The sequence below is a fragment of the Watersipora subatra genome, chromosome 10, assembly GCF_963576615.1.
Source record: "Watersipora subatra chromosome 10, tzWatSuba1.1, whole genome shotgun sequence".
NCBI classification, from domain to species: Eukaryota; Metazoa; Bryozoa; class Gymnolaemata; order Cheilostomatida; family Watersiporidae; genus Watersipora; species Watersipora subatra.
This window is the reverse complement of record NC_088717.1, coordinates 39,647,044-39,707,991: the sequence shown is the minus strand read 5'-3', so window position 1 is coordinate 39,707,991 and position 60,948 is coordinate 39,647,044. Positions and strand designations below refer to the sequence as shown.

Below are 60,948 nucleotides of genomic sequence, written 5' to 3'. Positions count from 1 at the left end.
TAATGAGTTAAACTATGTTTATGAAATGTATTCGTTCCTTCCTCTCCAGCATGCCTAGTAGTACAGCTCATAGTAGTTAATGTCACTTTGTCACTTGCTGATGAGTCAGTAACAACTATCAAAGTAGTGTTTTCTACTTCTGTTTCATCATGATGAGAATAGTGCGAACAGGTATTTTTTCAAATTTTATCATTGAGGTTAATATATTTGTGAAGTTTTACTCTATGGAAATCCAAGAGCCAACTGGATGCCATCTCGTTTAGACTCCACAGGTCAACAGTTGATGACTCTTATATCATATTGACAACTATCATAGACCAACAAACCCTAGCTTAGACGTTTAGAGGAACATAAAGCCCACTTCAAGCCCCAATCGCTAGGTTCTGCTTAGTTGCTAATCACTTGATATTTATCTCTTTAGTTAAAAATGTTCTATCATATTTTTACTTTTGAGTTACCACTATAGTAGAGAGTTGGTTAAACCTGTAGGTGCTTGACAAGCACCTGCAGGTTGTTGATCTCTTAGTTTATGAAGAATTTCAAACAAAATAAAAAACTTATTGGAAAAAGCATGTTTTTGCAATCAGGACTGGAAATGTTAACATTTTCAATACAGAGTCTGTACTGACGTTTGTACATGTATTTGTGTACAATCATACCTCAACATTCGTCTGCCTCAACACATGAGAAAATCGAAATGCGAGCAAAACCTCAGGCAAGCTTCTGCCTTGAGATATGAGAAACCTTTGAGATACAAGTGGGTTCTTGATGTAGCAACTATATGGCTAAGTACGCGAGACGCAGCTATCAAGGATAGCATCGCTTGATTTTTTTTGTTAAATCAATTTAAAAAGTTTTAAAAAAGCCGGCTAAACGTTATAGTGCAAGTGAGGGAAAAAGCGCCAAACCAGAAAACAGTAACAAAAAATTAAAACAAAGACAATAATTATACAGTTAAGTTTAGTAAAAGATTAAAAATTAGCTTCAAGTGTGTGTTTAGTACGATAAATTTATTTAAGTTTATTTCAAAGTTTATGAAACGTCACATAGCGTAACAAAAGTCTAGTGTACTGAATGCGTTGCTGTCGAGTCTCCCTCACACCGCTCCATTACGTCAGTCTTGAAACTAAGCACTCCATACAGTACTGTACATAGTAATGTTACATTTTATTGCAGGCCATCACCACTAAATAAGTATTTGTTAAACTTGTGAGCATAGGTCGCGAATTACAAGTAAAAATCCATTTTTCCATCAAAATATCCTGTTTTAGGCGGTTTTTTCATATTTTGGGAACGGATTAATTTGTATTTAGTTATTTTATATATGAAATGTTACTTTGAAAAAATTGACATATATGATCTCAGTCCCAGAATGCATTAAGCTCATTTGTCGAGGTAAACAGTCTGGTCTAAACAGTTACAAAGCAATGCGATGTTTGTCTTACTACGAAAACATTAAACATGGAGAATGGTATGATCAATTGCAAGTGTACTGTACATTTGCAATTGATTATAGCCTTCTGCATTGACCATTTGCATTGATCAAAGCCATATACTGTAAAACCTCTATTTGAATGTCACCTTTATTTGAACACCACCTCTATCTGACCACCACTGTAGGAAAAGGGTTGAAAAATACAGCACCACCCTTTAATTGAACGCTACCTTAATTTGACCACACTTTAACATTGTTCGATTTTTATGAACTCATAATAAAAAGTGATCAGTAGAAGTGTCCACAAAATAGTACTAATAATGATTCGATTACACCAATAACAATTAATTCTTTTGTGGTTACCGTTCGTATTAAATTTCGTTTTCTACTTCTTAAGCTTACATTTTTTTTAAACTTTGAAAGCAATGCTAGAGAAATAATTAATAAATGTATTAGGCTAATAGTAGGTCCTTGTTTAACGCGATCTCAATACATCTATTTATGTGAAAAACAGTTTACAATTGCGATGGAATCTGTACTACTATTTTTAGACTAAAACTTGTGTTAAGAGTGCATGCGGCTAAAAGCTTATCAGTATTTTCGCAACTTTTTTAAATAGCAATGCATAAACGTTTTGCTCTGCTAAGAAACTTGTTTGAACGCTAATATCAACTAGTTCAGCTGTGCAGAAGAAGACTTGAAGTAAGCAGATAGAAAATAGAACGTCATGGCGTTCAAATAGAGGTTCTACGGTATTTCTATTTTACTAAATTCATCTGGGCATAAATAGACTCATTCACAACCATTGATTTGAATCGTTTAATCTTTCAAGTAACTTCAAACTGGAATATTGAGTGCAGTTTAAAATTTTACAAATGTAACTTTCACACACCTTCTAAGCACTTAGGCATGGTGTTCGAGGTCACAAAATTAAAATTAATAGGAATATTCACAGAACATTGTGCAGTTTTTTTGTGTCAAGAGCTTAAACTTTTTTATGACCTCTGTTAACAGATAAGCATTATAGCATGCTTTTCCTTTTAAGTTTGAACTTTTAAACTCATTTTCTTTGTTTAGAAAATGCAATACATGCTTGCATTCTAACCATGCAGCTGCAAAGTCTTGTCCAAAATAGAGATTTGGTAAAACATATTTCACTTAACATCTGTGCAATTTTAAGAATAAATACTATGAAATATGATTTGCTTTTTTGTGCATGAGACACATGTGTTGTAATTGGGTAGGATGAAAAGTTATCTTTTCTTGATTCATCACTGTATTTATTTTGTTTTCAGTCATCATTTTTTGATGCGAAATGTACTGCACATTGTTATACGCTATCTCCTAACAGAGTAAACTAGAAAAAATTACTGCTGCTGTCACCAAAATAATAGTTCATTTTTTTAATGTGTTTTTTCAGGACTTCTCTATGACCATAAAATGTAATTCAGTAACAACGATCATAAGTCTGTTTCCATTAATATAATAAGAACCTGTGTTCATCCATGGCCACACGAAGAATGTTAGGAAAAAATATTCCCCTGCATGGAACTCGGGTAACCTGGTTTTGCAGCAAGCGCACCACCAACTGCATCACCAGACCACATTGCAGTATCTAGGAATAATTGTGATCATAATGGTTAAACATGATAATGATCCCTCGCGACCCACAAAACTGCAATGGCAGTAGTATATATAACCTGAAGAAAACGTTGTAACTTATGTAATAAGAAAAAGCAACTTACAGGTTCACCTTAAAATATCACTGCAATATTAAGAGTAATCTGCCATTCTCCATCTGTGATAGTTACGATTAAAAAACAACCTTGATGTTATACTGTGGATGAGTATCAAAGAGAGCCTGTGATATAATCATGATTCACTCACCAAATTGTTAAGCAATTTTTTGCTAACACCCAATGACTTTCTATTGCCTTGCATGATACTTTAATTTTTTACTTGATGATAAAAATTGCCATATCATGTCATATCATCTTTAGTGTTGTTTTTTCATGAAAAAAACACAAGTTGATTGGGTGAGTTAATGAAAAAAGACTTGTAGCACGAGGTGATGCAATGGATTTAAGCAGACTATGCATGCTTGTTGGTCAAATGAACTTGACCTCAATGATTGTTTATTGGTTTTTCTTTTTTTTACCTTATTACAAAATTGTAAGTACATAAGTAAGTAATGAGCAACATTTTATTTCTCTATTTTTAAGGAACTTGACTGTTGCTGATATCGAAAAGGTTGTACCTTCCTATTTACAACATCTGGGGCCTTTGGAAAAAATTAGAATGTACGGCACATTTCTTAAAAAGGCCTATCAGCTTAAAACAGAAGTTGACACAAAGCTAGACAATTTGGAATGGATGATTACAGAAAAAGATATTCCAGCTGTAAGTATAATAAAAGGGCTGTAAGCATACTTATTGCTGGTTTCATTATATCCTTATAGTAAGTGTCAGTGTATTCTTTAGCATTAAAGAGAACAAGTGACCTGTTGGCTTGGTGGACAAGAGTGTTCACAGAATAACAACGTGAAACAACCATGTTGATATTTGCATAAATAAAATACAAAAGAAGTTTAACTATTTTGGGTTGAATGGCAAATTTTTAAATAAACTTTTAGCTAGACACTTTGTCTTCCAATTCATTTTTATTTCATTTATGAGATTTGTGTATACCGGAACCTGTCCTTATTTTCACTATTAGATATGTTATTTATTTGACAGAAAATTGTATTATGACATTTAAAAACTAAATCACCTTGTTTTGTGCAATCTACTTTTTTGTTTAAAGCAGTGAATAGACTCATACTGTGAGATATATTCACATATTTCACTAACATTGTCGGATTTAATATACTGAACAGTTTAACTAATTCATATATCACTGGTATGTTCCAATTCGCCTGTACCAGATATCCACATTACGACGATTTCATTTTGTACTTACCAAAAGATGCACTCAGCAACTGCTCAGTTATTGCTATGTTTTTAAAACTTTTGTCAAAAAGATATCAGATGTATATGTAAGCTCAATAGTTTTAAATTGTCTTTGTGTAATCTTTTGTTTTTGTGACACCATATGGCAATATCTTTCTTTCCCTTTATTTATCTTCTTGTGGCCCCCCTGTTCAAAACTTGTTTTTTTTATAAAAACTACTAGCTATGCTACTGTGCTACCAGGTAATAGAAAAGTCTTAGGACAGAAAACTGATTTGTATTTAACATAAAACAACATTTGCCATTCTAACTTTCAAACTACATATCATGAGAAAAGGGTTTTGTTTTATAAACAATGAGAAGTAGTGAGAGTTGCTCGCTATTAGCCCACGCGCTATCAAGCAGCCAGTACTTTTAATAATGTGAGCGAACAGTTTCTCGTGACGTTATGCTATGAGCCGTGTCATACGCAAATATGTTGGGTATTTGCTCTCATATAATGACTTATATTGGCAAAATAGCAATTCAATTTCTGTGGTCCGGTGGATAGTGCATCTGACAAACGTCAGGGTCCGAGATCGCATCTTCTTACGGAATCTTTATACAAAGATTTAATGATCTATAGCCGGAATGCGTACACACATACTTTGAGAAATATATATATATAGATTATGAAAATCTCTTTAAAATTGTTTATAACTTTTGTTTTAAAATTAAAAAATATTAGAATGTTTATGAAAAAACTTACAGCAGCAATACATGTATAGGTAAAAGTACTGTTCAGATTTTTAGGGTTTCGTTTTATCACAACACAGTGTATTTTTCATAGGATTAAACATTTAGCTTGAAGAACCATTTGAAAGGTGACAATTCTAGTGTTAAGCTTGCCCATTCATCCAAGCATTAACCCTGGTGATGATCCATCCCAAGATTCTGGTCTAACCTATGAGCATCACCTAAACGCAAACTATTGCTTTCCTAGATAAATCTGAGCAAACAAGAAATGTTTAAACAACGACAAAGTTTTGGAGAGGATATGAATAACTTGGCTAGACAAGGGATCAAGGCCACTAACCAGAAGAATATAGCTAAAGGCAGAAAAAAGAAGCTAAAAACAATCCAGTCTAAACTAAACCAATCTAGACCAACCCAAAAACTGGTTCTTCAGGCAATTCATTCCCAAGATAGGAGGTAGTACATTTCTCTATAAATTTATTCCATTAATAAAGATAAAATCATGAGATTGTTTAACAAAAAAAAGCCCAAAGACAATTTGTGGCTTTTTACAAAAAAATGAAAAATTGATCAATTTCACCGAGTATAACATATTTAAAGATGTTGGGACCAATCATGACTGTACTAAACATGACGCTGTACCATTCATAATGTTTTGCAGCATGATAAGATAAATCCTGACCCTTTGACTCATGACAAGGACTAATTATAACAATTCTGCATGTAAGAATTGGGACTACTATTTCCATCTAGTAAAACTTGCCATACTACTTTTAAGTGAAAAAAATATCATCATAATGCTTTTCAAGCATGATAAGATAAATCCTGACACTTTCACTCATGTCAAGGACTGATCACAACATTTTTGCATATGATAAAGATTGTGAACACTTTTTATGCATAGTAAAACTAGCCATAATATTTTTCCAAGGGAAAACCAACCATAACATTTCTACATTTTTATACAATTTTAGACCAAAATAGTCTAAAGCTGAAAAGATGTAGATAACAAAATTAATACAACATAAATTAAAGTAGCAATTTGAGACTGCACAGATGTCTTATAATACAGGAATGCACCATAGTTTAGTTTAGCAGCTTGCAATCCACAGTATTTACTTTGTGACACTGACCAAATATATAGTTTCACGCAATTTGGTATAATAACTGCCTACAATTTGTATCTTGTAACACTTATCTGACTCACAGTTCAATATTATCAGTCTATAAAAGATTAACCGCAAACTGCATTTAAAAAGGATGTGAAAATAAGCTTTAGTTATGCAAACAAACTAGTAAAATACTAATGATCTCGTTCACTCTCTGCGCTACTTATTCTCTTCCTCTCATTTTATCACCTCATTACCCTTTCTTCACTTTTCTCCTCTACCCTTTGCCCTTCCAGTACCTTTTACCTCTACCCTAATCTCTCAGGCTCAAATTCCTTTCTTTTCTGTTTCTCTCACTACTTTTCTTGTTCTCGTTTTTTTTCCTCTTTCCTTCTTTGTTCTTTCTTTCACGCTTTTTCTCTTTCACTCTCTTTTTCCCCTCCTCTCTTTCACGCGCTTTATCTTTCACGCACTCTCTCTCATGCCCTCTCATTATCACGCTCTCTCATGCTCTCTCTCTCTCTCTTTCACGCTATCTTTCTTTCACGCTTTCTCTATATCTCTCTCTTTCACGCTCTCTCTCGCTTTCATTCTCTCTCTTTCACACTCTCTCTTTCACGCTCTCTTTCTTTCACGCTCTCTCTCTTTCACGCTTTCTCTCTCTTTCACGCTCTCCCCTCTCTGACTTTCTCTCGCACTCCCTCTCTCCCTCTCTCTCTCTCTCGGTCTCTCACACCTTTGACTTTTTCTCTCTTTTTTACCTTTTTTGCCATCACTTTCTTTACCTCTCTCTTCCAATTTGTGTGTCAATGCAAGTCTTTGATTATTTGCACTGACACACACCACATTAACTGCTAAACATGCGACAGTTTTGTAAAAATAAAAGTAATCGACTTTGCCCTTTACAGAAGAGGACTGGAAAGCTGAGGCCAATACATGAATGTAGTGTACAATTGCAGACCATTCAGGCCTAGAGAGCTAGCTCTGACGTCTAGACGCCATTGATCATGTTACTTGTAAAGAGACCGCTCCACACATTTTTTCTTTGTAATTGTTATAAAACTTGCTTGTCAACCACAGGTCAATACAGAAATACAAGAGGAAGTTATGTCATTTTCAAGCACAAAGCTTTTATAATCCTTGGCAACTCTATTTCTCTATGAGCCATGTGTATGCTGTTGTTTCATAACTTACCAATATTTTTGTAAATATACTCTTTGATAAGAAATGCCAGTTTTAATGGTCACAGTAGTTGATGGTTTCATCTAGTTTTCTCTGTTGAAGTGTATATTCTGAACAATGATCAAATGTTTTTCTTTAAACAACCTGAAACTGCTAATACAATTGCAGCAATAACAATTGCAGTCTTTGTGCAGAAAACTGATTTGTATTTAACATATAGCAACATTGGACATTCTAACTTTTAAACTACATATCTTGAGAAAAGTGTTTTGTGTAGTTGAAATAAATGAAGAGAAAATAAAAATAACTGTAAAGGTTTTCAAACTTTGTCAAACAACTGTAACTTTCAAACTTCATATCATGAGAAAAAATGATAGTGCAGGCCAAATAAATTAAAAAAAATAAAACACATACAAAAGGATTTAGATGTAAATGTGAAATAATTAGCAAGTAATAGCTAAATTAAGTCGGTTTTACTACGATTACCTTAAAAAATGATTCGGTAATGATACAATTAATATGAATTAAGAATACAAAGTAGAAGTCCTCAATACGTTGAAATAATAATAACAATTAGCGCATAGAAATGCGTTTGTATGAAAAAGGTTACTGTTCCACCAGAAGCTCTCCATCAAAACTTTAAATACGATCATACTGGTACCTTCTCAATACTGGTACAAATGTAAAAATGAAATATCGTACTGTCTTTACCTGACTGAGCGGAGAGAGAATGTACTTCTCTCCTTTCTCCACCAATTTCATGAAAGTACTCACTTCGCTGCCCACGTAGGCAATAACCGCTAAGACCACTTCCACTCTGTAACTGGTCTTCTCTCGTATCATTATTATTGCTACTATTGTTATATATGCAAAGATGAAGCATCGTTTGCCCAGTATCTTCCAACTCTATGCTGACCAGCTTCTGTCAATTCTTTAGAATTCGCTTCAAGCCTGCAATGCCTATTTCTAATCAGTTTATTGATCTCTTGTTCTTGAATAGTTTTTCACATCATTAATCTATCTGCCATGTTGGTTGTGTACTCATAGCCTTCTGGTTCAATTAGTTGTAGTTCACTCCGTTTTTTACACTATTCTTTCATATTACCTTTAACTGCTAATGTAACTGCGGGTGATAAAACTGTTTATACTATAGGTTTAATATAATTGATATGCAAAGGTACGAAAATTGGTTAAGATTTCAATTAAGTTAAAAATCTTTGTAACAATTTTAAGTATCTTATGCATCAGCATCTTCACTTTTGCAAAATCATACAATTGAGAATAAAGATAAGATCTATTCATAGTTTTATAATTATGACATTTGTTAAAATATTGTTGCATGTACTAACGATAATAGATTCAATGAGATGATATGTGACTCTTTTTGTTAGGTAAGTTGGTAACACAGGGTGAGAGACAGAGCAATTGTGTGTCAATACGTGATTCATTCCCTTACAAAAGACATGTTGTCTGTTGTGTAGAAACATATAAAAAAAACTTGCTGAGGTAATGTAATACTATTTGTTCCAATAGCTTGCAGGGGATGCTATGAGGAAAATAGGTCAGTACTAGTTTGGCGAGTTTTTGCTCCCTGTCTTATGTGTTGGTGTTACATTGGCAAGCAAGTTGTAAATGTGCTATAGATAGTCAGCAATCATGTTAAGATCAACAAGTAGATACGGTTTTCTGATGTCATCTGTTCCAGGTGATTTGCGACTTGGCAATCCCCTGATGAGCGACGGCCTCTATTTGCACTAATATAATAGATTTGGTTAGCCCACAAGCTATTATTGGTTATTTGATTTTGTAGAAGTGGTCTGCAGTAAAATAAAACTAAGAGATCTCATCTGGCGGAATTGAACAACTTGTTACCCATTCTACGCAAATTATCATGTAAAATTTATAGCATGCCTACTCTTTCATTCAAACATATTTGCCCATTTTTAGAACAAGAAGTGTTTCCTTGAAAGGTTTTTAATTATTAATAATTTTAACACTTTTATACAGGCAATATTATTCGGTTGAGTTGCTACTAGCTGAGAAGATGACCATTGTTGATATTATATGAATACTATGCGTATTCATGGTCTATGTGATTATACATTTTCATTACCTAGAATAATAAACACTGAGCCAACCTCTAGCAGCAGTGTGGTTACGGACATAAAACATAAATATTATTTCGACCATATTACTTAATCATACAGTGTATAACTCATACTAGAAACATGAACATGGTGCCCTACGAGTGAGGAAAATATTCACGAACCCTCAGAGAACCGGAATTACCTATAATCATGAAGCTAGGAATAGATTTTCTTACCCCTAAACCAATCAAAGATGGAGGCAACCTACCTACGCAATGGGTAAGATTCAGAGGAATATGAGCTCTTTCTCGTGGCCACAGAGAAGACAACCAATGATAATAAAGCCAAAGTAGCTTTGGTTCTAAGATGCATTGGGCTTGGAGGTATGGACACCTTCAAAACTTTCAAATATGAAACTGAAAAATCTAAAGATGTTTTAGACAAATTTGAGTGGTTCTTTTCAGAAAACTTTCAACAATATTGTGAAATGCCATCAACTGCTATCAATGAAACAGGAGCCCAATATATATTGATGGTTTTGTGACAAGCCTCCACAAAGTAGCTGGAGAAGGACAACTTGAAGATATGTTTGATGATTTTTTGTATCAAGCTCTGTTATTGGGCACCAATGACGAGCGTACAAGACGCAAGTTATTAGAAATTGATGTAGATTTAGCCACCGCAATCAAGTGATGCAAGCTAGGTGAATCGTTTAGCAACGACTTCAAACTAATCAGCCCTAAGTAAACAGCACATGCAGTGAGAAATAGGAACAGAGCAGCTATCAGATCAGAACCCAGCAGTCCAATAGAAAAACTCTGAGACCAGAATCCAGTAACTCCAATGCAAGAGCACAATCTGGAAATTGTGGAACAAGCCGCGACCCAGAAAATGTCCAGCATATGGCAAGGTATGTCATGAATGTAATGAATATAATCACTATCAAAAGCTATGTAGGCCTAAAGCTGTGCATCAGCAGAAGAAGACAAGGAAGGAGAATCAGATTAATTGATAATGTTGATCAAGGTAACCAAACAACATGAGAAGTTACTAGCATCAATAGAAACCAGAAGTGGAAACAGAAATAAAGTGATTGAATATCGGCTAAACACTGGAGCCTCATGCAACATCCTAAGCCATCAGGATTACAAGCTGTTACAGATTACAAGGATTACAAGGAATACAAACCTGACAACACCTATCTGCAGTTTTTTGATGGTTCTAGACTCAAGTCACTAGGCACTTGTGAAGTTCAGGTTGAAAAACTAAATCTCATATTCTTTGTACTAAAACACACAACCGGAGTTTGTTATTAATTAATACTTGCCTGGATTTGGGACTTATTACAGCCAACAATAAGTTGGTAAACCTGGTATTTGATGCCACGCCGTATGTTATCAAGAAGTACGATGATGTGTTCAATGGCATACGTTGTCTCCCTGGAGAGTATGTCATCGAGGTCAAAGAAGGAGCCCAACCACACAAAAGTCATAAAAGAAAAGTGCCGCATTCGATAAAAAATGACCTGAAAGCCAAGCTGAAGTCACTGGTAGTGAATAAAATAATAGCTAAAGTGGACTACCCAACTGATTGGATAAACAATCTAGTAGTGGTGGTAAAGCCCAACAAAAAATTGAGACTGTCTGGATCCAGCCAACCTCAACAACGTCATCAAGAAGAACCATTCTTTGATGCCAACTTTAGATGATGCCCTGTGTGAACTAGACGGAGCTATGACCTTCTCACTGTGTGATGCCAATACGAATTCTTACAGGTAAAGCTATCAAAATCAGCAAGTGACTTAACAACCTTCTGGATTTCTTTTGGCAAATAAAAGTGGCTGAGGATGGCTTTTGGATTATCCTCATCACCTGAGGCGTTTCAATGAAGACTAGCACAAGCTCTACATGGATGGCTTAGAAGGCGTCACGTTAGTTGCTGATGATATTCTCATCTATGGAAAAGGGAAAACCAAAGAGGGAGCAATGATAGACCACAATCTCAAGCTGGATAAGCTTTTAGCCAGAGCAAGGAAGGTAAACCTGAAGTTGAATAAAGATAAATGCAGATTCCCAATAGAAAAACCGCCATATATTGGTCACCTGATCAGCAAGGATGGTGTTAAGCCGGACCCACAGAAGATAAGTTCTATCAAAGACATGACACCTCCCACAGACAGCGACAGGGTAAGATGGTTTTTGGGACACATAAACTACCTGAGCAAGTTTATTCCCAACTGTTCGGCAGAATTTGAATCACTAAGAAGACTGATTGGCACCACAGACAGAGAATTTGTTTAGGCACAAGACCAGGCGATGAATTTTGAGAAATTTAAGTCACTCATGACAACAGAGTCTGTCCTACAATACTTCAAAACAGAAAAGCCAGTTGTTGTACAGACTGATGCTAGCTCAATGGGTCTTGGAGTGGTGCTTATACAAAAAAAGGAAAACAGGAAAACTGGAAATATACAGGAAAACTTGTGGCCAATGCTTTCATAAGTCTGAGTAATAGCGAGGATAAATATGCTTCCATTGAACTAGGGTTGGTGGCTATTGTGTATGGAATGCAGAAATTTGACCAATATGTCTTCGAAAACACTGACGTCACAATTCACACTGATCACAAATCGCAGGAGTCAATTATGAATAAGCCTCCTCTCAAAGCACCCGCCGGTTCCAAACAATGATACTAGCCCTACAGAGATACCCAAGCAAAGTGGTTTATCGACCTGGAGGCCAACAGGTGACAACAGGAGACGGTAAAGCCTTGAAAACAATGCAACTAACCAATTCAATATGAACCAGATATCCATGGTACAACAGATGCTCTCAACAATCAACACTGACCAGGACCTACCAGTGTTACTAATGACATTGCAGACAATCAAGATAATGATCAAACAAGACCAGGAGATGCAGTTGTTGATACAATTGATTACAAGAGGACAGCCAAACAGACCAGATGACGTTCCTGAATCAATCGAGCCATACGTCTCCTACAGAGATGAACTAGCAGTAGCCATGTTATTATATATAGAGGGCACAGAGTAATTATTCCCACAAAGTGTCGTCCAAAGATACGCAAGAAACTACACACAAGTCATCAAGGAACAGCGGCTACCTTGAGACGAGCGAGTTCAGCTGTTTACTAGCCTGAAATGGCCAGAGATATACAAGTACACAGAGACAACTGCGTAACATGTGCCATGGATTCTCCCCAACAGCAGAGGGAAACAATTCTTAACCATGACATACCTGGTCAAGTTTAGAGTAAACTGGGTCTGTATATTCATACATATGTCAGACAGAACTACCTTATTCTGGTGGACTACTTCTCAGTTTTCTTCGAGGTGGAGCATCTAAACAAATCTGACTCACAGTGATAAATGTGTAAAAAGACCTTCTCCAGATATGGAATACCACATAAGGTTCAATCAGAAAATGGACCTCAATTCATGCCAGCAGAGTTTGCCTCTTTTAGCCGAGAGTGGGATGTCATCCACAAAACCAGTTCTCCGGTTTGTCAACAATCGAATGGCAAGGCCGAATCAGCAGTCAAAATAGTTAAGAAGCCGATGAGAAGATTTCAAGACCCTTACCAGGCACTGCTAAAGTACAGGAACACACCAACAGCAGTTATGTCAACATCACCAGTTGAGAGGATGCTGGGCAGATCCACAAGGTTTATGCTACTAACGGAAGTTGATAATAAGAGAGAAAAAAATGAGACAGTACTCAAAGAGAAACAGAAAAAGAAGTTAGTTACCCAAACAAGTCATGACAAAGGAGCCAAAGACTTGCGCACCTTAAACTTTGGTGATCCAGTACTACTGAAAGACTTCAAGGCCTCTAAATGGTGTCATGGAAAGATACTAGACCAGCTAGCAGATAGATCACCCACTGTCTGGAATGAGAATACAGATGCCATCGTTTATAGAAGTAGAGTAGACCTCAAACGAGACCCTACTAGTTCTGAGATACCAGCCATCATGGCACCTATACCAGATTAGTTGATCATTGCTATAGAAGAGGAGCCAGTAGTGACATATGTACCGGCATATGATGGCACAAGTAGCACAGTAGAAATTATGCTTGTACCTTGCACTGGAACACAACCAGTCAGAGAATTAAAACTCCCAAGCAGATTCAAAAACTTTGTTATGACTCACAACAACTAGACACCCATTTCTCAGCATAAGCTGGTGTGATGCCCACTGGTCCGTGAAGGCAGTTAACCTGCACTGCACGGGCCTGCACCTGGGTAGTGCAATAGTTCAAGAGGTCAGGAGCAACCACACTACAAGACATTATAAATTGTATTTGACATTCTTTAATCCTATACTCACAAACTCATTTAGTTAGTTAGTACAACTCCACTTAATAAAAAAAGGATGTTGATAATATTATATAAATACTAAGTGTTGTTATGGGTGAATGTGGAGAAATCATGTTATGCATAACTAATCCAAACCCACACACACAACATTAGTGTCGGATTTACTTTGTCATTTCATTTTATTTTGACTATGTTCAGTTTGTGTACTTTGCTTTGTCATGCGGGAACTAATTTGATTATTACTGGTTTGAGTACAAGTGAAGGTGTTAAGCTGTTGTAAGCAATACTGATATTTATCAGCAAAAGTGAGTTTTTCATTTTATAAGTTCAACGATTAAAATAGACAACGTAACAAAATTCTAAACAATAATATTAATGACAAAAGGTTAAAATAGCTACTAAAAGTTAAGCCCTTACTCGAACATTCGTCCATGTTTGCTTGCTCAGTCTCGTACGGCTGCGAGTTTCAATAGTCAGATGAGAATCATGACAGTCCCTATGTATAGAGGCTCGGTAGTTGAGATAGGGAAGTAGAAGCGGATCAGCTGATGATGGAGAAGGAAGCTCCATAGGTAGGGAAAAGATAGAGGCACCAGCGACAGAGGAAAGAGAGAGAGAGCGAAGCTCCAGAAGGAAAAGGGAGGGAGGCTCTGGAGGCAGAGGGACGCGCCTCAACAAGCAGGGGGTGCCTCAGTAGGTCCTCCAGGAAAAAGAGATAGATCGACTGCAGATAGAGAAAGAGTTGTTGGAGCTGTTCTCTTTTAAAGATGTCTTTGTTAGCCTGTGAGGTGTTTAGGCGCTCAGGTTCTGTTATTTATGTTGCATAGGGATAGCAATTAAGTGAACTTGTCTTAAGTACGTCATGAGAGTATATTGTTTGGAAATGATGACTAACTCCAATTGTCTTGGTCGTGTCTGGTACAGGTCTGATAGCTTTTAATGATTTTTTGGCATGTTAATTTATGTCCCTTTCCTGATAGGCTACTTCCACATGAGGTTTTTAAGCTGCTTGTAGATTAGTATCATTACTGTCTTTATTGCTGGTCTTCCAATGTATTAGGTGTCACATTCATTGTAATTTTGCGTACATACCTGCCAACTCTCACGCTTTGGGCATGAGACTCACGCAATCACCCCAAAGAAAAGATGAAAATGTGTGAGAAATGCGTGAGATTTTTGCCCCAATTTCCACAATTTTACATATACTATCATTGATACATCAATTGCCCCAAAACCAAATCTCACGCATTGCCCCACTCTTGGGTTGGCAGGTCTGATTGTTACAATACCACTTGTTAGTAGGCTGTCGGGTCAAGGACATAGGGCACTTCCTGTTGTGCGCGGCATGGTCGGGCTGATACATTATACTTATTATATACTTACGATATACTTACAATATACTTGCAATTTAGCCGCATCCAAACATGGTGTCAGAAGAGGATTAGCAACAATAATTACCAGTCTCACTAACACTCATGACCAATAGACAGTACATAACGATAAATAATAGTGTGGGTTCAACAAGCTGAAGGAGCTAATGAATGGACTACTAATCTACAGCGACAACCACGACTCATCATCTCGTCAACAAACCTACTTATGAGCATAACGAAGTCAACGAACTACAACAACATACAATTACAGTAGCGCTATTAGGGGTAGAAGAGTGATTATGGTGATATATATACATAAAGACATACATCCCATAGCATTCGTTCGTGCACTCGTTGTTGCTATTGATTGACTACATCACTACTAGCTTATTAGATATACCCACGCAGACGCTCACAGTATTACTAGAGGCGCAAATAGTAGTCTGTGTCGTTTTTATAAGCAACAGCATCTACTGCATGTATCATTCTTATAATTAAGAAGATTATATAGATAGATAGATATATATATAGTTTTTTTAGTCCTTGACCTGAATTTTTTTGTGTAGGTTATTTAGTATAGTGGTTGTTCGCTTTCATCTATTTACAGTGATTCATAGTACTCATTATTATGGAATCATTGCTTCCAGAACCGTTGTCAGAAACAACTGAGGCGTCTACTTTAGCGACACAGTGGACCAGATTCAAGAGACAGTTTGATTGGTTTATAGCAGCTAACGATAAGGCAAAAGCTAAAGATGAAATGAAGCTGGCTATACTCTTACGCACAGTGGGGCCAAGAGGTATTGACATATACGACAATTTCAATCTGACAGATGAAGAGCGCAAAAATTATGCAACAGTTGTTAAAGCATTTGATGATTACTGCAAGCCTAGAGTGAATTTGTTTGCAGAGAGACACAAATTTCTGACAATGAAGCAAGGTGAGCAGACTGTTGATCAATTCTTGACAGCATTACGTAAGCAAGCAAGAGAGTATTGTGACTTTAAAGAAGCAGCCGAGGATTGGATCTTGCATGCGCTCACTTTGGGTTTATCGGATGAGGGGACGAGAAAAAGGTTCTTTGAAAAAGAAGACCTTGATCTGGAAAAGGCTATAAAGATCTGCAGAACAGTAGAGGATACACAAAAAGAAATGGCAGGGCTTAAGCTGAATGAGGAAGCACATGCGGTGTATAAGCGTCCATCGCGACCGGTTGATAGCACAGTAGTCATAAAGAAGGAACCAAAAGCGAGAGGTAATTGCAAGTACTGTGGCACATCACACCCTCCTCGGCAGTGTCCAGCATTTGGAAAAGCATGCAATGCTTGTGGCACAATGAATCATTTCTCAAGAGTCTGTCGAAAGAAAAATGAAGCAAGCGTGAAACTAGTCGATGAACTAAGAGAAGATCAGGTGAACATGGTAATGAAGGAAGGAGACATGTCTTCGGGGTCAGAGGATGCATGGCTAATCAGGGTTCAGCGCGAAGGCCGTAAACTGGTAACTAACCTACAAGTCAAAGCTGAGGGAATTAGGGCTCCAAAATGGCTAAAGACTCAGCTGGACACAGCAGCTACATGTAATATTTTGAGCTTTCAAGCCAATGAGCAGTTAGGCAAACCGCCATTGCAAAAGAGTTCGACGAAGCTTAGCATGTACAATGGCACAGTGGAACTATCATTGGGTAGATGTGCTTTAACTGTTATGAACAGTGAAAAGCCAGTGATTTTGAGGTTTGAGGTGATAGATTGCAAAAATCTTACATTGTTATCCTTGGACTCATGCCTATTGTTGCAGTTGCTAACAGTGAATGAATGTGTTGACTTGGTAGAAGGAAAGGAATCGGACACTATAGCATGGGCTTTAGAACAATACAAAGATGTTTTCACCGGCCTGGGTAAATTAGCAGGGGAGTACGATATTGAAGCTGATGAATCTGTCAGACCTGTTCAGAATTATAGGCCAAGAAGAATACCTTTTGCGCTTAGGGCAGATCTAGCCAAAAAGTTGGATGCTTTAGAAAAACAGGAGATTATAGCTAAAGTGGACAAACCCACTCCGTGGATTTCAAACCTTCTGGCCATGAGGAAACCGTCAGGGTCTATTCGAGTTTGTTTAGATCCAACTGATCTCAACAAGGCAATACAAAGAAATCATTACCCATTACCAACTTTGGAAGATGTGTTACCAACATTGAAGAATGCCAAGGTGTTTTCGTTGGTGGATGCTAAGGATGGTTTCCTACAGATTGAGCTGAGTGAAAGGAGTAGTTTCCTTACTACGTTTTGGACACCTAAAGGCAGATATCGATGGAAAAGAATGCCCTTTGGCTTGAGTAGCAGTCCAGAAGAGTTTCAGAGACGTTTAAATGTAGCGCTAGAAGGCATTGAGGGATTAGCAGTTGTGGCAGATGATGTGTCGATAGTGGGCCGAGGACAGAATATAGATGAGGCAATGAGAGATCACGATAAAACCTTAGTAACTTTACTTCAGAGGGCCCGTGAGACAGGGCTAAAGCTGAATAAAGAGAAACTGAGATTAAGATTGAGAGAAATACCATACATAGGACATATCTTATGTGAAAGCGGAGTGAAAGCAGATCCCAACAAACAAAGGGATATAGTTGATATGCAAACTCCAAAGACAGTAGTGGAGCTTCGGAGGTTTTTAGGCTTTGCAAATTATCTTAGCAGGTTTATGCCTAATCTAGCCACGGTTACAGAGCCGCTGAGAGCACTGTTAGGCAAAGGGGCCGACTTCAAGTGGGAGCAAAGACAGGAGAAAGCATTCCAAGAAGTGAAACAGTTGGTGCTGAGTGGTGAAACCCTTGGTTATTTTGATCATACCAAACCTATTGTTTTGCAATGTGATGCCAGCACTGTTGGGCTTGGGGCAGTACTATTACAGGACGAAAAACCTATTGCTTATGCTTCTCGCTCATTGACCAAATGTGAAAAGAACTACGCACCCCTTGAATTAGAGTGCTTAGCCATGGTTTATGGTTGCCATCGGTTTGACCAATACATTGAATCCAATTACCAATCCAAATTGAACACAATATAAAATTACTTGGGGTCACAATTGATGCAAATTTTGGTTTCAATACGCATATAAAACTAACAGTGACCAAGGCAAAACAATGTTTATATGCTCTTCGTACGATTCGACATCTTTTGTCTGTTGAAGATGCTAAATTAATATATACTTCAATAGTCCGAAGTCGTCTTGAATATTGTGCTACTTTGTTTATGTTTCTTGGTAAATGTCATTCAGACCAAATTGAGGCTTGCCAAAATAAAGCGGTGCGAGTAATATGCAAAGCACCTAAATCCTTCTCAGTAACTGATGGTCGTCGATTATTGGGCCTACATACTCTCGCCAGTCGGCGTTCTTTCTTTTACAGGCAGTTGATAGGCAAAGTGGAGGTAGCTACAGTGGCCAGTGCTCTATACAAATATATTCAACAGGATAGTGAGAGACACCAAATAAGCCTAAGATCGCAATGCTCATTAATAACACCATCTATTAATAAGAACTATGGCAGACAATCTTTTAAATATAACGCTATCAAGATTATGAAAGAAGAGGTATTAGATCCTGTGAATGAGCTGTCATTTGATATTGATTAACTGGCCATACTGTGACTACTGACCATTCTATATTTGATTTACTAACACTGGTATACTAAAAACATTGAATTAAAATTATTAAAAACCATCGGTTGTCACTTTACAACCATAGCTGACATAAGAATAGTAGAGTATTGTGTCACCCGCGTTAAAATTTTTTTTAAAATGACCATACTAATAATTACTAACTTGGAATCTAAATACTCAATCAACTCAGCTTGCATATATATATACACTATATATATATACTCAGCTCAATCAACGATCTTATTATCCTCTTATAGAAATCATATTATTGTAGCCACTATCAATTTTATTCTCAATTATCATATTATACCACATTATATTAGCTTTAATTTTTAATTATGAGGTCAACAGAACACTATTTTCTCATGAAAACCTCAATAAATAATATTCACAAACAAACATTTATGGCCACCCAGATGTGACAGTTTGTGACAGATGCAATTTAGCCGCATCCAAACACTGATTGCGTATGTCTTTGTGTTTAAGCATTTCTCCATTACGCTATCAGCTTTTGCTAATACTCCTATACGACAGCGTATTCGTTGACTATATGCGATTGTACGTTTTCATTACCGAGAGCAATAAACACCAGGCCGGCCTCTAGCAGCAGCATGGTCACGGTCATAAAACATAAATATTATCTCGACCATATTTAATGAATCAATTATTTTGTTGTCCAATGGTCTATCTATATGCATGATCAAGGTCCACTTAACCCAGGCGAACATTTATAGAGAAACAAAAAAACTGTTATCACACATGGTATGAAACTGTCGACAAATCACAAACAAGTAAGTCGAACCGAAACCGTTCCAAACCTTTTGTTTAATTTGCAGAGGGGAAATGATTCTACGGTAATTAATCGTCTGCGACCACTGCATTCGAAATCCTTTCATGGGGTTTAAACTTATGTCAAGACGACAGGTCAACTCTCTATGTCTATTGATTAAAAACTCGGGTTCCTACTTGCCTGCGTACGTACGCTCATCTCAAGTAGCGGGATCTCCACTAGCGGGCCAAGGTTATATTAAAGCTGGCGGAGGCAAGAAGCGTTGAAAAAATATTGAAGGAAAGTATAAAATTTACATAAGATGGATGTTTGGAAGAGTCCATTTTCAGAAAATCGACAAATTCAGCACAAATCAACGTCTTTAAGCAATTACAGAGATCAGCATTTCAAGGTTCGCATCACATTTCATAGTCAACAGTTTGGCTGTTTATTTAAACAATGAAATATTTTCTTCAATATGTACAAGGCAGTAACTATCTGGGTTCTTCCTGTACTTGATGTATTCTTTATTGGTCATTTGTTGTGATGAGGGATTGACGTGTTTTTAACGACTGAATCGCTTGCAATTTGCCATAGGTTTTTCGATCAAAATAAACCAAAATCATTTAATTGACTAATTTGATGGTGAAAGAAAATATTGGCTCAACGTTCTTGTGGTAAATATTTAGTTGTGTTTTAGATTAAATGTCAGCTAGTCAGTTTGTCAATATTTTTATTGAAACTGACGCTACTTCATCGCCGTATAAAAATGCTGATTTTTCATCATGTCCACTTGTAAAGCATTTGTAAATAATTAATTGCTAATGGTTGCGTCCATTTTATTAATTAGATCAGTCAGCGTTTAGTAGTTTAGTACTTAATTTGGTTTTAGTCATTGGCCTTTCAAGATTACCAAGCTGTTCAGACACGGGCCTTTTAGATGTTGAAAAGTAAAATGACGGCATCTGTTAAGTAGGCCCTAACTAAAAACGTTTTTAGTGCAAATATTTTATTATTGAGCTATGTACAAAAAATTGGTCGTCAGTCAGCTAGAACCTTTTAACATGACATCGTTAGATCTTTGGAGTTTGTTACCAGTTAAACAGTATGACCCTAAACTAAGGTTATGTACTGGAAATAATGAACCTTTTTGAAACTGCATATATTGTATTATCCACTACCTGTAGATAGGGTTATAAAAAATCCCAAAAAATGTACCGCAGAGTTCCTAACATCTGATTCACATTACCAGTAGTTTTTGTAAGCCTGGGAAGTCGTGAAAGGGAAAATTGGATTTTAAAGCATCTCGGCATTAATTACCGTAAAACCTCTAATTGAATGCCATGTCACTCTATTTTTGAACCCTTACTCTATAGAAGCGGTCAATTAAAGGCAGAATTCAAATAGAGGCTAGCGGTGTGTAAATTTATCAAATGGCTCGTCAGAATTTTTGTAAGATAAGTTTAGCCCTATTAAGGGCGAAGCGAATGTTGCTTATATTTTGCTCTCTTTTTCCGGTGGAGTGATATTAAACCTTTTGGAAGCAATAAATCTGCTAACTTACCTCCAACTTGTCAAAGATCTCTTAATAAATATGCGTCGAGAAACATCTCTATCAGTTGATATTTATTGCTTGCAATTGACCTACAACGATATTATAGCCTGTGTCCTTTCCAATTTGTTGGCAGTTTCAATTTTTATTTTATTCTCAATTTGAAGACATGTTTTTATTTTATATCTATATTGAACAACTAGCTGTGCTACCCGGCGTTGCCCGGGTAATAAAATGGTTTTTGGACAGAAAATTGATTTGTATTTAACATCTAACAACATATTGCCACTCTAACTTTCAAACTACATATCATGAGAAAGTTGTTTTGTGTAATTGAAATAAATTACGAGAGAAAATAAACACAACTGTAAAGGTTTTCAAACTTTTTCAAACAACTGTAACTTTCAAACTTCATATCATGAAAAAAAGGTTTTGTGTAGGGCAACTAAATTAAAAATAAATAAAACAACTGTAAAGGTTTTCAGACCACCGTAAATTTAAAAGTTCATAACTTTCAGCGGCATATAGCTTTTAATAACATACAGTGGAAACTCGGTTCTCGAACCTAATTCGTTCCAGAAGGTTGTTATGTGTTACCCATTAGGTTAGGTTCAGGCCTGCCAACCCAAGAGTGGGGCAATGCTTGAGATTTGGTTTTGGAGCAATTGATGCATCAATGACAGTATATATATATAATATTGTGAAAATTGGGGCAAAAATCTCACACATTTCTCACTCATTCTCATTTTTTTGCTTTATTGTGTGAGTCTCACGCCTAATGCGTTAGTCTCACGCCTAATGCGCGAGTCTCACGCCTAATGCGTGAGTCTCACGCCTAATGCGTGAGACTCACGCATTAGGCGTGAGAGTTGGCGGGCCTGGTTAGGTTATGTGTTAGGGTTGTTCTAGTGTTGTTAACCGAGTTGTTCGAGATCCGAAACAATTTTGCCCATTAAAATAAAATTATGTAGATTTTAATCCATTCCAAGGTGAGAAAAACTTTGGTAAATTCAGAGAAATAGTTCGGTAAAGTATTTTTTTCAACATTTTACACCATAACTTGTACTGTATACTGCATACTATAAATAAAAACAGGTATATATAGATCGTGTTTATTTTAATAAAAAGTTTTTTATTTATGATGATGGAAAAAGAAAACAAAAGTAAACATTTTGTACGTTTGGCTTTTAAAACATCAAAAACATTAAAGGTTAAAATACAATACTAAAAATTGCAAAAATAGATAATGAAACAGCAAAAAATGCAACAGATCAGTTACATCAAAAATCGTAGGAAAAAGAAAATATAAACAGCAGTGGCACATTTACTTTACATCGTTAAAGAAGAATCCTCCTCCAAAACAATTTAGGGTAACTTGACTGAAATGATTATCTCCCGAGAAACTTTCTTCGGTAGAGGGTAGAGGAGACTGTCGTCCCAGATAGTTTCTCCCTTTTTGTAAAGAATTTATGAAGCGTAAAGTGCTTATCCGCTTCTATGCTTTTCCGGAGCTTTGCTAATTGCAATGCGCAGGCTCCGGTTTAGTGAGAACCGGATTTATGTTCAAGCTCCAAGGCGAACAAATCTCAAAACCTTTGTTAGAAAACCTAAGGCTAAAATAATTAGCGTGCGCGCAGTGTATCTGTTATATGAAATCGTATGATGATCACTATGGCGTTTTAGCTCGGTGACAGAGCATCCGGCTAAAACAATCATCGATGCGAAAATTGTCGTGAGTTCAAATCCATCAGAACGCGGAATATCAGTAACAAGATTTTAAGATCTATAGTCGGAATGACAGACAGATATACGACATACGGACATACTTTGAGAAATATATATATATACAGTATATAGATGTCGCCTAAAAGCTAATCGCACTCATTGATATGTTTACTCCAGTTTGCAGCCAAAACTAGCTTTTTCTGTGCAATACAAGTGGAGTTATGAGCATTGATTCATTGTAAGCCGTGTTAAGATAGCCGCAAGGATGCTATTAAATAGCATGCTATAAATTTGCATATTTATAAGTTATATAAAAATAATCTATCCAATTATACAAATATATATTTATGAACAAGTGACATAAACGAACCATACTTATATTACATGCAGAAACAAAAATTAACGTTTTTAAAACAAAAATATTTCTTGTCCTTTCCTCGGATAGCTACGCTCTGATTGTTACTTTCGATGGAACGAACTTCTTTTAGTTGTCCAATACCTTCCACAATATCTTCTGGCCTCAACTCTTCATCTGCACCGCTGAACTAGTCGATATTAGCGTCGAAACAATTTTTTGGCAGAGCAAAACTTTTACGCGCTGCCTTCAGCCCAAATGCAACACTTAAAAGTTTGCTCACTAAACATAACCTTTGGCCCAAAACTTGAAAACCGGTTTTTATATGCATAATCTTTGACCGCCTTAAACAAGGAACTATTATTAGCCTGAGACTGTTAGTAATTATTTTTATGGTGTTGCTTTGAAAGTTCATTCACCATCGTCAATTTAAACTTTTTTTTTATAAATGTAGGCTACTTCAAAGTAAAAAGACCGGACCGCGTTAAACAAGGAACTGCTATTAGCGACAGATATTAGGAGACAGATATTAATTGTTTCTATGGTGTTGCTTTCAAAGTTCATCGACCAACGGAAATTTAGACGGTTTTTATATAGGTACATGTACTTTGAAGTATCAAGACCGCGCTAAACAAGGAACTACTATTAGCCTGAAACCATTATTATTTCTATGGTATTGCTTTTAAAGTAAATCGAAAAGAAATCGGAAAGGTTTGGAGATGGACAAGAGAACTGATTGTTATTGATGTAAATGATTCATTATTAATCCGATTTTGTAGACTTTTTTACTGATCACTTGCTATTATGGGTTCGTAAAGATCAAATATTTTCAAAGTGGCGGCCAACTGGAAGTGGCGTTCAATTAGAGGGTGAGGCTCTATTTTTCAACCCTGTTTTCGTATTGACGGTCAAATAGAGGTAGCGTTCAAATAAAGGTGGTGTTCAATTAGAGGTTTTATGGTATTCTGGGTTTTATTAAAAGTTTTATAATTTACCTTCTTTTACCATAAGATATGTTGAAAGAACTCAAATTTGATCTGTTATACAATTGCTATATGCTTCTTGTTTATTTCTATAATGTAACAGAATTCCTCAAACATTCTTTAAGAAACTATCGAAGGTTCGTTATTCACTTTAACTCGTTCTTGTTTGCTGCCGCATAGATTGCTGTAGTAACCGCTAGTGACCTTCTGCCCTCAGGGTAACAGAGTACAGCAGGAAGACAAACTAAAAAACAGCACTACTCTTTATGTCGGCAACTTGTCATTCTACACCACAGAGGAACAAATTTGGGAGTTGTTCTCTCGTGTTGGTGATGTTAAGCGTATCGTGATGGGCTTAGACAAGCATAGGAAGACTCCATGCGGCTTCTGTTTTGTTGAGTATCCTTTGCTCTATTACAATCAGCGTTAATGTTTTGAATGTTATACCTACCGCTCAGGCGTGTTCATGGTGCTCTTTACATGGTGCATATTTGTATGATTTCTCTGCATAATATTAGCTAAATTTAAGCTGGAATTGAGTCGTAGATAAGAGCGTTTACCTTCTCGACAACTGCCAGTCAAGGCAAACATGTTCTTTTGCTTTCAACTGCTCCTATGAAAGGTTCAGTAATAGCAAGACATTTCGACCTAAATAATTATCCTTACCTGTGCAGGAAATAAAATCATATTGTCTGACTAGCTTTTTTTAGTTTAGGGAGCATTTCATAACAATGTTACCAGATGGTTAACTGACAGTACAAAATACTGTAGCATTAACAATAGCATTTAACATGCATTGATATTTGAATAATTTTTATTAATTTTGAACAAATACTAAGTTTTAACACTTTCAAGTCATGGAGATGGACTAAAAGGTGGTGATCTTTGCCAAGGATTGACCGGAAACGATTGCGTCGCTATTTATTCATCTTTAAATGGCTCAAATTCTTGGAAGTGGAGCGTATGTCACAACGGTTTCAAACAGACGATTTCAGAGAATAGCCGAGGATGGACAATGTTTGAAATTTTCAATTTGTGTAAAAAGAGACTTTTTTGCTAGCACACTCCACAGGTGATATGTGCAAGTCAATTGGTGTAATTCCACAACCACCGCTCAATAATTAATGCTGGCCATATTAATAACCTACAACATGAACTTTTTTGGTATTTATGAAATCTGCTTCGACCTTTCATTATACGTAATCGTCTGCTGTGTTGAGTGGCCAAAAAGATGTAGCAAGATGACTAGATGGGAGAATCTATTATAATGGTGGCCAACAAAAGTGCTTTTGTTTCGCTTTTGTGCGTTAGCTAATCATCGGCGTTGACACTGCAATTCATGTCTCCTTTGTCAACGACCTCCATATGTCACAGCTTAAAGCTTACATCGCGAGCGATTTTTGACTCCAAAACTAGTTTTGTTTGTTCTAACATCTTAATCATTGTTGAAAAAAACAAAATATCATGATTATATTCTTCAAAATGGATGTAGTTTTAAAAATATATAATATATAAAAAAATACATCTGTATTGTTCAAAGTAGATGTAGTTCTAAAATCCTGACAGTTAACTTTTAATTAAATCTACGTCAAAACTTTTTAGTTAGCAAAAAAGTTTTGATGTAGATTTATTTTGAAGTGGTTAGTTATTTCGAGGAATCACAAAATTCATCTTTTGATCACTCTGATAGGCTAGAACTTGGCTCTAAGTACTTAGGGAGCCCTGATTTACTATTCATGGATGAAGTTTTCGGTATCATTTTCAAGCCTGTCTGACAGCAATGAGAAGGGTGACTATTTCGCATAGTTCATTCAACTGGTTGTACGCTGGACGTGTATGAACTACGTGAAACCATATAGATGGAGTTAAAACTGATGGGAACATCATATTATAGATTAAGTGAGTTTGAGAGCTTTTTTGAGGAGATATGCATGTCTCGTGTTTGTGTGTATAGAAGTTTTGCTTTTCTTTTCTAAGGACACCACATGGCTCTCCTTGAACATGCCATAACCCTAAAATATCGGCTTGTATAAGAGATGACACATCCAGTAGTTGAGAGATGCAATAATTTGGATTCAATTTGATGCCTACATACAATGACTTATGGATATGAACCTGTAACTCCGCTGTTTAGGTAGGGCCGTTCCCATTTAAGTTAAGTCTCTTTTCAACCAGTCTAAATTCCTCTTGTCTTGAACTGTCTGTGGTTCTAGCCACAATTGTGTGATCATTTGATTAGTTCCTTGACAGTAGGACAGGTATTACGATAGGGAAGAAGCGGAGAACTGCATGCGTTTTGTGAATGGCACTCGTCTTGATGATAGAATTGTGAGGACTGACTGGGATGCGGGATTTGTAGAAGGAAGACAATATGGCCGAGGCAAATCTGGAGGGCAGGTTAGTGGAATATGTTTGAACACTCATATCTATGCTATAGGGTTGGAGTCAATATGTTACTTCACTTCCTTTTGTTTGTAAATATAATTAAATAGTTCGTTTCTCTCATGGTAATATCTTTACATTTTTTACTTTTGTGTGGTTAGCCATTGAAAGTTGCTCTGAATTGGAGTCGTTCTTTTTAGTTGGAGTTGTCGCATCATTGCCTACTTGTAGAGATTGTTCTCAGTGGTCCAGTCGTTATATGAGTTGATTGAAGTTATTTTATCAGTCAGTTCTCTATTTGATTCAATATTTTTTGATAAATTTCAGGGTCTATTTGAAAACAATTGGTTAACCTTTGATTTTTTTTTAGTTGTCTGTCCTTTATTCTTTGTAAATAGAGAATATTAAAACTGTTTGGAGTTGCTTCATCACTTGATGTTGTCCTTTGTTTAAATAATCTATTTGCTTAAAGTTTCCTATCAGTCGGGGTAGCTTTGTTCTTCTGTTGTTCTATTTTCTAGTGTCTGTCCATTGATTAGATAGTTTGCATCTTTTCGAGGATTTCATCAGATGAGGTTGTACTATCAGTTTGTGTTGTTAAATACTACCATATTTACAAAGGCCATCTTCATGTCATAAGACTTATCAAAATGCAAATTTTGCCTGTTTTCAATAAGTTTTATTTTTAATAAGAACTTTTTCGGTGTTGGCTTTTTTGTTATTGCTTTGCTTGAAAAAGCCTGTAAGCCTGTAGATCATAAATGTTTTAATAGAAGAAATAACAACGATGTTATTTTATGAACTATTAAAATCATAGTCAAAAACATTCAATATGGTTCCTTTAAGAATTGATATGTTGAGGCTTTTATTTTGCAATGATCACACTGGCAAGAGCTACCAATTTTTATGCAGAAATGTTGAAACGGACAAAACATAACTAACGATTGATGGCCTAACGGTTTTAATGTCTAAGATAAGCTGTAAACTTCGGAGCATTTCATGAGAAAGACCTGATATTATTAAAGGTATAATTTCATGCTAACGTTTTTTGACCGATGCCCTTTTTTACTTCCTCCAATTGCTGAAACTCCTCTGACGCTTGGAAGCAAGACAACTCCAACTTTCTCCGCGCAGTTCATCATAACTTCATTGATCAATTTAGTTCCTTGACTTCCCCTAGTTGAGGAACTCTAGCACAACTCAGACCATTCTTTAAATATGAACTTAACACAAAATTTTAGGAGATTTTATTAAAAGTGCTGGTATTTTTCCATAATTTGAGATTGTTTTTGATGTATGAGGTGATCTGACTGCCAGGATGTTTTAAGATTAAAATCCACAATACTTTATTGCGGTTAAAATGCTCAGAAGAAAAATATGTGTCATAATGATGTCACTACGTAGTTGCGCGGCTGGCTGTCTCTCTCCTTATTGATATCGGCTATCGCATTAAAGTTGCAGCATTCTGCGTCTTTATTCTATTGGTCTCTTTGCCAAACTGCAACATAGATGTCATAATCGTTCTTTTGCTTGAATCTAAACATTTCATCAACGGATTTCATTCAAACTACATCTTCCGCCTGAGTAGGTCTACAAAGACTAAAATCACATCAAAATGAGGCTTGAGATCCTTAGCTTTTTATTGATATTATTTTCAATTGTGTCGCTTCCGTGGTGTAAGTTAACATTTAACACACGTGTTCATCTTCTGATGTCAATCAAAGATGCGCTATCACATTAGAAGGCTAGTGATTCTGGATTTTACTGTGTTTGAGCATCTTTTCATCGGTAAGTTTTTTCTTTGAATGTGCTAAGAAAATTTGGTTTAAATTGTATTTGTGAGGGTACTATTAGAAAAAAATGTTTAGTTCGTTTCCCAACCCTTTTGGCCCATGTTGCCTTAGCTATGAAACACAAACATATATTAAAAGAGATGGTACATTTGTAAGCACGATGTGCAGCAATGCCGCTGTCAGTAGGCACATGACCTTGACTCTTTATAAACACAGCGTTAATGAGTAGACAATTCTTAACACTAGCTCTATAGTTTGTTTCGATATCTCTGCTCTCTAAGGTGTATCACTAGTTTCACTGGTTTTCCTGGTCAGTCAGGTTAGTAGTATGAAGATACATGTTGCTGTAGGTAGATCTGTGATATCAAGGTACATGTTGCTGCTGGTAGGTCTGTGATATGAAGGCACATGTTGCTGCTGGTAGGTCTGTGATATGAAGGTACATGTTGCTGTTGGTAGGTATGTGATATTAAGGTACATATTGTTGTTGGTAGGTGCGTGATGAATACCGCACAGACTTTGATGATGGAAGAGGAGGCTATGGCAAAATCGTTCAAGATAAGATTCCTAAATAGTCTGAGGAACAAAAATACGTTGTATTATATATATCAGTTTCTTTTTTGGCTGATTTTTTCTGGCAGAATTTAATTCTCTCTTATAAGTAAATATTTTTATACATACTGGTTAAAAACTGTATATTAGCTCTCACTTATTGTAGTTTGCGAACAAGTCAAATAAAACATATTGAGAGATTTGTAATTTACACCCGTGTTAAAAGAACGATACATTCTGGATGTTATGACCATAAAATAGCAGTTGTGTGTCTCAATATTGTCTGAACTTGTATGGGTACACTTGTGGGAAGTTGTTGCTTAATATACAGTATTGACAATTATTCTAATGTCGGTGCTGGATATGTAACTACTAAAATAGGTGGTCTCATTATTCCTGCTGGCAAACTCGGTATCTTCTGGATACTTCTGTAATTTGTCAGCACATGACAAGACAATGACTCGTAGCTAACTAAGGCTGGTTTGCCGAGCTTGCAGTTTGGAGAGTGCAACTATTTTTACTGTCCATGTGTGAAAGTCACTCCACATCACCATGCATGAAGTTATGGGTTACATATTGTTAAGCAATTCTTCATTATGCGGATATTACTACATGCAAGGAGAGCATTTGTTGTCACCTGTTTTTGGGTGGACAACTCTTAAGAATAACTGATCATGCATATGGTTTTAATGCAGGGGTGTTCAAAGCTTTTTAGTCAAGGCTAAATAAGCAAAAATAAGCTACACCCTGGGCCACACCTTAGATTTGGCATGTTAGTGCATTATTGCAGTGTTATTTTTAACTTACCTATGATGTGGAGAGCACTGCATGTAGTGTGACCAGTGATGCTGTCCTTTGGATTGAAGAATGCTTGACATTTCAGGAGAAAGTTTGGTGGCTGAGACAAAAGACTTAGCAGAGACGGTTGTCAGTCGTTCTTGTTCTCAGTCTGCTTCGGTTCTGATTTAAAATGGAGGATGTTTCTTCACCGACGATTCTTGAGTTGAATAGGTTCTTTCTTGTTAGTTGGCGTCTTCTCAGGTGTGTCTTGACATCCAAACTCAAGTAGAAGGCAATGTGAGAAGCTGATTTTGATTCTTCGATGAATCATCGCAAGGTTTATCAATCCTAACTGCAGACCTTCCACTCCTGTATTAACCAGAAAGGTAGTTAGGAGTAGCTTGATTTGGTTTTCACTGATAGAAAAATCTTAGAAACCGCTTGCTGATTTCTGTTACGATAGAAACTATCACAGACACATTTTTTCCCTTTTTTAGCAAAAAGGTTGTCCTTCGAAAAGCAGACTTGATTTCAGGAAGCATAATGAAGTGATCAGCTTTAAAGGATTGCGGTTGTTTCAAATGGATCAAGCTTTACATAGAAGTCATGTCTACATTCAGGTGTGACACCAGTAGTTGTTTGCCATGTGTTTTCTAGTTTAGTATATTCAGATGATGAGTGAGATCTACCAAAACTGTCAGGTCACAAAAGGTCACTCTTTCCATGAAGATGTCAGACATTCTCCTTTAAAAACTAGCCAATTTTTGGCTGATTTTAACAAATGTCTCCATGGTCAGCCTCCAAATCAGATAAGAAAGCTTATAATTGTCTGTGGTGCAATTTTCTTGCTTGAAGTTTGACGGTTTTCATATCACTGTTCATCATATCACCTCTTGGCTAGCAGCGCATCCCAACAGCCTCACCACCCATTTCTTTCATTGTTGGGGCCACCTGTCATTGCCAAAGCTCCATCAATTGTTGTTCTAAGGAGTTTGCCTTATTTACACCCCACCAATTTACCTACCTCTGACACAGCTTCAAAAATATCTTTTCACGAAATTGTGCCTTTTAGGATCATTGCATCAAGCAGCTCTTCTGTACAGCAAAAATTATCGAAAGGAAATAAATAGTTGCACGATGTTTGTAGCATCTGCGCTCGCAGAGCCATTGAGTAAAAGTCAAAAACACAAGCTTTTCCTCTCAGCAAAAATTTCAAGTTATTGAACCACTCCTCTATTCTCCGCAATACTGCATTTCTCGGAAACCTCAAGCTCTTGAAATTCAGCACATTTTCCCAGCACATTATTTCTGTTACATTGGTGAAAGCTGCCTTATGAAGTCACCATCTGAGAATGGTTTGCCATGCAAGGAAATGTGATTAGCCATATCATAACTTGCTGTTGTGAAGTTTTCCTGTACTTTGTTAGCATGAAAAAAACATGTAGGAGAGCTTGCAGGCTAGATTCTGATTGCTTGATATTTTGTGCTCGTTCCTCACCAGTACAACTGTGTTGCTTGTTGCCATTGAGACAAGAATAATACTCTTCCATCATCACAACACATTCATTACAAATCAACAAATCACACATAAACACTTGCCAATGACATCTTCGAAGTAATCACGTAATGTTCATTTTCTCACTGTGTTTGAAATCTTACTCACACTTGTTACTTTGCATTTTTGGTTTGGATGCTATCTTTGCTGAATCACTAGAAGCGTTTTTGCTTAAAAGAAGTTTGTTTAGTGGAGAAGCACCGTTTCTGTGGATTGCTCCATCTAGTGTTGAAATTGAGAAGGGCAACAGAGTTGAGCTCACATTTTTCTGTGTGCCATATTCAATAATACTTGCAGAGTTTGCTGCAGGCCAATAATAACCTTCTCAAAGACTCAGTTGGCCCATAGGCCATAGTTTGTAGTGACCTGCTTTATATATTTTTGTGGTTAAACGCAGCATAAATTAGAATATGCTTGAATTTATTCAACTGTATCAACTAAACCTACAATATGATTTAATTTAGACTAACATCTGAAGGATTCCTTAGTGAAAGCAATTTATAACTATGCAGTCGGCTAGCCTTTGTATATAATACTCATCAGTGTTCTGATTTCACAGCTAATAGATAAAGGAATGTCCGTAAGGGTTAATTTGGTGCTACTGTTAGTCCAGAGTGACTATGACAATTGATATTCGTATCTTTTAATATCAACTGCCAATAATTGATCGATTGAATCCATTGCAACGTATTGATAGCTGGTTAACATTCTCCTCATTATTGACACTTGGTTGAACTAATTTGTCTGGAGTATTTGAAAGCTTGACCGAAATGTGTACCTAGATTGTTGATCTATCGGCAATAAAAGCTCTTCTCATTAGTTTTAAAGATGTAAAGCAAAACTGTAATATATTACTTACATTGAAAACATTACTATGGAGATAAAATACTTAAGTTTTACCATTAGCTGTGTACAGAAATACAATATGATTTTCTGGCACAGCTTTGTACGAGATAGAGGGAATTTCAACCTTGCTATTGTATACATCTAAAAACTTAGGTGAGGTACAATGAACAGATTTATTTGATCATGTTAGTAAAAAGCTATGCAGCCTAATCCTTGTCAGCCATATCATTGATGCCGTGAAAACAGCATGAGATGTCGCATATTGGAGAGTGCATTCCAAAAAACTAAATTTTAAGCAATTTTTCAGTTGAAAATATTAATGATTTCACGAGAAACATGAACAATCAAGAGCAGACACACTATGGTGAGACAATTACACTAAGGCAATGATCGTTTCCTGGGAACCATAAGTCCAGGGTAACTTACATTATGCATAAAATAATTTTCAAACGCTTATGAGTTGTTTGGGTCATCTACCCAAACAATGCAATTTGTAGACATGTTTATAAGCTAGGAGTAGTATGTGAGATGTTGTTAATAAAGACACTGTGTGCCTACACAGATCTCGTTGTCTGTTCAGATGAATGCTTGGCATTGTATCAGCATCCATATTAGCAATATGAATAAATGATATCCGCTCATCTCTTTTTATCTATTCTATTGGACCTTTGCCTACATGAGTGCATCTACCGTGCAATCGTTATTCACACTGATTTCATACATCAATATCTCCCCTCACTACAAATAATAAATATGCATGCAGAGCGGCATTCCGAGGCTTGCAGCCTGTAGAGGAGTAAGCTCTATCCAGCCTACTGAAAGGCTCATAAGCTAACCATCTGTATTAAGGTGAGTGTTTATGCCTGCATAGCTTTTCTTATAAAGTCTGGTAGATACTGTATATGGCAAAATGCTAGAGCTAAATTATCGAAAAGCTCTCTTTCAGGATATACCCTGAGTGATCGCTGGATAGAAAAGGTTGTTTTACAGCTCTGTGTATCTCATTTTCTGGTGTCTGCTTATAGTATGCTATACTAGTGATTCGGAGAACAGCCATTGCCTTGGGGTCTAGAATGCTTGACCTGCAAACAACAGGTCAAGGTTCAATTCCCAAAAAAGGCACTAGTGGTGACAGGAATTACATCCAACCTGAAATTGCTCGCTGCAACTAAACATATTTCCAATCGTTGAGGTTCTCCCTGGACTCAGACATGTCCAACCTGATCACAGAACCATTCTTTGTGTAAAAATGCTTTTAAGAACACACAGAGCCTCTGCTTGCAGTAAACTAAACAGACATCATACTCTTCTTTATTCTCAATACTTCAACTTTTCTCAATTGTACCGCATACTCGTCATTTAGTTTTTTATATGGTTGGAAACATCAAAATTTGACTCACTCTGACTGCGATAGTTTATTTGCTAAACAGGCGTGAAATTTGCAGGTAATAAATAATATTATCTACGCTGCGCGATATATGTGACTCAGCCGATATTTGTATTAGGAAAGTGTTTGATTTTTGCCCTCCATTGAGGAGAGCTGCTTATAACCAAGTTAACCAACAGTTTGTAACAGCTGTTGCAGGAAGAAACAGTCCTGGCCTATTGGCCATACACAACCATATTACCTAAAACTCCTGTATTTTTATTCTGTTACAAACACTTACTCCTTGACTTCTTGATTTTGCGTTATTAGAAGAACCATTATCTTCCTTCTTCTACTTGACTTGAATGAAATTACATGCTATCCAGATAATACATCTGAAAGGATTATCCAGATAGAACTGGTTATAGAGTATTGACAAGTTCTACAGGTGTTGACAATTACACAGCTCAACTTGATAACATGAAATTATGCTCCTTATTTATTTTCTCCTTTTGCATGACGCAAAACTAATTTCCTAATAGAGATAATTGAAAGAATAACATGACCTCTATCAGGCTTGTTTATATTGCAGGGAATGGAAACCATGCAAACATTTAGCTGTACAACAGCAACACTATTCCTCGCTGCTACTACATAGCGTTTGTTTTATTTTTTAGATGCCTGCCCTAGATCCAACGACTATACAGGTCAAGGACTACCTGCATGTGAAAGGAGTCAGATTGATCGAACCTGGTATGCCTCAATGGAAAATTAAACCGATGCAAGAGAAAAATATGAAACTAATTGCAGAATATTTGGTGGGTAACATAGATACATACGTTTTTATATCCCAGATTATGATTCTGAGTTGATAAGAACACCAATGTGAGTGGCTAAGGAAGAATCTCATAGGTACAGAACCACTTTTCTGTTTCAGTATAATCCAGTGTGGCCGTAAATTGCTTGAGAAGCAAACAGGATTTCAGTGAAAGTTGTTTCACTTGTTGCTTCAAGCTGAGCAGTACATTATCTCCGATCTGCGTTAGTTGGTGTTATCATTCTAGCGTGATCGGAACAGAAAAGCATATCTACATGAAGAGTACTTTTGGCAGTTAGCCAAGTTTTAGTTAACTTTTATTCCGGATTATTGAGTGACTTTATTTTTCTACTCATTACACATGACCAGCTCTGATGCATATATGTATGCACTTTGTAGTTGCAGCTCCTGACAATATGTCATCAAACGACAATGCTGTCAAATGGCAATAGCTGTATGTGTATTTCTGGTATTTTACAAAGGTTGTAACAACTTTTAGAAGTTTTTAGAACGTTTTTATAAGTTTTAACAACTTGTAAAAACAGGTCTCAATTAGCACACTGTTGTGAAATGTGAAATACAAACGACGTCTAATTTAAGTTGTTGTTCTCAGGAAAAAGAGGAAGAAAAACAAAAAGAGGAAGCAAGGTGGGCTGCCATACCTGAGTGGAAACAGCAACTGTTAAAGGAAAAAGAGAAAAAACTCAAAGAAGCTGAGGTTGGTGTAATTACAGACATTTTACATACCAAAGTGGTCACTGAAGCAGGTTTCATAACTTCTCTAGTTTCTGGTCGATGCAATCGTTAACCACACCCAAAGTTTGTCCGCATTCACGGCAATTATGGAGTTTTAGCAATTAGTCAAGTTAGACCAACATACTAAGATGTGAGCTGGTCAGCAAGTTAATACGCTTTTTGCACTGACCTGACTTGCTCAACAGTTTTGGTATTTCCGTAAATTTTTTACTATTTACACAATGACTTTGTGGATGTATTTTCCAGTGAGTTAACTATTCCTATTAGTAAATAAATATGATGTTTGCATATTCATATCGGGTGATAGAAAATATGTTCGATTTTGTAGAGACTTTCGACTCGTTAACGAATTTGTAACTATACCCAATCAGCGCTTTCTTTTTGTCTACTCCTTCCTATTAATATCTGTGGTTTACCGAGTTTTATCATTGAAACTTTACACTGTTTATAGAGTTTTGAATATTGATATTGTGCTTCGAACAAATGTCAAGAATCATTAGGATCAACTGTATTTGAAAGACCTGATATGTTGATCTAATGGGAGTTTGGTAAAACTTGAATTAACAGCAACATACGCTAAAGATATAGGCTTTATTGCGTTCTAATGGCAAACTCAATATTCTCTACAAACAATTCGTAGACGTTAGCTCAGATAAACCCTACAACCGATGCATTTACATTTTATAATCAAATTAACACTTGCTTCATTGTGCTGTAGCAGGCTGCCCGCGCTGCTCTGTTATTTGAGCATCTGCAGTGCAGGCCCAAGCAGGATGCGCTCCAACGTATCTTCAGTTTGATATGCATTGCATATTTGCCAGTGTAAAAGTCTGCCGTCGAAATGAAATTATTCAAGGGAGACAATTTCAATTCAAAAAAACTGCAAAATTTTTATATGCTTTCCGTAAGGAAATTAAAAATTGTAAGTGTTTTTAGCATATGTGCTCGCTGTACATGCCTTGGAATAAAAATCAAAAGCACAAGCTTTGCCTTACTGCAGAAATTTTAAGTTATTTGCCCAAATTATCTTTTGTAACCAGTGCTATGATAATAAACTACATGTATTTAGATGTATCTGTCAACAGATAGCTGAATACAGTGCTACATAAAATACTAACAATAGCAATAAAACACTGCTATGTGGAACTTCTAGTATTTTTATAGCAGTCCATAATCATTTTTATAGAAAAACAGTTTTACATGCGGTGCTACAAAACATAAAAAAGTGATATTGCAATATGTTGTCATAAAAGTGAAAACAAAACTTTATACAAGTAAGACTTGAAACTACTAAGCTCGGGTGTATATCTTATCTCTTTTGATCAAAAGATTTAAAGAATTAGCAATGCAATCGTTGAGTGCATATTTTGGTAAGTACAAAATAAAACCATCATGTCATGGATATCTGTTACTTGAGCATTCAATCATATCAGTGATATGTGAAGGTGTTAAAACTATTCAGTATTGTAAATCTAGCAGTGTTAGTAAAATAAATTAACATATCTGTTATCATATATCAAAAAGTATGGCAAAAAGGAAATAACATAATTGCTCTGTTTGCTATATGTTTCCTGTCATTAGCATAGACAAGAAAGGATGTTGTTTTGAATCAATGTCAAGTTGACATGCTTTGCTTTTTAATGTCGTGCTTTTGGTCTGAAACACTATTATTTGTAAAATCATACAGTTCTTGCAAAAAGTGTTTATGACTATTAGTTGGCCATGAGTGGGGAAGCATGTCCTTATACAGGCAAGCTTAGCTAGTTTTAACTAATTGCAATATTACGTATAAAAGCTTTTTGACAATACGCCAAAAGTTTCAACAACTCAATATTTTTAATGATGGATTTGCCAAATACTTCATTTAGCTTACGTTAGAATTGAAAAGCAGTATGAACTGTCTAATACGCCCTCGATGATGGATGTCATGGTTTGATACCTGGTTTAACTTGTCATCTGTTTACAGCCTCGTCCAGGATTGACTAAAGTAAATATTTATATAGCACTGCCTGTAGTCAGTCTTGCTATTACAGCCTACAATAATAAACCTTCATGATGGTAATATATGGTTTGGTCGAGGTGACCAGATCTCACCATTTACATTGTACTCACACCATCACACTTGGTTACACCATTTAACTTGTATTCACACCATTTACATTGTACTCACACCATTTTACATAACTGTTTTGTGATGTTTGAGGTCGATCAAATAATTTCAGTGTAAAACTCTTGTTAATAAAACTGTAACTTGAGCTCCTTGTGATGGCCTGCCTCTTTGCAGTTACCATGTAAGTTCTATCCAACTACCATAGTTGTTGTCCGCCCTTAACAGTATCGATTCTTACCAATGATGAGCACAAAGTATTTCTTACAGTCATCATCTGGAGAATCGAAAGGTCTCTATCTTCTTGTTCTCGGGTGGAACTAGAACTAAGGAGGTTTTGGATCTCTTAGTGCAATTGGGGTTCATATTAAAATATCGTACATCTCAAGATTGTATCAGAATTACAGCAGTTTTTGCAATGATTGTTGAATGCTAAGCAGGTGACAACCGAATGGGTCCGGTCTCTTGGTAGTACACCAGCGTGTCAATGTATTATTGAGAGCTGTAGCTCGGGATCTTTACGGATATTTTAATGTTTGTAGGCTACGGTAATCAAACATGTTTGCCATGGCTAAAATGTTTGATAGAATTTGTTTGGGAGCCGTCAATAGAGTAATTACCATGTTGGTCGCAACTCGCTGAATGTTGTAGGCTGTACAGAGGATAACTCTGAGTTTATGGACACGCTTAAAACTAAACAAAGCATTTTGTCATATGAACACTACTAGACTTGTAGATGTTAAACCTTCAGCACCGAACTTCAAATCAATATGCACATCTTTCATTTTTTCCATCCAGTTGACTTTTGAAATGCTTTGTTGAGATTTCTAAACACTGACCCAAAAAACGTTTGCTCGCGACTACAAGTTTTTATGCATGTTGATTACAGCAAATTTTTGCACTTGCCTTACAGAATAAATATTTAAACAAAAATTTGAATTCAATTTTTTAAACAATAAACACTTTTAGGCTAGCTTTTAATATCAATTTTTGTCAAGCTTGTCAAGTTTGGAAGTTGAAAAGTTAGTGAACTGTTTCCATGGTAACTGAGGAACAAATGCCTTAGAAACAAAAATTTCAAAACTAAGAAAGTCTTTTTATTGAGGGCAGCGGCTTTTGCCACCACTACAGTAAAACATGGTACCACCATTCTTCCATGCTAATAACATCTTACATGGAACATGCTAGCAAAGATCTGTTCCTAGTTGGCTGACTCGTGAAAAAGTTTGAAGTACGGATTGTGATGTGCAAATGCATTTTGTTATTGCACAGTTTCAGTATTGTTACAATCGAGTTGATATGTGCATTCCACATGTATAGGTTCTATATGTAAATTGAAGGAGGCACAAAAACAATTGGAAGAAGCAGAGAGGAAAGAGCGGGAAAAGTTTGAAAGTCTGCCACAATGGAAACAGCAGTTATTGATAAGAAAAAAAAGTTTATCGGACATCGATGTCAGCTCGGACAACAAATCAGAGGTAATCATAACATTTCTTAAACCTTACTGCTGCCCGTGTCAGCATGTTTGGTCTCTCTCTCTGCCACTAGTAGTAAGGTATCCTCTGGCATCCGTAGAAGGCAGCAAGCCTTTATTAACTTGGAGCTCGTTGTAATATTGATTGGAAAAGCTTATCAGATTTCACAGTCTTAACATTCACTTTATTTTTTATCCATTGCCAGTGCAGGCTATCTTTTGATAGCCTCACACTTCCGCTAAGAAATTCCATATTTTAAGCCAGCACCTAGCAGCAGTAGTTGGAAATCAAAACAATGACAGACCTGTTTGACAAGTGGCAGCATACCTTTATTGTAGCTTAAAGCTATGCTCTTGTCACATCCGTATGTGCATCGGTTGCGAGTCAGTACAGAGGTGAGAAGCTCTTCAGAGAATGTTATTTTATAATCTGCAGTCATCTTGATCAGCTTCGCTTTTTCCTTTTAACTCCTTATAGAGCTATTATTCTCTCGAGTATTTTTTATTTTGCTTAGAAGGTTTCACCAGTTAGTCTTTGCTTAACGCGTGACGACACAGGCTGGTGCTTGGGAAGAGGCATGATGATAGAGACTAATATATACACTGATGTTTTTCATGATGCTTCAAACACACTAGCAGGTTCTGCTAGCGTCCGACAGCGACTTTCTCGCCGTATGATCAGCATCAATGAATACAACCAATTTCTTGATTACTGCTGGTAGCAGCCAGGGATCAGCCCTAGAATTGAATGCAGACTAAATCTTTTTAATATGTATTGTGCAGGTAAAGGTCAGCACTTATGCGGCCTGATATTGCTGCTGGACTTTCACAGTCGATATCGGAAACAGGCTTTGTATCTTGATATCACCCGCGACGGTTTATTGACCAATGATGTTTTATGTTCAAATCTGTTTTAAATTCTGCTATTTTTAGTATACTATTTAAAAGAGATAGTTGATTATTACTGAAAAATGTTGGTATTTTTTGCACCTGAGCGCCATTTGGAGCGTCAACGTTTTCTTATGACTGAGCTCAGACATACCTAGCCAAAATCACTGAGCCATTGTTTGCGCAATTGATAAAACTTAAAACGGGTTTTGTGCTAACAGAAACAGTCATGTAAAGGCATTTTGAACAAACCAAATGATGGACCTAGCATTAGGTTTATTGAAAGCATGTGTCAAACGATGGTGCCCTTATTGACAGATAATATCAGGCTGGGCTGCCAACTCTTTCCTCCTACCAGCAGCAGTTTTGCTATGAGGTTTTTAGTCCGCTATACTAATAAAATTGCCATATGTTTCTTGAACGTATATCTGTAATGTTTCAGACATCATCCGCTGAGAATGGACAAGTGACAAACAACTCAGTAATTCATGAAGAGAATGCACATAACGGTAAGACAGTTCCAGCGGAGAAGGTGGAAGCGACCGAGTTCAAACAGGAAGTAGAGTCTAATGGTTTTACGGAAGATGATGCAGCTGGGAACTCTGATGGTCCGGGATCCTCTACTGCAGCCAATGAAGAATCTCCTCTAGCAACGGAGTGACTTGCCCTTTTTACTCAAAAGATTATATCTTCTTCTTTCACACTAAACAACCATTTGCTTTAAAGCCACTATTTTTGACAGACATCACTCGCTTATTTCAGGCATGCATGTACTTGATCGGAACTTCAATAAGAAATGGTGTACGATTTCATATACTGAGTGTACTAATATCGCATTTTTTGGCTGTAGTTATACATCTATGGAAATATATTTATCTGATTATTTAAGTCAGCAGACTTGACACATATTGTGTAAAATATTTGTAATTATTTTGAAAGAATAATCAAATGCACTATTATTTTTTTCCCAAAGTTTTTTGCTTGTTTTATCTTTATTATTACCAACATTGATCATTCTGCTTATTGGAAGTAGTCTCTACCCGTGTGACACGGCTACCTTGTTGACACAATGCTGACTTTCATTTTGGTTTGCGGCTTCAAATCGGAAGTAGGACTTCATAAGTAACATTTATAAAATTTTAGTAAGACGACCAAATGAAGTCCAAGTAGGAATTATAAATTAATAGTAATTATATAAATATATTATAGTGTGTTAGTAAGATTATGGTTGATACAAAGGAAGTTATTCCATGATTGATTTGGTTAGGCAATGTTAGTGTAATTAGATAGCTTTTAATAGAGCTACATACTTTGAAAAGATGAAGTATAACAAGAAAAAAAGGCTAGCCATGCAGCTGTGAAAGACAATCAGAGAGCAGTATATAGCCATCAGGCTTCATTTCAGGAGTTGTGTTCTTTGTTCATCATATAACGTAGGTGATTGTGAAATCCAAACAAACAAAAAATTTGTCGATGCTCCCATTTTGTTGATGTCAGAGATCATGTAGAACGATGATAAATACATAGCTAATTTAAAGTTTAAATTAATTAAACAAATGATGTTTGTTGACTATATTTATATTACTAGTTTATGTGTGTAGTGAATTGATGATGGTTTGCGACAATAGTTTGCGACTGGCTCTTTTATACGTTATAAATAATTCATCAAAACTTCTAAAATGTAGACAACTCGACTAAATTATAATTATAGTCTTGATCATGCAAGCGAGTAATGCACCAGTAGGGATGCCATCCTCGAGCTACATGTAACAAGTTAGCTAGAATGAAAAGGAGAACAGACAACTACAAACAAATTACAAATTTCAGCATTTGATAAAAACAGATTGTATGAGATAACAAGACAGTTGAACACATAAATAGTATTCTGGATTTTTACAAAACATGCTATTTTAAGCTTTCAAAACTTTAAAACCAAAGTTGAGACCTGTGAACCAACTCATGGGGTAAGTTCGAAACAATGGTGGCAGAAGTCCAAAAATACCAACCATGAATTCAGTCAACCAATAAAATTGCAATCATTTTACTCGTCTTTAATGTGTTTTTTGTAGAATTATGAAGACTTTTCATAATTTATCGAGTGAATGTTCTAAAATACAGAAAACAAGCGACTAGAGAAGTTTAGTTTAGCAAATGGCACTTCTGTAAAACTGCCACGAAATACGTTTATCAGTAGAAAAATCTATTAGAGAATGACTACCTATAGTTTTTTCTACAGTTTCACAAAATATAAATATATTAATGTATCAGTTAGACTTATATTAGTATATAGTTATTAAAATATAGTTACAGCTGTTGCTGGTGAGTTTTTCTTAGGTTGGGTTTGGACCATGGAACTGCTGGGGACTGGGAGCTCTCAAATGTCGCCTTTGTTTGAACTGCCTTTTTCTTCAACATCAAATCTCGCTGCCAAGATGGTAGATTTTCCAATCGCTGTTGTTCTTTTTTACGGTTTATCAGTTCTTGTTTCCACGGAGGCATAGAGTTGAATTTATCTACCTTTTTCTGTTCTTGCAGAGTCCTTGCAAACACCTGCTGCTACAAACCATCCATGAGTATTATCATGCTATGAGATACAAGTATAGATTTATAGCTAGAATTTCGACATCAGCAAGCATTAGTGACAGGCTATGTTTATGAGCCACCAAAAGACATATGCACAATGAAATGTCCAAAATATGGTTAAGCGCTCAAACAAAAGGACTTAAGCGGATACTACTGGAGCCTGGATATACACCGACCAGTAGACAGCAGCTGACACTTGCAGACACTGGCAGACATCTGCAGACACTAGGAGACACCGAAAGGCACCTGAAGATACTAGCAGACACCTACTAACACCTGAAAACATCTGCCTGCACTACTAAGTAAAAACCCACTGAATAGTTTTATGCCAAACAAGTAGAGCTACTATTTATAAGTGTTGGTTGTTGCGGGTTAAAACATCTTAGTTTACTTTCTATCATAATTACAGTAAGTATCGGCTTTAATTTTACTTCTTTTGACTATAAAAATCAGGTCTTTTGATTTTGTTCACAAATGAGAATGGCAAGTGGTCATCATCACAGCTGCGTAGTAAGCTAAAAAGCAATGAAGCATGCCACTTTCCTTTTTTGCATTAGTGGCCATCAGCTTGGCTGGTTTGGGCAAGAAATGTTACAGAAAAATATTTTTTTTGCATGGCATTCTCAGTGAATTGATCAATTTCACTTGCCCTTGAATTTGACCTCATAAAAACAGAAAACGAAGCAAATAAACTGAGACACAGACAAGTAAGATACAATGGCAGATAGATGGACAGATATGTCTTTTCTGAAGCTGATGATGCATTTTTGAAATTCAAATTAGTTCATGAATCACACAATCTTGTATACCAGCTTGACAGAACCAGGGCAAGGATCATGGGGCCAAGAAGGTACACTAGATGCAGCATGAGCTTTGCATCACTATATGAGTTTCAAGCATGGAAACCGTAAAACTGTCTATTTGGAAGTGGATAATTTGCCATCTACTTACCTTTTCCAGTTTTTTCTTTTGCTCCAAGGCTTGAACTATTGGTTTCTTCCATTCAGGTATTGTGTTCTCTCTTTCCTTTTTTACTCTTTCCGCTTCTCGCTGCGCTTTTTCTGTTTCTTTTCGTTGCTGCGTATCACGAAGAGTAGGATAGATTCGGTTCTATAGTTACAACAAACAAACCTCTCACTCGCTCTAATTTTGCTATTACATGCCATCCTAAAGCAAAGCAATATCGCATATTATCATTAAAAAGCAATTGAGTAAAGAAAAAACAGTAAGCAAAATTAAAAGAATTCATATTTGACTTCTTATATTGTTTTTATAGTTTCTCAGCCTTGACCCTTGGAATAAGTAACTACAGCATATCATGTTTGAATTTAGACAGTGTATGACTTGAGAATAGAGGTTATTGGTACTTACTAGGAACTCATCTATGGCCTCTCTATTTTTCTTCTGAAGGATAGGAATTTTCCAATTAGGAGTATGTGATGGAATTACTTTTACACCTGAAAAAAGACTACTTTTAATTCATTTCTCAGCTAGCTAAAATATATATCCGTACTAGCATTAAGCCTAGCGTTGTTCATGATATCTTTCGTTTTCCTGCTGAGAGATATTATCCCTCAGCAGAGCTGCAGATTTTTAATGCAAACTACTACAACTGCTACTACTACTGATTTCACGACAAAAATCCATGAATGCAATCATTGAAAACAATTTTCCTTAATGCATGCAAAGATGCATTCTTGGCTTTCTAATCATATGGGTGTTTATGAGGCTAGCTCTTAGGTACCAGGCAGAGTTTGGAAATCAAATATTTTTGGAAAATCGCCGGAAGGCATGAATCGTACATGTGTCAAGCTGTGTTGAAATCGCCTAAAAACGTAGAGATGCATAGCATTGAAGCAGACTAACAGGCACACAAACACACGCACAACTTACGTATTTCAATAAGTGTTTGATGCTCACAGCAGTTTGCTTGTCATGTACTGCTCTCCTAGCAAACATGGATTTGCTAGGAAATCTCCAGCAAACAGCATTGTTATATTAACTAAGTTAATATAATATTATTATATTAATTATTACTATTAACTATACTATAGTTTATAGTAGAGTTAATAGGTCTATGACAGAACCTAAGAGTTGATCCTCTTACAAGCAACAAGTAATCTAAACTATCTCACTTTCCAGATACTTCAAGTGGTAAAATTACGTTAAAGTAGAAAGGATTGTGAATGTGAAAATCATGGCTAGAAACCGATGAAAAGTTGGCAACACATTTAGTTAGAAGAGCTTCGCCATATGGCTAGCAACCTGCAATGCTTTTTATCTGTCATGTTATTCGTGAAATTTAAATAATTGGCTACTTAGCCCTCAGGCTATTAAATAAATTTTCTTGGTCATATGGCGCTTTGCCTCTCCTAGTGAGTGGTGCTCTGTCGTATCTCCAAATTAGGGACCATGAAATGCGATGCTTTGTCTAACTTAGTGAGTCGTGGAAAGTTTTTCTAATTAGGGTACATGAAATAGGACAAATTATTCATCGCATTGCGTTTTCTTGCTTATGGAAACAATTATAAAAGATAAAATTTGAGAATAACTCAAAAAATTTTGAGACCATGAAATCTTTAATGATCCATCTTTCACCATATATTCTTAGCTTGTGTTACAAAGCTTCTGCAAGATTCAAAATATACAAAACAAATTTCACTCGTGAAATGTTACTGATCATGATATTTGCTTCTTATATATCTTAATTGATAAAAGCAGAAATATGAAATGCTACTTTGGTCTATATTTTAGAACATTTTTACAAATAAAATAGTTTCAAATGACATGATCAAGCAGGTAGCAAATATAAAGAGATACGCCACCTGGCAGGTAAGTGTATCGCTCATACTTCTTGGGACAGTCTTCTGGTAGGACTTTAAACACCCGAGGAACATCTTCTGACTGCTCTTGGTAGGCCTTGACTTTCTGAATAGTACTGCCGGAAGCTGACAGATCAGGTTTTTTTCTCGGATCATTAACGAATGTCTCCCTTTCAGTTGTGATTGGAGTTGAAGTGCTTTTGCAGCCATTGCTCGAGAGACTGACAACCGAGGAAGCCTTAGCTCTGGTCACCTTTGTGTTGGGGTTAGCGATTTTAGAAAATATTGTATGACCTCTTTGAGGGGCATCAAAAGTCACAACATTTGTCGGAGAGTCTGATCGGTCAGGTTGAGGAGTGGAAATGCTGCCAGACTTTGCCATAGCTGCTGACAAGTTCAAGCTGCAGCTATCTTCTGTGGTTTGTTCACCTTCTTCAGGTTTATATTCAGAGATGGCTTCCTGGGATGGATCAGTTTCTTTAATGATAATCTCTCTTCTGAAGGTCGGGGGGAGGTTGCTGTCAACCTTGCTTTTACATTTTTCTTTTATAATAATTCGCCTCCTTCTTGTCCTCATGTAGTCCTTGGGCAGACCTGAAGTTGTCTCCCCACTTTCTTCAGAGATCTCTGCAACCAACAGCACATTTATTTGGTATGTATAAAGAAATATTTTTAATGACTATTTTCAAGTCAAATGTTTTTGGATTGATTGGCCAAATGCCTGGAATAGAGTAAATTTTAGATGTACACTTTTAAAATCTTATTACTTTGGCATCAAAATTAGAAAATGTGTACAATTCATTTTAAGATAAAAAGGTGAAAATTAACCAGTATAGTTTACATCTCCATTCACGAGCTGGACAAATGAATAGAATCGGGGGCCATGATACAAAGAGCTCTTAAATGTTTTTAGCTGCATCTGACAAAGTCTTATCGGATTTTAATCTTTAGATATTGTTTGATGCAATGCAGGGGTATTTATGCGTGTATACTTGTTTCTTATGCAAAATTATTTAGGCATGAATGTGGACTGCTGGAGATATTATTCTTTCAACACTATTGGAAAAGTTTCCTGTTTGCATAGAGAGCTTATAATCTCACAAACTATAAGTAGTGAGATCTCAAAGTTAGAAAAAACAAATCCAGAAACCAGCCAAAACCATCTGCATCAAAAGTTTGTTAACGCAGAATCAAATTGTTTTTGTAACAATTATTTCTTTATCACCAAATAATCTGTATTAAAGTTTTAATGAGTTAGTTTTTACTGAACTGAAATAAAGCACTAAAATTTAGTGTCTTATTTATAATTTAGTTGTGTTGTTTAGCCAAAGCTCGTATTTGACAAATAGTTAGAGTATGCAGAATAATTGGTCTAAGTAACTAGGAATAGTCTTGATAGAGTAAATAAATCAAAAGTGAGTAAAATAAATAATTCAAATGAACAAATTATACAGATCCAGTATTTGCAAATTAAATGTAACTTGAATAGATGCGAAATAAATATTAAGTTAGAACAATTGAGATACAGAATCTGACTTAAAGCAGCCGTCTATCCGAGCTGACTTTAGAGCCAATAATCAAATTTTATTTTTCGCTGGTCACTCTCTTGTGTACAACCATGAACAACTATTCACTTCATTCAAAAAAAAAAATTACTTCTCTATAGAGAATAATACAGTAACAGTACAACCATCATACCAGGAAGTTTACCTCAAGCATTTACTACGCTGTCAGTAATTTCCTGTGAACTGTCATAAACTACCAAGAGAAGGATCATTGCAAACAAGGCTGTCCCAACTCACCTGACAGCATGGCGCAAGGGATAGTGACAGCGTCAGCTCTGCTGCCTTGCGTTCATCTCAAATGCACACAATATTTTACAACTCAATCTATCAGCGCGAGCAGACAAACATCTAAAAACATGGATGATTCACAACACTTGGTTCAATTACAATGGCCGTACCTAGATTGTATGATTATAAGATTTCTTCAGAGACGGTGATAGGATCTTTAATTATCCCGGAGGAGAAGAGAGAAGACCTCATATTTATTCAATGATCACAACTGTGTCTCTGATGTGTTTCCTAACTCACCTGACATTTCCTTCTTTTCTTTGCAACCTATAGTGCTGTTGGCAGTGTCTATTCTCTTGTGTACAGTAGGAGCTAGCCGCAGCTACACACTTCATAAATATCAAAGATGTATATATACAGTTAAAAAATAGGAGTTACTTTCACAGGAGTCGTGGGAAGAACAGTTATCTATAATTGTATTCCTTTGAGCTCTGACCCATCAGGATTTATTAATTCGACTCATACTTACCTGAGTTGTATCTCACTACATTGAGATGTTGATACGCATCTTTGGTGTCTTGTTGCAAAGGCTACTCGAATACAAGAATGTTACACAACTAGAAAACTAGGATAGATGCCTTTGTATGCTTGCTTCATTATCTTTATTATATATCTTTAAATGAAAGACTTTGTCTCATCAGACCTTAGCAGCACTAGCTAATAGAGAATTACATGTTAGTATTTCTTTGCCATAAACCCTCCCAGTTGTGGCAATCCACTATGCTAGCGGTAGGAATCATTTTTTGACAGTCAAAGATTTTTGGTTCTTGATTTTTGATGAACTGGGAGTCTTCTTTTTGTTTACCTGCGTAAATAAATTGATTGATTATTGATTGGTTGGTTATTGGTATCAGGCTAGTCAGCAGTGCATCTAAAAATACAACACCTCTAACTTCTTGGTGCAACTTATATTAATGTTCTTAGGACGTGTAATACTATTGTTCTCTTAGTCTAGAAATTGCCCGAAGAAACTTTTACAAACTTTTATTCAAACAAATATTTAACGAATAACTCACAATCAAATTTTCTCTGCCAGTGGCTCTAAAATTTTAAACTTTGAATTTTTTCTTATTCTCGTCATCTATTTGAAAACGGAAAACCAAAAAGACCAGATCTAAATGATCGCATGTACTATCTACAAATAAATCTCAAGGTTTGTTTGTCTGTCATTCATGGCCCAGTTGTATCAATAAAGCCATAGAAATGACATATCCGTTTTGCACTAGAAGTGAACTCAAACCTCAAGTTTTGCAGACAGGCATATCCACTAGGCCAAGCGGCTACATTGCTATGCAGGGGAATAATTCTGGTCAAACTCCTTACACATGTTAATCTTTAATGCCGATTGGTTAAAATAACACACTTAACACTTCAGCTTGCACGCTTGAAGATTATGATTGGATAAAAATCATAACACAATCTTTTTTCCTAACGCTGTCTTTGGAGGGATGGGCACGGTTTGTATTATAGTAAAGATTTAAACTTGCTTAAAATACTCAAATTCAATTGGTAAAGAAACTGAGCGAATTAAAAAAGATTTTCTATGCAAAAGCTTGCTTTACTACCCGTGTAATACCAGGCATTTAACTAGTGTTATATATAATATTTGTTATATATAATATTTGTTATATATATTATTTGTTATATATAATATTTGTTATATATAATATTTTTTATACATGTATATAATATTTATTATACATAATATTTCTTATAGATGAAATAGTAGTAGTTATTTCTATAATAGTAGTTTTTATATATAATATAGTAGCTGTTATATATAATATAATTTTTGTTATATATAATATAATAGTTGTTATACAATGTAATAGTTGTTATATATATTATATAATAGTTGATAGAATTATTCTATCTATTATTCTACACAAATTATAATAATAATTTGTGTAGAATATTGCTACATCTAGCCTTGACCACTTAATAATGAAACTGCAGTAATTAATATTCTTTGTCAGCACCAATAGCTGTTTTATGATGCTGAGAGACACCTTTGTATTACTCTAAAATATATATTTTAATACATTGTGGGAGTATTTATTGCAACCAGTAATAATTAGCAGATGTTTACAATAATACAATTAAAGGGTCGTTTACATCAAATACTGTTTTTTTCAACTCAAACTAAATCTAACCTAGCAAAAGCGGTACATCAATTATAGTGAAATATTATATTTATCAAAGAAACTGTTATATTAGCAGCAATTGCAACATTATGTAAGTTTGGAAACTCCAATGATAAAGAGTGTGAGATTGCACTAGCAAGCTTTAGACTCTGCAGGAGGTATTTAATAATTTGATCCTAATGTTAAATCACTTACCATGGGATATCATTATTCTTCAATCAATTCCAAAATAATAGTCATAAAAATTACAAACTTCTTCAAAATATTTGTAAAAATTAAACTATTTTTCCGTTGAAATTCATTATAAAGGTGAATTTTTGGCTGATCTCAAATCCCAAATCAGTCAAAGTTCCAAATACACATTATTTTGTAGACTATCTACACAGTTAAGAAAAAGGTTAATGTTGTGTTGAAAGCCTGATTACATCATCAATTTTAGCTTTTATAGAAATTTGTTTAAGGTACCCAAATATTCATCATAAGATAGTCTTGCTATCAATGTGATTATGGGTACACTAAAATCCTACCTAATGTTTTAAATAGGCAGTGTAAAGAAGCTTAGGTTTTAGTCTATCACGTTTTAAAGTATATTCAGTTCATATTATCTCATCATTGCATCAACTTGGAAGTCAGCAGTGTTTACTATTTCAGCATTTAAATAATTTATTAATTTTGGCATATTATTTTTTTACAAATTAAAGTGAGTTTTATACACATTTAATATGCAAGCTCACATTTTTAAAACTGATTTTAAGATTTAAGAGATTAATAAAACTGTTTTGAAGTTGGTCCAGCATGCAATTTCTTGTGTTTGGGATGACTTAACCAATTACGGACAAACGGAGGAGTGTTCTTATTTTAGAATTCAATAAGAGACAAACAGTCGTATTATACCTTTTTTTGCTTTTCATCTGCTGGAGGTCTAATAAATGGTGCCACAGAGGTTGTCGATGTCTTGTTACGTCTTGCGGCCGCAATAGAACCCATTGAAGTCTTAGTGGGTCGAATGAAGGGCATGATTGAGGCAGTGGACACCTGCGGTGCCACACTATCCTCATCATCTGTATCTGGTAAATTGTCCGTCATGCGCATGATGATGCTTGGGTTATGCTTTTTTCTGCTTTTATTAGTAGTTATCCTCCCTTGGCTGCCACCGCGTTTGGATGAAGGAGTTTTCTTCTTTATTGTACTTCGACTTTTGCTTCCGGCAAGTTTGTCTGTAAGAGATTTATAAAGCTGATAGTTGAGAAAAAATTTTAAGACTAAAGCAAAGAGATATATTTTCTAGTAAGCTGAATTATTTAGAATAAAATGTTATAACATTTAGCCATAGAATGTTTTCAAATAAAAAACTTGAAAAAAAATTTAAGAAAAAAGTTATTAAAAAAAATGGTGCATAAAGATTTTAAAATTCTTCCCTACGGGTTGCTCAGATTATACAGTTTGTTAGTAGATCTTATAGTTTTAATGTTTATATTGCCATAACAGAGTTTGTGCTCAAACTTGAATTTCTGTCTGAAATAAAAGACAGAGTAATTTGTAATTAAACTATAAAATCAAGATGAGTTATAACTTACTCTTGAGCCCTTGAGAATGGTTTTGTCCTTTGGCAGCAGGTTTATCAATATCGAGTTTCTTTTTAACCCTTCTCTCCCACCTCCGGAATGACAGACTAAAAGGTGGTTATAGTTTTGTTGGTATTAATGAAAACAATTATATATAAATCTTATGTGCAAAGAAGGTCAATTTCTTCAGAGTTTAAATTTGTAACAATCTGCATTACTTGGACAGAATTTTATAAAAATGTTTATAAAAAAAGTGAAATTTACTGACTTTGGTGCACACTACTTTGAAAAAACATGATCAGCATTTAATGCATTAAATTAAAGACACACTATTTGTTGATTAGCTATAACTGTTTGCAGCCCAAACAAAGAATAAATCTTTATGTTTGAAAATTTGAACAATGTTGCATGTACATGGAAAATGTTGTTAGTTATTTTGTACAAGGAAATCTGTTAGACAAACTCTATCAACTAGAATCATTCAATATAACAAATGTATCAGTAGCTACCATCGGATATTGTATGGCCATGCTGTCTGCTGTTTTACATCAAGTGATAAATTCAACATAGATCAAATAAGCATTAAAAATTTATCAACGCAGAACATGATTGATGTTGAATTATCGACCTGGTTGTATATTGTATTCTTTTAATACTGCATGATATAAAATGAAGATTATACAGCTAATACAAGTAGAGTAAGCAACCATGGTCATTTTAGTCGTTATCGAGACCAAAGACTGTAATTGCAGTGTGGATGGCAAATATTATTTAAAAGTTGCATACCTTGACAAAAAGAGTAGACAATTCCAGCTAGAAATCACTATGCATCCCATTAGGGCCCTACTTACTGTACATGTATACGAGTGGAATAGAAAATAAAAAAATTATTTGCATCCAATAAAATGCTCTTTATGTAGTAAAGGTGTATGTATATGTAGTTGAAAAGATTTTTATCTCTTTATCAGCAATCTCTATGAAAAAGTCTTTGCAAGAAGTTTTGCAAAGAATTCAAAAGCCATTTTCATATAAGGATAAAACAGGTAAAGCTTATATTATATATAGTATATTTTCCAAAATATAAGGCTTTCCAAAGTATGAAATCCTATAAATTTTATAATAGAGAAAGTAAAAACATATATAAATCAAACTGGAGTGTAAGTCGCATTTGTTGGGGAAATCTATTTGATAAATCTAAAGACCAAGAACAGACATGTCATTTTACAATTTAAATGATGAACAATTTTAAATATAATAAAAGCGATAACAGGCTGAGCAGTATGCTTATGCTACATGACCAAACTGAGAACGTGACTGACATGTTAACGGCATGTTAACATATGTTAACGGCATGTTAACATAACATGGAAAAACTTATTCCTATGATTATAGCCTAATTAGCATGCTAAAAATTTACCAAAACCATTTGTATCAATCCAAATACGATGTAGCTAAAATCCAATAAAATCTTTATCATTAGTGTTTATTTTTAACTACGCTGATACCGGAGGTAGAAGAATCAGCCACCTAGTTTTAGCCTGTGATTGATGTTTTGGTTTTCTTCACTTCAGTAAGAGTAGCCTCCATCTTTCCAGTCCCTTACAAGTTTCTCGACAACTCCGACCTGTATTCTTGTTGCTCGATCAGTAATAACGTATCAATAATTTCACGCATGAGCCACTCCGAAGTATAAAGTGCACCCCCAGGCCAAACAATGAAAAAACAGTGATTTATAATCAGGAAAATAAGTTAGTCTATTTCAGCAAATTTCATTTAGTCGAATTAGTAGGTTTTTAGCAACATATTTTACATATGCAATTTTATTTAAATTGTTTTACCTCTTAATATTGTTAAAAGACTTTAAATGGCAATGAAATAATGCTAAAACTATTTTTAGAGTATTATTATTATTATTATTATTATCTAGTGTAAGTTTAGCATATAATAGGATTCTGGTATTTACAACGTGTAACAAGTAGTGTATTGTCAACTGAAATGAAACTGACAACAGATATAAAAAATTCAAAGGATACAAAAATGCATTTTACAACCCTTTTTGCAGTGAAGACATGTTAAGGTGCTGCCTCAGAGTAGGTATGTAAGTTATTAGCTCAGGCAGCTATATCAATACTTAGTAGTTTTGGCAAGCGTCATTCAATATATTCAATAGTAAAACTCATGAGTATATTGCCTCATATCGCCTCAGCGGCTCACCTTATCGTAGACCAACGTCGATATGACATCACCGTACCAACAGTCAGTCCTGAGACTAGCACAACTCCACCCAAAATGATAGAAAGATGCCAATTTTGCCAGTGATTCCAAGGTCGAAATCCCTCTGCCGGTGCTTGCCTGAGAAAGACTTCATCAGTGCACTGTCCAGTCTGAGGGTCTTTCTGCAAGAACCACGTAATCAGAGAAACTGTAGTCTTGTTGTTACACAAGATTTGTGTTTAGCTTATTGAAGTAAAGATATTGTCACAGATTTCCTGACGACGTTTAAACTGAGCCATTACAGGTGTGCAGTGACTGGTAAACTGTTAGTCTTGTTAATTCTGATTGCATTGTTAAAAATATTAATGAAAACCAGTATATTCACACTTGGAATGCTAAGGTTCCAAGACTATGCAGAGTCAGCAAAATAAACAGTTACTCGCTGTTAAATTAGTCAATTTAACAAATCTACAAATACAGAGCTTTTAACAAACATTTTTTCAACTTGAAAAACAATTTTCAAGGCAATAAAAAGAAGAAAGGCCAGAACTTATTATCTGTGAGACCAGTTTTAATATGTATATGAAAATCTTATAGACTGGCTTGTTAGTTGTTACCTGCATACGTTGTAAAGATAGAATGTAATGAGGCAGCTGCACCTCGGTTCAGCTCTCGGCAAATATTTAAAAAAATGTTTTTTATATAAAATTCAATACAGGATACCACTCTCTTATCTTATAGGACATTCGCTATTGATTAATTATAGAAATGGTCCTATTAATTTGTTGCGTGTCTGGTAGGATTCAACAGGAATGAGAGTGGGCATGTATTATGGTGCTTTTATGTTGGCACTCATATAAGATCACCTGGTCTGGTAGCCAGTTGATTGTCAGCAACAGCAGGCAAGGCATAAGTTGTCTTTAAACATTCTGAGTAGGAAAATAACTTTTAATCATTGCTAGCAAAGTATATAATTCTTTTATATGGAGGTAATACTTTTAAAATTGTCCAATATATTGCTTAAAGATATTACTTTGAAATATTTGTTCTTTTGTTTCAAAATTTTTATTTGTAGTGCTGTGAATAAAAAGTAATATGAAAATCTACAATGGTTTGTTAAAAACATTTTTATTTTACAAATATCTAATGTTGTTGTCATGAATGCTTTCTAAATCTATCAACTTTTAAATAAGGTCAAAGAAGCTTACTATGGCATCATCAGCATCATGGCATCATCAGCAAAAAAGGTTCTCATTTGGTCTGTCACTCTAGAGAATTCTGCTTAAACTTTGCCATTTCACTTTTTGTAAATTACTGAAAAACTATTGTAAACATACTTCCCTTCAGCTAAAAAAAAGCCATGTTTGACATGATAAATCTAGCTCACTACTATGTCTATGCAATGCATACATACGTGATTCTCATCAACGCAGACACACAGCTTGCCTATGTGGCTCATATAAGTATCCCTTGGTTTCCTTAATTGAGCAAAGTCTGGAGAATCATCTAGTAGCTGTGGAATGACACACATGTGCTCTCGCTGAAGACTACGACAGTCTGAAAACTCCTCACATTCCACTAAAAGTAGAGAATGGATGATCGAAATAATGCAATTGGCGACTCCATGAACTACAAAAGCAGCGTAACTCTATGGATAGCTGGTTGCGTAGCTCTATATGGACAAACTCTCCATGTTATCTAGGAGTTAGCATGAAGTAGAAGCTATGTCTTTTATAACATATTCTTGGCTAGCAGAGCGGTACAAAGTAAAATAAATCTAAAATTAATATGATGTTATTTACTTTTCTCATCTTATAAGGCCAGAGTAAAGCAAGGTCACCTACCAAATGATCTGACACACTTCTTGCTGGAGGGATCATAGGGTGTGTCCAAAGGGCAAGAACAGTAAGGTACTGCACCGTAAAAAGTGCATTGAAAGTTTTCAGGGCAGTCTGAGCTAACTTCAGGATCGCAAATCTTTTGATTTGTGTGAAACATCTGGTTAACCAGCATCATTTTATCTGCCCAAAACAAGTGAAAGTCAAAATGGCTGACAAGAGAAGAGGTTGGGTAAAGAAATAATGAAGTTGGTTGTATCCTTTAGCAATTGTTTTCTCTCGTATGATGCATCAAAGTCCCAAAAAATTTGCCGCTTGTAGACATGTTGAAGAACCCATATTTAGCTTCTATTAATAATTTATTTCATAGTTGGAGAGAGTTTTTTGTAAGAAATGCTTCGTTGGTTGAGTAAACAAATTTACAATTTTTACTACAATCTATATATATATATTTCTCAAGCTTTCACAAATATTTTACAAAACATTTTTTTCATGATATGAAGTTTGAAAGTTACAGTTGTTTGACAAAGTTTGAAAACCTTTTAAGTTGTTTTTATTTTCTCTTTTAATTTATTTCAACTTCACCAAACACTTTTTTATGATATATATAAAGATTGAAAGTTAGAATGGCAAATGTTGTTATATGTTAAAAACAAATAAATTCTCTGTCCAAAGACTTTTTTATTCCCCGGGCAATGCCAGGCATTTATTTAGTCTTTACTGTAATTTGATTTATGTCCAAGTATGATGGTTGTGAAAAAAGATTGCACCGTAGGGGATTTGAACTAGTGACATTGGGCCTAGCAGCCCGACAGTAACACATGCGCCGATCGACCATGTTCCAAAACTTCTGAGTAATCCTTCCAAAGCCACGGTTAGAGACTGGGAAAAAAGATTGCACGATAAAGGATTTGAACTCATGATACTTGACTTGTTAGTTCGGCTCGGTAACACCTAAGTTAACATTTTCCAATGATTGCGCACATACTTATACTCTGAGCTTATCAACACACCTGACAATCTCTCACTGCACACTAGATTTCCAGGGTCCTAGTTTGTAATGATAAACAAATGTTATAAAAAGATTTTTTATTTTATATGGTTATTCAGGTTAACACTTGTGCAGTGACTTAGCATCGTGCAACATTTTATTAAGACAAACAAAGTTATATAACGCAATAATACCGTGGCTTTTATTGGAGTAAGCGACAAACATTTGTAATTAGGCTTTTACAAAAATGACCATTTAGCCTGCAACAGCAAAACATCTCGTAAAGGTTACTCAAAGCTAGAATAACTGCAAGAAGGGTGCTTAGCATACCTACCTTCACAATAAGTTTGCGCTGCAATGTAGTCATAAACACTCTGTGACAGGTGCTCGGTATTTACTGATGATATAGTAGATCGGCAAGCTTGCCAAGGCTCACAGGAATCAAGCACACAAGCTGCAGGTATATTGCACTCTATTCCTTTCCAGTGAGCATCGCAAACACATTTCCCATCTCGACCTGTAACCAAGTAATAAGGATTTATCAACTCATACTAGCTAGGAAAGAGCATAGGTAACTTACAATTTATTCAGTGCTACCAAAATAGGACAGTTTGTGAATTTATATTACTAAGACACTGATGAGCTCTTCTTGCTTGTATTTTGATTAATTTTATGATTTGTTTACATTTTTACGCAAATTCTAACATAGAACATTGGCGAAACTGAAAGTACAATTTTTCTCTTTCCTCATACCTGTGTATCTGTCTAATAAAATCTGGCAGCATGATACCTAAAGTTCCGCAAGCAATATCACTATTAAAGAGACATGCTAATGGTATAAATTAAAATGATACAAAAACACCAACAACACTGCCAAAAAAAACTGTTTCACATACATGTTCAATGTCAACTGAGGGTCAACTAAGTACACCCAGGAACTGTTTTCGATTATTTGTACCATCTATAAATACACGTTCAATAACACATTGCGATGTAAAAATTTGTTCCAAGTTGCCTTACACTACCTGGCACTTCTATCTTGCTAAAAGCCATTTATTGAAGACTTATCTGCTCATGTTGTTGTGAAAGAACAACTGCTGATAACAATGTTATTTTTATAAATTTATTACTATTTTATCAATAATTCAATACTTACAAATAGCATTATTGTAGCACTTTAGTTCATTTTTTAACCCACAGGTTGGGATCTCTTCATCATAGGAAGAGCAGAACAGCCCCGAGTAGCCTTTCTCACAATAGCAGGAACCCAGCTTGCTGTTGCAGGTGCCCCCATTAGCGCAATGGCCACATCCACAAGGGGGTTTGTTGCCTTAAGTAACAAAACAATGCCAATCTACTGTATGCAATTTTAACTAATAAACCACTTAATATAATTTTCTGCTAGTATTGAAAATGTAGGCCTCGGTTGCTAAAAAGGTAAGACTTTTTATAAGTTCTGAAAGTGCAAATAACATTAAAAGATATAAACAGAGCATAATAATTTGTAAGCAACATAACTTTGAACAATTCTTAAAAAGATGACTAATTCTTACATAATATATACTTTGGAAAATATCATTTGAAAGCATTTAAAAAAGCAGTAAACTTTACTACACCTCTACTGAATATACCGAGTGTAATATATGTACCATGGTGAAGGCATCTTGAATGTTTATGGAGAGCATGTGCTATGAAGTACATATTTGATAGATATAGCAAACATTATATATAGCACCTAAGTTGAGCAAACTCTTTAGACACTGACATATATGCATAACCAAATTTTATATACCGTAAATGTTTTATTTGTTTATATGATCAGTTGCAATTGTTTACTCTGTATTGCTTTGTTTCTGTAAGTGGATGTTCCTACTTCCTCATATTATGTTAGTCCTAGTTAGTGACCTTGTCTAGTGTGACTCATGTTTTGTTCCATAGGCAGTAATACTATTGTCAATTGTTGTATAGCCAGCTTGTGCTACAATACATTCCGCTAACAGACTACCATCACTTATTAACAAACTCAGCAGACGCTAAAATGATCATTGAAAACATGTTTTTGTTTAGAAATTGTAAAAGTTTACGATAGAGTTCAAAAGAATAATATGACGAGTAAACAGAAAGTTCTCTATATTAACACCGCTAATATTTCCTACCTGGCAACTCACAACCACAGTTGAGCTTTCGAGGGTTGAAGCAGTGCTCCCTTATCATGAGATCTTTCAGAGGCACTGGGTACTCTAACCTACCTGACCTGTCTATGCATGTCGGCTCTGTCGACCCTTCAACGTTCTGAAATACACAAACACATATTGTTGATCTTAAACAGTAATATTGCAATTAAAAGAGAGTGCTCCAAAATCGTCTTATTAATTACCACTTTTAGCTAAACCTTAAAGACTTGACTCATGTGTCACCTAGACAAATAGAAGGTATGCATCAATAACATCGACAAGATGTTGTCATAGTTTGTTGTCATAGTCAACGAACATGTTTGTCTACATTGGAGTAAAATCAACACAGCTATGATTGACTGAAATAATTGATTCTCTATTCCATTTTGTTTGCTTCCAGCGTAAAAGTTCAATGGCATTTGAATGACGATGATAACAGTGCTTTACACAAACGACTATTTATACATACGTGTAGAATGATATTCTTTTTTACAACATCTACGTGTAGATGATAACTAATATTACAACTTCGAATGTTTTATAAAATTTTCAAATACTTCCCTTTAGTAATTAAATATTTAAAATATTGTAGTATCAGCTTGTAGTATTGTTGCACTTACCTACTTTTATCGTTAATGTATTGGGTATTTTTTGGAGCAAAACGTATGAATAAAATAGATGCACAAGTGTTATTGCTAACAATCATTTGTCAATATACGAATTCAGAAAGATACTTCAATAAATGCATTGGAAATTCCATCAAGGTTTTATGCAACAGGTCAATTCTCATTGGTCAATCTATTTGTCAACTAGACGCAACATTCAGTAACATCCATGTGTGTAGCGACAGCACATATCTACACTACTCTCAGGTGCCGCATTTTGTCAGTGTTTTTATCGAGTCAAATATGTCCCCTCAGGTCAAATATTTCACCTTAGATGTTTGAAATTATGTTTAAGGTCAGATTTAGAGGTCCGACTGTAAATTTTTAATAGAAGAGATACCAACATACAGATAGTAGAAAAACCAATGGTGTGTTGTATCGGCCGATATTAAACAACCTATTTAGCACTACATTGACATGGTTCTTAGCCTAACAGGTTGACAGTTACAAAAACTCAATTGATCAAACCTCTTACATGTTACACACAGGTTCCTACCAGAGTTTACTATGTTTGTTCTATCAGATTATCAACACATGCACGAATATATTCACAGATTATCAATACATGCACGAATATATTCACAGATTATCAATACATGCACGAATATATTCACAGATTATCAATACATGCACGAATATATTCACAGATTATCAATACATGCACGAATATATTCACTGATTATCAATACATGCATGAATATATTCACAGATTATCAATACATGCACGAATATATTCACAGATTATTAATACATGCACAAATATATTCACCAATGATCAATACATGCACGAATATATTCACCTTGTTCTATCAGATTATCAATACAGTTCGATCAGATGATCAATACATGCACAAATATATTCTCCTTGTTCTATCAGATGATCAATACATGCACAAATATATTCACCTTGTTCTATCAGATGATCAATACATGCACGAATATATTCACCTTGTTCTATCAGATGATCAATACATGCATGAATATATTCACCTTGTTCTATCAGATGATCAATACATGCACGAATATATTCACCTTGTTCTATCAGATGATCAATACATGCACGAATATATTCACCTTGTTCTATCAGATTATCAATACAGTTCGATCAGATGATCAATACAGTTCTATTAGATTATCAATATATGCACGAATATATTCACATATTATCAATACATGCACGAATATATTCACCTTGTTCTATCAGATTATCAATACATGCACGAATATATTTACAGATTATCAATACATGCACGAATATATTCACAGATTGTACACATCAGCATTATATTAAACTTAGTTTACCTCCCAGTTAAGCTGTACCGGAATCTCATCAACAACTTCCTTTGTGTCAGGATAGAGAAACCTCTGGAAGAAAAGGAGATTGCAGCCACATTCTAAATCATTCCCACTCAAGCTTATGCTTTTGTTTCTGTCAACCAGAAGTTACACAATTTCACCATCCTACATGTACGTGTGAGGCTACAGTGAGCCGTACAGCATACGATTGAATACGATTGAATGCTCTAGAGCAGGAGTAACATTTGGATTAGTAATTATCTAAATATGTAATAGGTAGGGTTATGTTCGAGGTAAAGTTCTAGCTCGCAATCACTGTTTCCATGATGGGTAGTACTTCGGAGTTGCTCTCTCTCCAAATCATGGAAACGGCCACTTTGCACTGAAATCACTGCACACTGATCAGTGCGAAGCCAGTGCAAATTCGCAGCAAGGAAACGGCAATTGAGCAGTGGCTGCACATAGCTCTCATGCTGTGGAGGCAGATTCATCGAGGGCCATAAACTAGTACAAAAGTTATCCCGCTTATCTTGTTTTTTCTATTCTTCCGATCTTCTTTCACTTAAATTTAACTTTGGTCTGCACCCACAAGGATGATGAGGTGATTACTTTCTTGGAATTTGTTATCGATACCAACACTTTTAGAAAAATAGGTGGTAAGTCCTAAAGTAACATTTAAATAATATATTACTTAAAAAGTACTTATTGAAAATATATTACTTTGTAAAAATTGTGTTAAGGTTTGTAAAACCTTGTGAATGTGTATTGTAAATAGCAGTATAATGATGACAGAGACATTAAAAGACCGTTTTTGACGTTCGGTATCCATGATCGATTCCATGTCTCCATCCGCAATTGATTTATACAATTTTTCTTCTCTGGCTAATTTGCTAAAAACCACTGCACAGCATGTAAATGTACAATCCCCTCAACTTTGGAGGGGGCTGCATCAAAGTACTGCGCATCATAGAAACATACTGATTGTGTATTCTGTCATAGTTATATAATTCACTTCTTCTTGAGCCATTTTGCCCATGCCCACGTGTCAGAGTGATTGAGAATCACAATAGTTAACTTGGGATAAATTTTTGCCAATAAACTCAAATATCTTGCAAACTTCAAAATTATTTTAAAACAGTTAGTCAGAAACTTGTTTTGATGACCAAAATATTTTCATACCTAGCAGTCACCAAACAAGGAAAAATTTTTTATTGGGTGCTACAGGGCGAGTTCCTAAT

The 60,948-nt window shown here is 35.5% G+C and overlaps 3 protein-coding genes across 3 annotated transcripts; all 3 read left to right on the top strand.

Annotated features, from left to right (window-relative positions):
- The first annotated feature begins 12,885 nt into the window (after nucleotides 1-12,885).
- LOC137407064 (uncharacterized) lies at nucleotides 12,886-13,509 on the top strand. Its single transcript, XM_068093670.1, has one exon. The coding sequence runs from the start codon at nucleotides 12,886-12,888 to the stop codon at nucleotides 13,507-13,509; it is 624 nt and encodes a 207-aa protein (XP_067949771.1).
- A 6,382-nt stretch (nucleotides 13,510-19,891) lies between these two features.
- On the top strand, nucleotides 19,892-29,176 carry LOC137405889 (nuclear cap-binding protein subunit 2-like). Its single transcript, XM_068092332.1, has 4 exons — nucleotides 19,892-20,046; nucleotides 24,467-24,648; nucleotides 26,508-26,646; nucleotides 28,919-29,176. Exons 1-4 carry the CDS (start codon nucleotides 19,957-19,959, stop codon nucleotides 28,997-28,999), a joined length of 492 nt encoding a protein of 163 aa, XP_067948433.1. The 5' UTR covers nucleotides 19,892-19,956; the 3' UTR covers nucleotides 29,000-29,176.
- A 3,709-nt stretch (nucleotides 29,177-32,885) lies between these two features.
- LOC137406455 (espin-like) lies at nucleotides 32,886-40,623 on the top strand. The gene is made up of 5 exons (XM_068093042.1): nucleotides 32,886-33,006; nucleotides 34,201-34,341; nucleotides 34,954-35,058; nucleotides 38,544-38,681; nucleotides 40,008-40,623. The coding sequence occupies exons 2-5, from the start codon at nucleotides 34,201-34,203 to the stop codon at nucleotides 40,224-40,226; spliced, it is 603 nt and encodes a 200-aa protein (XP_067949143.1). The 5' UTR covers nucleotides 32,886-33,006; the 3' UTR covers nucleotides 40,227-40,623.
- The last annotated feature ends 20,325 nt before the right edge of the window (nucleotides 40,624-60,948 follow it).

Coding starts and splice junctions, on each gene's coding strand:
- LOC137405889 (XM_068092332.1), top strand. CDS start 19,957: ATGGATGTTTGGAAGAGTCCATTTTCAGAAAATCGACAAATTCAGCAC. Junction 20,047..24,466: donor ACAGAGATCAGCATTTCAAG/GTTCGCATCACA, acceptor TTCTGCCCTCAG/GGTAACAGAGTACAGCAGGA. Junction 24,649..26,507: donor TGCGGCTTCTGTTTTGTTGA/GTATCCTTTGCT, acceptor ACAGTAGGACAG/GTATTACGATAGGGAAGAAG.
- LOC137406455 (XM_068093042.1), top strand. CDS start 34,201: ATGCCTGCCCTAGATCCAACGACTATACAGGTCAAGGACTACCTGCAT. Junction 34,342..34,953: donor AACTAATTGCAGAATATTTG/GTGGGTAACATA, acceptor TGTTGTTCTCAG/GAAAAAGAGGAAGAAAAACA. Junction 38,682..40,007: donor GCTCGGACAACAAATCAGAG/GTAATCATAACA, acceptor GTAATGTTTCAG/ACATCATCCGCTGAGAATGG.
- LOC137407064 (XM_068093670.1), top strand. CDS start 12,886: ATGTGTAAAAAGACCTTCTCCAGATATGGAATACCACATAAGGTTCAA.